Genomic DNA, 59,354 nt, shown 5'->3' with positions numbered 1-59,354 from the left:
CAATAATTGTAAGTAAAAGGATAAGTAAGAGGATAGAAGCTAGATTAGCAAACGATCAATATGGTTTCCGGAAGAACAAAGGAACCAGGGAGGCTATTTTAGGTCTGAGAGTAATAATTGAAAAGCAAATTGAGAGACAAAAAATCACTTATATGGCTTTTGTAGACCTAGAAAAAGCATTTGATAGCTTAAAATGGACAAGTCTCTTTAAAATTTTGGAAGAAACAGAGATAGATTTTAAAGACAGACGTATTCTCTATAAAATGTATAAAGAACAAGAAACCATTATTAATATTAATACAACAACAGTGACTGCCAGAATCCAAAAAGGTGTGAGACAAGGGTGCCCACTTTCACCTGCATTGTTCAATGTATTTATTGAAAAAGCAATAAATGTCATAAAGCTTTGGTTAGAACAAAAAGGAATTGGAGTAAAAATAGGAGGGGTACTAATAACAATGCTTCGCTTCGCTGATGATATAGTCGTTCTTGCAACATCTGAGGAAGACTTACAAGCAGCGTTAAATGTAATGAATATTACGTTCAAAGAATATAGTCTGAAAATAAATGCAGCCAAGACCAAAGCCCTAGTATGCTACAAGAAAAACATACCATCTATAAATATAACATTAGAAAACAAAGAAATTATCCAAGTAGACTATTTCAAATACTTAGGCAGCATTATAACAGACGACGGGAAATCAACCAAGGAAATTAGAAGCAGGATAGGTCAAGCAAAGAATACATTCCTTAAAAAGAAAAAAATACTAACATCAAAAAATATGAACATAGTAACGAAGAAACGGCTCATAAAAACATACGTCTGGAGTGTGGCATTATACGGAAGTGAGACCTGGACAATTAATAAGAAAGAAAAAGATATGTTAGAAGCTCTGGAGATGTGGTGTTGGAGAAAGATGCAGAGAATAAGCTGGACTGATAGAAGATCAAATGAAGACATCCTGAGGACAATAGATGAAAAACGAACATTTATAGACATTATAAAGAGAAGGAGATGGCAGATGATAGGACACACGTTGAGACATGGAGATGAATTGCATAGTTTAATAATTGAAGGAATGATAGAGGGTACAAGATCAAGAGGAAGACCTAGGACGAGATACATTAGCCAAATAATGCAGGATGGAGGAGTCACTTCCTACAGGGAACTTAAGAATATGGCAAATGATAGAGAAAAATGGAGAAGCCATTTATTGTAAAACATTTGTTAAAAACCAATCTTCGGATTGAAAAACAAAAAAAAAAAAAACATTTTGTAGGTGTCGCAGTTTTGAATCATATTGCTATCAGGGCTTTAGTACTAATTTAGTAGGTATTGTCGTTAACTTGTGTGTATTTTGACGTCCGATTGTAATAATAACTGCATATTAGGTAGGTATGGATGCACGGTACAGTATGGATCGTTGTCGGTACAAACACCAGCCACGAGTCATTGAGATGGAGTAACACGTTACACACGTGTATCTATTGTGACGCGTGTAATATTACAACAACGGGCAAGTGCGACCGCTCGGAGTTCGTCGATCACGCTCCGCCCAACCGCCACTGATTGGTCATTTGGGTGTGACGCTGTCTCTCCAATGACAACGGCTTGCTTTTGTATGCGGACAATACAACACCCGTACGCTGGTGCTGCGTTTGGAACGGTTTGTTCTGATAATCTAATTTCAATATGTTCATACGACAGTGGCAAAACATTTGATTGTTTGAACTCTTGTGTTAATAATGAATATACAATCACACTATTAAGTTGATAGCGGATGACGAAAAAATGTAATATACCTATATTTCACACAATTTGACACATATTCGTTACACAATGCGCTTTGGACTATCCGAGCTTGCCGACTAGCAAAACACTACAATTTTTATCACTCGGCAGTCGACCATGTACCAATACATTACACATTTTAATGAATAGGTATTTCAATCAAAAATTTTATACTTTCTTTCGGTTTTTCATGAATTGCACAATAGTTCTGGCTTATTTGCTTATATACAACTGAACTCGTCCACTACCCATAATATTCTAATAATTTCTATAAATTTAAAATTATACATTTATCTTTATATATATTTCATTTATTTATCTTTATATCAAATGTAAAAACATAGTTATTTTTAAAACTAAATACGTACCTATGCATAATCCATACAATGCAGCTACATTATTAAACCAAAAATATACCAGTATTCGAATTATAACGTCCAAACCAAGTAGTTAAAATTTATAGCCGTACTATTATTATATGTATTTTTTTTTAATTATTAATTACCCGGTGTTTGTAATACCTACATATGGTGGCCAGGTAGCCGGTAGGTCCTTGACAATACATTTTGAACCAGTGGCGGGTTTAAGGGGTGGCTAAGGGGGCAGTAGCCACCCCCCCCCCTTGGGACTAAGCTATTTATTTTTCTAAAGCACGTATTATGATATATCAATAATTATTATAAAATATCGTCATTGAAGAATATGGTTATTTAATATTTATGGATATTTGAATACTTAGGATTCAAGCTATTTTTGAATTGTTGGATTTGGGATTTATAATACAGCTAAGTAAATTCTTGATCCTCAATTAGCCTCCCCTCCCCCTTTGGTGAGTGATAAAACCCGCCCCAGTTTTGAACTACTAGTTTTTGAAGGCTCAACTAGTATTCCGTATTTACAAATTGTTTGTGTGTAGGTGCCCCTTGGAGCGGCTTTGGGCTTTACATCCGAGTCTACTTATAAAGGTTTGACCTGCTGACTAAGTGCAATAAACCCCTGCCCAACGGGCGCAGTCCGGCTACCGCGGTAAACGCGTTAGACTGGCGATGCCCATACTGCGGGCCCGGGAGGGGGGCCCGCAGACCTCGGTCTGTGCCCCGGGACTGAGGCCTTTGAGTTAGACTCGTGGGGGTTGTGAGTCCGCTAAGTTAGATGCTACTAGCGCCAGGCTAAGCCATCGAAAAGATATACTCTTCTGTACCTAATGTTTCTTAATTGACACATAGAGGTTGGTAAAAAATAAACTATAATCAATAACTCGTTTTTAATACGTCTTACAATTTATTCATGTATAAAAATTACAGTTATCAGTTACTGTAGTCTATTACAACGTTTGTTTATGGTTTAAGCGCACTAAAATTATTTGTCGACGAATAAAGGATTAATTTTACAACGTTGAAATAACTCGCTTTGTCTGGAATAACTGAAAACTCATAATCGGCCAACTCATTTATTACAACCCTCTTTTTAGTTGGCAACACTGAGTGGTACGTTTCAATGAGGGTGCGGCGAGAAAACCGCGTACCGGTGGCCGGGACGTTTTCCCTGTCTGGTGGGGTAGCCGCACCCTAACGGCACGGTGGCCGCCGTAGTCACGAACACGCGCGCGACGACGGCGCCGCCGCCGCACCGTTGTTGGTCGGCCGCCAACTGCAGTGGCGGGAGGTGTCCACGGCGGCCGTAGTGCCGCGATGGCAACGTCGCATCGCCGGTACGTGGGTACGGCAGTGGCAGCGGCGGCGACGGGACGCGCCGCTCTCTCGCACGCAAACGAGCGCGTCCAAGGTTCTTGCGTCCTACTTGCCGTCGCGTCGAGTCGTTTTGCCTTGTCGTATGTGCGCGCGCGCTCTCGCCCGTTCCATCCACTGCTCGGTGGAACGTAATTGCGCGGCAAGAAGAAGAGGGGGGACCCTACATTTGGCGGCTAGTGAAAAAAAAAAAAATTCATACGTATATAATACAACACACCGGCAGTCGTTTTTCTGTGATTACACTGTTGCCGCGCAGCGCTACGCGTTATTGTTGAACGATGTCGTTGTCGTTGTTATGCAACGTGCGCTACTATTACCCCATGCGTCAGCAGCGGCAACGTCGCCGCCACCGACGGGCTGCAACAGCTGCCGCCCGGTGTTTTGCTGGCTCTCCGCCATGTTGTAAGCGTGTGCCGATGAATCCGCTGAAAACTGTTGATTTTCGTCGTTGTCCATTTTAAATGTTGTAAAACCGATTCGATGTAGGGCGGTACTTTAAACTAGGGCGCGTAGATACATCGGTAACTAACAATTAGGTACATTATTTGACTACGTGTAACTAAGCACTTGTTATTAATCCATTTACCTTTAATGAAACTATAAGCAATACTTTACGGTGAATGGTAGGTAATCAAATAATATGTTGTGTGATATAGCCGATGTGTCTTGCGGTATAGGCACATTATAAGGAGAAGCACATTTTTTAAGTGCATTTATTTTAATGGCGTTGACTCGAGGTGCTTGTCATCATATTACAATATAATGGTCAATGGACCTATATTGTATCTATATTCTATACATACTATTTCACATCAAGATCCAGGATATCTATTTTAAAGTTTTGGATAACAAAATACCTATACCAATAATCGACAGGATTATCATTTGAATAATTATATATAAAATACATTTAAATTATTGGGTTTATTATTTGTTGTATTGCAGTTTAAACATTGTACATGACTTAACTATGACGAGTGTGGTACATAAATTAAAAAGTACTAGTTGCCTCCCGAGTATAAATAAATAAAAAAGTTGTATTTTTATAATTTGTTTTATAATAATATAGTATTTTATGCTGTACTAATTTTTAACCCAACAAATTATATTAAAGTAACCATGTTTAACGTCTGGCTGTCTGCATAGATTTTATCTGTGGGTATTCTGAATATCAATTTTATTTATTTATTCGTTTGCCAAAATTCTTTATTCTGAATATCAATGATTACCATTATAGTTTTTAGTAGTCCGTGGCCCGTGGTGTCTATAAAGCGGCGATTGCGTGGTATTGTTTTTATAATTTATGATGAAAGTACCCAGGGAAATGATAAGTGAAGAAGTAAAAACAAATTTTGTTCCAAAAAAAATGTGTAAATGATAAAGGACAACGATGGAACTGTACAGCAAAAACATGCAGAGCTTTTCTTAAGATAAGCACCGGTGATAGAATCGAACCATTTATGTTAGATCATAATTTTGAGGGTCTATTAGATCAAGTATTAAATAGAAAAATCATGAGTAATATCTGCAATTAAAAGAAGAGCTATGTCGGAAACGGTAGTATGTGAAAGGTAGGCCAAAATTGGTACATATACAAATACATAGACAATTAAAAAAAAACTTATCTATTAATACATCAACCACAACCGATGTATATTATTTACCTGACTTAAAAATTATCGTTGGGAGGCAATTTGGATATGTTTGGGAGGCAACTTGGATGTCAAATATTGACTATCTGGCTGGGGAGGTAACTATAGTACTTTTTGGTGCGTGATTATGTATAGGAACTTTTCGTCATATCAACAGGTTTCTCATTTGTTAAAATTTTTATCATTCGAGCATTACAATAGTCAGAATCATTTTTTTCTTTTTTATGACTACGTTTTTCACATTCATAGTAAAACACATTTTCCCGTTGCTTATTTTTTAACACGGCATAAAATTGTTTATGTTTTACTATTTTATAAAAATGAATTATTTTTTTAGTTTTTGAAAGCCACGTATACACTCCGTGCATACCATATCTAGCCGAATTTACCGAAAGATACGGTATTCACAATTGGAGTGTGTATGGGTTATGGTTTGGTGCTTGCGGATCAGTCTCCTACTTCCTGAAGGACTTTTTCAAGGCTCACGGATTCACAATGACGGTTTTCTGTGATTGGATTTCAAGGGGAACCCAAAGATCACTAGACCTTTTTAAATAATAAAAACTTATTAACATTTTTGAGAATATACTTGTATGATGTATTTTTCAAATATGGTGATTATTAAAAAATTATAGATTGATAAGATTTGAAAACCAAAACAAAATTACATGTAAAGTCATACACTCAATTTCATTTGTGGATTTTGTGCAAAACTGGCTTCTACCGTGTAAATGAAGACTTCAACAGACATTTAAACCGTTCAAGTGAATTTTGCTAATTCGCAGGGAGTGTACGGTCTGTCTAAGAAAAAAAATTGCAGGTGAATCAAGTGTGGACAGCTATTTAAGCGTGTATATAACAAATAATTCGACATTTATAAAATATTTTTTTTAGTTCTGTGATAACAACTAAAAATTGATACAAACAAAATTAAACGTCCTAACACAATTTTGTATTAATTATCATTAGGGCGATTAACGAATGTACAAAGCAAATTGTTATTGTAAAGTACAGTGGTACAGTGATTAGTGATATTTAATAATGGTATGTATCTATCCTAGGACATTTTTTTTTTAGAGGGAGTTCCGGGTAAACTTCATTTTTCAGAGAGGCAAGGGAATTAAACGAAATGAGATAATTTTTTAGACGGGTCATAATCACTCATTAGCGTTACGCCGTCACAAATAGATATGTTAAGTGATATTCAAAGTTAAAAATATAATAATACAAGCTTTTTTTATTACTGACTTAATTTTTTAAGTCATGAATGAAGTTGTTTTGAAAAAATAGTTTTTCTAGAATGTGGACTAGTTTATTTTACATCAAAATCAAATTTGACACAAAAATATATTGGTTATAAATTACAACAATTAACAAAAACAAAATTATAAATATCAAATATGGAAAATAAAAAATCGTAAATAATATTTTCTACATTTACAATCATGAAATAGTTATTTTTATTATGATACAGGTTTACTTTATAGATTATACTTATACACGCGTAAATAAATCAAGTTATTATTATTTATTTTTGTACGTCTGGTTAATCAATTGATGGTCGGTGTAATAGAAAGAAAAGATTAAATTAAAATAAAATGGGGGTTTTTGGGGTATGAAATTATTATTATTTTTGTATTTTAAATTTTCTCTAACCAAGAATGTATATATAACTTAACTTCCAATTACGCATAGAGGAAAATGGAATTCTTATAATGAATGTAGCAGGGACTGTATCCTCAGTTTTTTCGAGTTACTGCCTAATTTCACGGACAAAAATAATAAGTTACAATTTATTGGGACACAAAAATTGTATTGTACGAATAACTGAACATTTTGATGAAACTTGGCCTGACTATTTATTTAGTTATTTTAATTATAAATGTGTCGAATCCCTATATTATAGATAATTACAGTTGATCCGTTAGTTATGTAATGCTGCAGGTATTAAAATGTAATTCTTTAAAGGGGTGTTTCCTGAATGCGTCCCGTTTTTACTTTTTTCATAGCCCGAGTACGTCCGCAGTCTTTAAACAACATTTTATTCAATAGCCCGAAGGCGTCCACAGTTATCAATCGACAACTGTAATAATAATATACAATAATTATTAGAATGACTGTGGCAACGACAGGGGAAATCACATTTAATTTTAAGCTTAGCCTTCGGTATTAACTGAGCATTAGTTAACGTTATTTGTATAAAATACAAGTGTTTTTTTATTTTCAAAATGGCATTATCAAAGAAGATGATGAGCCAACACGGTAAGCAAATAATATTTATTGTTGAGTACAAATTAAGATTTCATAAAACATTAAAAAATGATGTACAAATAGCATATACGGCCACGCAGACAATAAGAAAACCGAAATTGAAGACTTGTAAAAAAATTGATTTTATTGATGAAAACATCAAATAATTTAAAGCTGGTCAAATGACCAGATTGGATTTTGTGAAAAGAATGGCATATAAACATCAGTCACAATATCAGCATCAGCGGATTATAATTAAAATATAACAAACGCACATTATTGAAAATAAGTTGAGAACACCCAAACATTGGGTGTAAGCTAGTTCACCTCCTCGTGGTGCATCCTGGGTAACTCCTGGGACACATTCGGGTCACGTCAGAAAAATTACCTTTTTTTCTTAGGACGCATTCGGGCTACGTTAGAAAAATTACCGACATTTTTGGGGACGCACTTGGAACGTTAAATAAGGGTCATTTCCGGACGCACTCGGGGTATCCCCCTTTAAAGAGATAAACAGCTCTATTTTACAGCTTTGTTATTTTATGTTTAAAAATATTATCTAACTAATTAGTTCTTATTTATAGGATTAGAAATTCTAAAAAAATCTCTCGGGGAGTTAAAATGTCAATAAAATATATTTACTAAATCGAAAGTGAGATTTTTTAAAAACCATTAAGAGTACGTCGCATACCCTTTAAAAATAATCGTAAAAATTAGTTTATGGAAAAGCGTGTACCTATAGATCAAAGCGAAATGGTCATAGTAAAAATTTTTTTGTCACCGTTAAAAAAAGAAGAACTAAAATATAAAAAGTGAATGTTGGGTTAATAATATTAAAAAAACCGACGAGAGAACCTAGATAAAGTTCTCATTATTTTAAATATGTAAAAAAAAAATGTCTACGTTTATTATTTAGTCGACAATAGAGAATTTGTGCAATTATGTTTGGATGGCATTTTAGCATGGAACATGCTTTAGCCTTGGCCTCCCAACTCGAAAACGACACAAAATAACGACAATAAATAGCGTCACGAAAGTAAATCGTCTACTTCGAACATATAATATTTCGTCGTCGTCGTGTAAACATTTTGGCCAGAACATATAATTAAGACTATATTATTGTCATAATTCGTAAGGAGATTATAGATCAAAAATAATCATCACTATTCGATATCACAAGCGATGGTTCATCTTCTGCCTTTGAATACTTCGTCCCAGTTTTCTTAATTAATTCATTAGAATATACAGAAAAGCGGCGATTTAAAAAAAAACTGCGAATTCTATGAGCATTTCCCCGTCAAAAGGGAGAGTATGAATGGATAAGCCGACCCCATTATCTAAAACGAATGGACATTAGCTCACCGACCCCTTTGGAGTCTAGGATCACAGCCAAGTCCGCCTCTGACTATATAAATACATTGTGCTTAATAATTAAACGCTAAAATAAAGAACAATCCTGATAATTATAATTCCTTATGAAGTAGGGACTTTACAAAGATTGTAAATTACCTACTACAATAATACCTAATACACCAGTAAAACAAAATAAACAATATAATGAAAAACATTTTTAGATACCCGTCGACTGTTGGTAGCTCATGCTACACGAAGAAATTGGTTCATCAGTTCAAGAAAATCATGGATTCAGATTCAAAAGTAAACAAACACAGAATTCTAAAAGCAATACCTTTTCAGCTTCGCATCGAAGCTAAAGAAAAAATGTGTAGAATCGTGTTTTTTGTGTATTAATAAATGTGTTTATATGATTCTTATATTCAAATTCAATAATTATGTAGGTGTGGTAAACAATACTAAACAACGTGATACTACTCGTGACATTCTTTAACCATACAAAAATGAAATAATATTTATTTACATTATTTTAGTACGCATATTATGAGTGCACAGTTACAATGTGCATATTTTATCAAATCATAGTATTAATGTCGTCGAACCATTTTTATTACATCATATACTTGTACAGACTATTTAGACAGCCTGATATTATTTGTTACAGTAAATAATCAGATAAAAAAAAATTCTGCCCATTATCGTCGGATGATGTTTTAATAGTTATCTGAAGTAAATATTATTTATTGGCGGGACGCGGTTTACCACAACACGACGCACGTTGTCTAAGTCATATTTCAATGTATGCACAGTCCGAGTAGCGGTAGTATTCAACATAGTATATATTATTGTGTAAATTATTATTTTTGGATACAATCACCGATTATAGTTTATATCAAAACACAGTGTTTATTTTAAACTAAAATCATATAAAAGTCGTTTGAAACATGTTTTCCGCTGCCTTCATATACCAACATTCACATGTATATATGAAACTCTGCATAGCTAAGCTTCTCTAAATACAATTAATTACAAAAATATTATAACTTTTGCGAAAAATCGTTTTATTCTTTTGCTATCAGGTAATAATAATAAGGAACATTGGTATTCTTGTTTTTGGTGTTATTCGATATTAACGTTTTAATGGGGTACTTTTAAAATAATTATGAACATAATAATAGTATACCTACTACTTGTCTATCAGCGATAAAAGTTAAGGTAAAAATGTTACACGGGCTGCAACTGCCATAAAATTATAGGCTACAAATATTTTGGTTATAAAGTTTAAGGTTAATAAAAAGTAAAAATTATGTTTTCTTTCGGATGAGTAAATATTTTTAAACGGTGGAGCGTGTGGTTGTAGCGTTCGGCGACCGGTGGCCGCGGTCCCAGATAGCGCAGCCATGGTGCCGAGTGACAGTATACATTTGAAGTGCATACAGGGAGACCAAGAAATTGAAATGAAAATCTGAAAAAATTAGAGAAATATTTTTTTCAGTATTTGGAGCCATCCAGTGGCGTATTTATGATGGTGGGGAGGTGATGGGGATATATCCCCCCCTAGAGCCTTTTTTAAAGTTAGATTTATGATATATGTAAAGTAAAAATATAATACCTTTAATCTACCCCGTCCTTATCTTAGTTTTCATATTGTACCTATCATACGCAATAAGCCAGGCGAAACACCAGTTTTTTTTCCAATATTTTATTGTGATGATAAGTGATAACCACTGACGCACTACCTATGGCCACGAACCATATGTACCCATACCATATTTTTATATGGCTCAGCCATCTAACGCCATGACAAATTTAAGGACCACCCTAATATATATTTAATTCCTAATATATTTGAGTCAATTTAAAGATTTATTGGTTGATTCCCTCAATCCAATTCAATATTGTATACACTCTCTATACAGTTTTTAAGTGCCAACTGTTTAATACCTATCGTCTTTTTGCGTTAGTTTGTTATATTCTTTATAAATTTGCTTTCCGACAACTCATACGAATCAAAAATTACATACGTATAGTATAAAGTTTAGATTGTAATTGTGTTATTAGTGACCTCAAAAATTAAACGAGGTTTGAATGTATAATATTATTCAATACTGTGATCAAATATACACATAAGACATAAGTACACGAATGAAGGCCAACCACTATATAGCTAACCCATTGTATACGGGTTTACAATTTGATGAAATTGATAAGTATACATTTTGATTTTATACTACTTATTTACTGTTTTGCCGCTTGTTTTTTGCATTTGTAAATCTGCGGTGTAAAAAATATTATAATGATAATTTAAATAAACATCAATTAACTATTAAGACAACAGATTTTGCTAAATATATAATATATTTGACAGAACCGTTATACTTATACGAACCGTTTATTATCCTTGACGGATTAGGCCAGGTTAGATATTGAAGTTCAATTCGAAAGTTGATAGTAATATTACTAAAAATTACCATAGTTTTGTTATACCAGTTATTTTTTTGTAACCCAGCTGAATAATTCATAATTGTATAGAATATTTTTCACAGTTTAGGTATAATCTACACAAAAAACTAAATAAATAAAATCGAATTTTAAAAAACTTTATTGTAATTTTTTTCTAAAAAATAGTAATACCGTGTTTGGTTTGTTGTACTATTCTAGAACGATTATTGCAGTCAAGTTTATGACTATTGGAGGTTAATTAAGGTTGTTGAGCAGAATACGTAGGTCGATAAATTCTTTAACTAGATATAATATATAATTGAATTAGTTAATATAACGCGCTGACAATTGACATATGGTACACATCACAAAGTTCAAAGTGTAAAATTATAATCATTTAGATAAACATTAAACACAAGTATAAAATATCGCGTGCGCTTTGAATAATAATAAAAAACATTTACTTGTATAATATATATTTATACATATAAATATAATATATTCATTAAATAACAAAAACGAGTGATATGATTTATGAATAGATTGTACGATGGCCGTGTCTTGATATTTAATTACAATAGATTGCGCCCTTGAACACAATAGATTCACGTAAATTATCAGTAATAAATAATACAAAAACCGTAATAATAATAATAATACAATTTCTTTTATTATATTATTTAGAAAAATAATTTCAGATTACTTGTTATTTCAATAGACTTATGCATTGTGCTTGTGTTAAATATGGTTTATATAATTTACAATGAGGATGATTTGCATTTTTTTTTACAAATATTGAGTAAGTTACCAAAATATTGTTGTGTATTTAACGTTTGTAACGCAACAATTAAAATAACGATTATAAGATTAATTTTTGTACGATTATGAAGTACTTTTAACGTTTTCCAGAGCCGCGCAGCAAGGTTAAAATTTGGTCTTTGTGCAATATTTCAATTTACGTCCCTTCATCATAATTTACGTGTCAGTCAATAAGTGTTAAAAAGTTGTAAGTGTAGGTGTTTTTATGTTTGACGTTTTATCTGTTTTTTAACATCTATGGGAAGAGTTATATCGCCGAGTAAAATGCAAAAATTATTCAGGTAAAGAGAATTTATAATATAAATGTTATACTAAGATCTTAAAAATGAATAGGATCGAATTCCTTTACATTGAATACAAAAGTTAGTCAATTTAATGCCGCTGCGCTATGTGGCTGTCTGTCAATTGATTATAATCAATGTCTGTCTCTTATTATGATAATATTATTTGTATTCAATCATCAATGCTACAAGTGATAATTAAAATGTTGAACATTTTTTTTATAATGCCAAAATATTTATGATTTATAATTTTTCTGCAATTTAATGTTGTTTAATATTAAATGATGATTAATTTTCTAAAATTGTGTAAAATATTGAACATAGTTAAAAAAAAAGATTAATTTCTATATTTTTATTTTTGTATTTTTAATCAATTCAATATTTGACAAAATACTTTTGAGCACTACTATCTATTTTAATTGCAATACATATATTATAAATACCTACGCTATAATCTAAACTATACTACGTAATTCTGAACCTAACCGTTGATGCAAATATACTAGACAGCTGTAATGCTTAGTATTTACAAGTTTAGTGCGTTATCCATTAGTTCTTGCTAAACGCAATAATGTTATTACGTTTTTAACAGTCCTAATTAATTCGAAGTATTTTTATAAAATAATTTCTAAAGTCTAATAGAAGGTAATTTTGTTTACTTGTCCCTATAAACGTTATTGGGTGACTAACGAGAACTAATATTATAAATTATTAGCAGTTAGCACCTTAAGACCAAGAAAAAAATGAGCTTTTAAAACCAGTTCGTGTCGGCGAATCTCAAAAATATTGTAGTGTACAACTAAATGTTTGCACAATCAGACCTTTGCCTTTAAGAATATTTAAAATAAGTCAATATGTTATACTATAATATGGTTATTACGTCCTTGTAAAAATTTAAGAAACTTAGCTTGCGTGCATTTTGTATAGATAGGCATTTGTATAACACACCTATTTTTGTAGCTCTGCCGGTTTCGAACTCGGCCGCTACCGCATTATCGTTTTATTCATTGTTATCATTTTTTATAAACACACAGACATAGATTATAAACAAGATTACTGACTACTAATAAGAAATGAAGCCAACGAAATCGTAATTTTTTGTGGCATTTGAAACTTTACTCTTGTCACATCCATAATTTCCACATGATGAATTATAACCTGTTTAAGAATACATTGGTACAAATTTCAGCTCCTAATATCTGTTAATCCGCCGTTAAAGAGCAATTATAATTTCTATAGGTAGCTTAAAATGTTTGTAAAAAGCGTCACAGTGATCCCTGACCTAACTTATTATTGACAAAAGCCTAGAACCTCTCCAATTGCTGATATTTATGGTGATGGTGACGGCGACCTAACCTAATATATCGACAAAAGAAAGACTAGTAATATGGTAGAAATGAAGGCATTTCTTTTCACATGAACATGTTGTTGAATTGGTTTTTTGATCAGAATTGAAATGTTATTTATTTGTTTATGCACTAATTAGATTTGCAATTCTAGTGCTGAAAAATAGATCATAAATTATAATTTCATGTTTTAAATTATATTTAAAGTAATTTTTGTTACAACGAGTTTGGTAACTTATTTTGTTTTCAAATACCAATAAGTTACACAATACACATATTATATACACTCAGTTTTTTTTATTAAACCATCAATTGATGGTACTTCAAGAACCGTACTTGGTGATCCGAACTGGTTAATAGCCTATCAAATTAATCATAATTGGTGGCTTCCGTGGAACATTTCCCACACGTGGTGACGCCTATACTGTCTAATGTATTCGTGCCGCGCCTTTTCTATTTTATTTATGACAGTTAGGACCGTTTGCACCAACTATACTTAAAATTGAAGGGTATTTTAACAATACTGAAAGACGGTACAGATTTAACTTTACTTATAAGTCTTATAGTTGGTGCAAACGGACATTAGCAATTTAGTTTATTATCTATAGATTATATATGTGACATAAAACAACTCGTTTTATCAGTTCATTTATATAATACACATAATATATTAATCTACTACGTATTTTAACAAATGATGATTTTTTACTAGTTTTTATAGTTGCTTTTTTATTTTATCGAATCCGGTACAGCCCAAGGCCTCCGTTGCAATTTCTCTGAATAACCAGTATTATCGATATTATATGTTAACTGGGTACTTACTGTGTCATTGATAAAGTGCCTACTTGTGACACGGACAAACACTGTACCAAAATATATTCAATCGTATGAGAAAGTTTATTTATGTCTGTATAATTCCATTTAATCTGTTATTGGATAGGTTGGGCAATTTTTTTGAAAATTAAATTATCAAAATGTGGTGAGACGTTTTCAATAAAAATCAAACAAATTAATTTTCTTTGGTTTTTAAAACATATTAAGTTTAAGTAAACGCTAAAGTGTATTATTTGTTGTGCACGGAAAAAAATACACATTTTGGCTAACTAAAATTTTGGTTAATATTGGGACACAATAAATGTATATTTGTTATTACTAAATAAATAGTCCGGCCAAATAAATGTTTAGCTAAGCAACTATTATTTTAGTAATTCCAACTATAAATGTATTGTATTCTTATGTTAACCGTAATTTTAGTTGGGCCAGCTAGGTATGTATTGTTTTTGTGTGGTTAATGTTTTTTTTTAATATTTTAATTTTTATAAACTATTTATCATTGCTTTGAAACCACCATTGAAAAAACTGTATTTTATCCAAGAATGTAATGGGCCGTTAACAAAAGTTTATTGGACCTCTCCCCATTTTACGTTATGAGTTTAGTACAGGTATATTCGTAGATACAAGTTTTAAAATTAATACAATAGTAATTTTAAAATGTTGTTTATGGGAAATCTAACCGACGATGAACTAAAAACATTAGATAACAATAAATTAAAAATAAAATCTAGAGTGGCAGCTATCCCATAGACATTAATGAGTGGGGTGTTATTGGAGTAGTATGTCCTTCGACAGGCTTCCTGTTTCATATACATGATATATTAACAAGGAAATAACAAAATATGTCATTGAATAGCAATGAAATTTATGTACGGACAATTGTTTATTTAGTAATTTTCCGATTTGTTTAAAAGTATTATCATTGTCGAAGTTCAAAACCGAAAACATCTCGAAACGTGATCCTAATTTAATATCAACATTGATATATTTTGAATTATAAAACTCATTAATTTTATAAGTCGCGTCGAATTTTGGAACTTGGCAGATATCACGCTGCAAATGAGAATAACTAAAAATAAAATACTGAAGGGAGGCTTGTGAATAGCATTTATTAAGGGCGTATATTTAGGTAAATGTAGTGTGTGTGAAGTACGTAGAATCGCATGGGGTGTTTTAATCAGTTATGTTTAATGTGCACGCACAATTTGATGGTGAACATAGATTTTGGGTCTACATTTTTTTTCAAATTCACTACAATTTATTTTTGAAATCGATTGTGGCAGATTTCTAATTTTGTTTGTCTGATAATTAAATATATGCGACATAATATTAAAAATTGTATTTAAAAAGTTTAGACGTTTTCAAAACCCTTTTCGAAGTACACATTGTGATGTATTTTTTAAAATGTTCGCTTAAACTTCTGCCAACTACATGGGGAAATCGATTATCCTGTACCCAACATGCGGTTTCTGAAGACAGATAAGTTATAAGTAGTAATTATAAATTTAATGGTTAGATAACCATTGAAGTACAACGGTTTATTGAGCCATAGAAATGAAACCCAACGCAATACATTTTATATATTCAACATTTTCAGCGCTTTGCAGGAAGTGTACACAATGTAATTATAAAATCTCAGATAAGCCTCAAAATTAAACTTCATTTTTAAAAGAATATTTTATAGGTTTTAGATTTTAGAGCGTTGATATGTTTCTTTTGATAAAAAAAAAAATTATTCGATTAACTTTAAAATTTTGAACTAACTTAATAGTCTTATTCTACAAAATGATTTACTTAATTCCTTTGTTAAATAAGCGATTCGCTTTTTTTAGGAAACTCATACATTACTATTTACTATTGACGATGTAAAACAAACACATTATATAATAATATAATAATGTCGGTCCCTGGTTTGGCCTTTTTACCCTTACATGCATCCGTAGAATACCGGGGGAACCAACCTGGTGAGGCATTACTTCCCCCCGGTTTTCCGATGCCATTTGTTGACGATAATAAATATATACAACTTTGTTGAGAGGGTGATCCACACACCCTCTCTACAATCAATTAAAACTACACATTTTAACTTATATCTAACACACCCCAAAGGGGTGGGGGTCCAATAACAATATGCACATTGGACCCGGATCGACTTTATGTAAAATTTTACTTAAAAACTAATTTATACATATTGACACCTTAGGAACTAATAGTATATGATGAATATACATAAATATCCTCTTCGGTGGCTTGTTCACGGGCCGATGAAGCGCACACCCACAGCCCTTGACCACCGTCTCGACTCTCGTTCACCCGTTAGGAGGCTGCTTCTTCCTTATCCCTAAGGGTTTTGAATAGCCTAACAATTAAGAATTTTCAGTATATTGTGATTTTTATCGAGGTCAAGGTATCGCGCAACTTAAAAACATCAAGTCAGTTAGCTCAGATAGCGATTTAGGTAACTTTTTATATAATTAAAGCTCCATTATACATTATATATTTTGGATGCTACTTAACTTGTTGCCTGCCACTCTATGGGGGTATATAAAACAGACAACAAAGCGGATCTGCAAAACTTAGAGTGATTTCCATACTAAGGCAATTCGCTAAACTGTTATAAAGGAATGAGTTCCCCAGCTGTGAGTGCCTAAAAAATCACAAAATGTAAGTATCTAATAATCTAAAAAATATATCAAAAGTTTCTAATGCAAAAAGATAATAATTTTGCATTTTTTAGATTTTTTTAAATGTTTGTGTTTATCAGAAACCAGTTTTTTGTGTTTTCTCAACATTTTAGATTTTTGACTTGTTCCCTTTATTGAATAAGCGATTTAAGTATTATTATTAACTTTTTTTTTTTATGTTTAAATTTGAAGTTTCACGGTCGTCCTTTAAATTTAAAATGTTTTTGTTTCAGTCGTGCTTGTGTATAAGATGCTGTTTAGGCGTTGGTTTTACGGAATAATTAACTTGTATTTTAGTTACGATACAAAATGATAAGTATACCTAATGGTATTATAATAATATTATTTTATGTTTTTATACAATTTAAAGATTACCCAAAATAAAATGTCTCCAACTAGTGCATTTCACTGACGATGCCAAGCTTCAACTTTGCTTTGTTCTAGGAATATTATCACGCAATAATTGTACAAAATAGTATTGACTTTTAGTTCTTTTTTAAAATATTTCTTGTTAGTTGTTTAGTTAGGTATGTTGTAAATTTGGATCATGTCATGTTTTCCCATGATCTTTTTTCGCTTATTCATTTGATAAATTCGAGTATATATACGTTCTACAATCGATCGTCTTACATTTTCGTACGCTTCCATTCATTGCAATTTCACAAAGTAGGTATTATACTTATTTTTTTAGTTTCGATACTAATCGAAGATTTATTTTTTGACATCAGTAGAATGTATAATATGTGCAATAGTGTGCGGTGTCATGTTGTAGAGTAGTAAAGAAATAATACCTACCTTCTCAGCTTCGTGTTGAATCTAGAAGAATGGGTTTGAAGAATCACACAATAAAAAATATACATGATGTGAATTTGATTAGATCATATTGAATTGGCCTACATAATATTGAATCATCAGATTTGATGTACTTATTAAATTGAACAGAACTTTGATATCATATTAATCTATCAGTTATTAAAATTGAAACAAATGGATACTTTTTTGTTGGTCCATCGATTCACTAATGAGATCAGCAAGGCACTAAAAGAACTGCCATGGAATACTGTTTCTTGACTTAAGTCAAGAAACAGTATTCTACGTACGTAGAATAAAAATGAATTAAAACAAATATTTTATAACTAAACATTAACGAACGCTTTTAATACCTTTTAGTACCTGTATATCAGTTTAAGATATATATATATATATATATATATAATATATATATACACGTATATAAAGGACATAGAAAAATACTGCAATGTGAAAAGATAAATAATTAATTATAAAAAATGTGATCTTGTATTTCAGAATTGAAGTAACAAAGTTGAGTTTAGAGGAACCTTCAAATTATAAATTAATTAAAAACTAACTAAGCGATTGATGTCCAAGCATAAACTATAGACTTTAATCAATAAACAAAAAAAAGCTTTGCTTTAGAGCAGTTAATAGATAACAATTAAAATATTTAATACTAATGGGTACATTTTTGTCGAAAATACTGTTTAAAATTATTTAAATACTTATTCAAATATAAATATTTTCAAAATAAATTACACAATCGTTGTAGTACTAATACACGTAACACAAGTACCAAGCATTATTAGCGTAGAAAAGCTGCGTTCGGCTAAAGCAACAATAATAGTCAGATTACATTTAATAGTTTATGTACATTTGTATAACAACTAGCACAGTGTGCAACAACTGTTAAGGCGGCATTTCATACAAATTGATACAGTTGTATAGCTGTACCCATGTTTTTTGTATATCCATAAGATATATATATATATAGGAAGTGGTCTATGATAAAAACGATATCATCTACCGCGATCTCAGGGGAAAAACGTGCAGAAGGGAATTGCTATGATTTTACACAAACATACAAGAAGGCTGAAACTACATATGCACATAGTAGTCATAGCCATTTGACTTAATTTATTTAGATTAAGAAATAATTAAGTATTTTCACTACTTCCAGTGAAATAAAACACTACATATGTTTTGTATATAATATATACCTAGGTACTCCCTTATGTAAATATTCTACTAAAAAAAAATTCAATCGTTAGTCATAATTGTCAAATTTAAACACTATATCCAAAATATTAAGTGTTCGTTATTCGTCTGATCACGTGTCTGGCGTTTTTTTTGTACATTGTGCCATTTATTAGTTGGGCGTATTAGTTGCGTGTGTTTTTTTGAAATTACTTATTATACAGTTTTTGGTCACAACCGTAGCGTTATAAATTTATAATTAACCGACTAGGGTACAGCCGTACCAATCCACACATACACGCTACAAGGCGTTTTTTTTAAATTATATAGTAAACAAAATAATAACAATAAAAGATAGACATAAAAACGCAACAGAAAAAAAGTAAGTAGTAAATAAAACCTATTCGTTTTAAACCCCAAAAAATATATATAATACTATTTGCTCCGGAACAAAATATATGTATTGTTTGCACCGGAACAAAAAATTATTTTTACTCAGAAATATTACTGGTGTTAAATAGACATTACCTGCGGACTACCGTAACGTGTACGGAAAACAAATTTGTTTGAATTTACAAAAAAAAAAGGTTATATAAGTGACCACCAATTGCTAATATAGTTGATTGTTGTTATCTTTAGGCTTCAGCTAAAAGGTGCGTCATGATTGCATTGATGAGTAAGCGAAGTCAGATTCTTAGATAGGCGGCAGCCTAATAATAAAGTATTTACCCGACACAAGCGAATAGGGGTTGATTCTGACGACCGAAATTATTTTCTTTGTGTTCCGCATATCCAAAGCTCTATTCATAATTAAGTTTTAACAAAATCAAAGTTCGTTGAGTAAAAAATGAAAATTATATAGTAACATTACGACCAGCTGTAGTTGTTTATAGTAGTTTTTACTAGAAAAAAATTAGCAATACCTACTATCTTAATTTTAGTAAAAACTTCTATGTAGTAATACAGTATTATACATATATAGTACGTATACTACACTTAGTACAATTTAATTGACCGTGCAGTTATGATATTTTTTGTTGATGTAGCTGTATATTTTTTTCTGTTTTAACTTAATTTTAAAGTTAGATTTTTTTGAGGCATCAGTTAAAATTATTTTTTTTTACAAATTTTAAATTAGCATGATTAGGGTGTCATTCGATATAACGAGACGGTGCCACGGCGTTAAGGAGCGCTGGGTGCACTTGCAAATTGTAAAGATTAAACTTTAAGCGATTTTAGTAAGATTTGAAGAAGGACAATTTGGGTAGGCTAACTTCACGATTTGAGGTCTCTTTAACAATTTGGTTGGACTTATCTACTAGTTTTTTATGATTACGGCTTAAATGCGCACTTGCAAATTTTAAATCAAAACTTGCAAAATATTAGCATGGTCGCAAGTTTCAGTCGATTAGATATAGAGGTGGCCCAACTTCACATACGTAAAGTCTGTGCACATATAATCTAATCTGAGAAAAAGGAAGTGCGAGTGAATGACCTATAATATATTTACTACTTTACTCAATTTACGGTAGTACTCACAACGCGTAACTATTAAATGGCAGTATGGTTACCTTACCGGATGCAAATAAAACTCCGGTTAATGCACCATAATTCGTTTTTCTGTGAATAAGAACAGATATAGTTAAATTGTTAGCTCGTGCGTGGGTCAGGGCTTATCAATTGTAATTTTAACTATTGAAATCGACTGAGTAGTTTAGGAGCAGTGACCGTCTCAAGGAACGACCCATATCTATAGTAGATACGGTATTAGATGAACCTTTAAAATTATTATTTTTTTGTACAACCCACATTATTCGAATAATGACAGAATATAGACAACAAAATTATTACACACAGTTCCAATATTGATAACATATTTTTTGAATTTCCTACAATACTCAGAAGTGTTGTTCGAAGCTGTTGCAGGTTCAATTTGTAACATTCGATCAACGGTTGTTGTGTGTATGTAATCTCTAGTAGTAGGGTCTATATGGGGTGTGAAAGATTAACAGATCGTCTACGTGAAAAATGATAGGGAATTTCCCGAGTCAAATTTACCCTTCGGAAAACGCCCGACAACCCCAAGCACAATAAAATGCAAGTGAACGCTAACCATTATATTATACGATCCCTCTTCATCCCACTTTCACCACATTCACCGCATCGCCAATCGTTATACCACTCCCTATCGGCACGCAAAATATTATGATTGATGTTCACATAACGAAATGGAAATACAATTGTTTCCTGAGCAATTTCTGTTGATGATCGTTAAACCGAAAGAGAGATTAAAATAAAATATTAGCGTACCTACCTATAATACAGACAAAACTGAGAGTCCATTAAAAAAATGATAATATTATGCTTGTTGCTTACACCGTGTAAACTGTAGAATATTTAGAGAGGGTAAACCCAATTCGATGCGGAGCTAAGTAGGTGTTAGTTTCACAAATCACAACGATGCGTGTTCATACGATAATTATTTGGCCGTAGGTAAATATAACGTTTCAGACTAAATAAGTATTGAAGACATTTAGTAATATATGTATTATGTACATATCACAGCTAAATCATAGTAGCGGTTATTTGATTAATCTCGGAATCCTGACCCGGCTCACTTCGAGGGTCAACGTTTCTCATATTATGCGTGTGTATATGCGAATGTGTACACAATCATGAGTATAATAATAATGATAATAAAAATAATCAGGAAACACAGGGAAAAAATTATTAGTTAGATCAACTGTACCTAATTGTGGTTAATAAAATTTGTAAATAGTTATACCAACTAAATGTACTGTTATTAGTTGCTTTGATTAAAGTAACACGTACATTTAATAGGCTAACGCCACTATGTATTTAGTTATTCAAACTATAAAATATGTATTGTGCCCTATACAAGGTGATCAACTTATCGTGAACCACCAATATCTCACTGGATTTAATAAGAAATTACATTTTTTTCTTTACATAGTGTTTTTATGCAATGTGATCTCAATTTTTCACAATCTTTTGATAGCAACTTTTGAAACTTAAATGATCATGCATACATGTTATTAACTTTTTAAATTGAAAATAATTTACAAACAATTTTAACTGGTCGATAACCAGTTTTGCGTAACTATTTATAAAGTTATTGAAGTTTTATCTGCGCGCATTGCCCAACCGCACTTCCCCTACCATCCTTTCCTATCCTCTCCTGTCCTAACTTACAAACTCTTATAACTTTAAAAATAATTATCCAAAACTGGTTATCGACCAGTCAACATTTTTAGTAAATTATTCTACATTAAAAATGTAATGAAATGTATGCGTTACCATTTAAGTTTCAAAAGTTGTTATCAAAAAAACTAAGTTTGGAGGGGGGTAAAAACAAAAAAAAATGGTGAAAAATTGATATCACATTGTATACAAACATTATGGAAAAAAATTAAATTATTAACTAAATCCAGTGAGATATTGAGTGGTTCACGATAAGATGATCACCTTGTATTATTAACTGTATTATTTTTTTCCGTGTAGTTAATTTTATGCAGTACCGTTGTAGTGTTGGTTACAACTGCACAAGGGGAACGGTTTCTTATATTAGTATACTCGTACACGTATAGAAATAATATATTGTTATATTGTATAAATAGCACCGCGCCAGTAGTTGGTAACAAACTAACTAAATACATTATATTATTATTATACGTACTGGCCTGACGTGTTGCGGCGCTCATTGTGGCGATAAATAACACATCTCCTTCTTACACAAACAAACAAGAAAACCACGTAATCGCGTTAAGCCGCCTGTCACGCCAAATGATACCAATGTGTAAAAGTACATAAATAATAAATTGTTATTCGATCAACACACGTTGGAAAAAAAAATCAATGAGATAAATAAAAATATAACACTATAATTATTATTGTACTATTATTGACTATGTGTAACGTGTATCACGTTTAATCTAGGTTTATAGAACCTAACGATAAACAGTTTGGCCCAAACTCATCATAATATAGTAGTGCCTAGCTTTTAAAATTACAAATTCGGTAGTTTTAAAAAAACAATTGTACAATATAGTTTTTTTTATTAAAAATTATAAAATAATCATGCCATAGAGTACAAATGAATGGAATAGCGACAAGGCCCGCGAGAATGCTGGTTGATTTGGATGCATACAGTCATATACCTAGTTGCGCTATACATTTATGCGTTTCGTCTGATTATTTTCGTAACTGAAGTTGTGATATAAATTCGGATCTCAAATTTTAGGGTTTATTATTCGGAATAATTCCCATTACTATCAGGTAGGTACAAATTACGAATTGGGTCCGAATAATAAATAAATATTATACTATACGAGTTGAGTCCCTATATAATTAGAGGTTCCTAAACACTGCATTGTAAGTTATTTATTTTTTGTAGCTAAATTTATGATCGTTCAAGTTTAATGTGTTCTCCCTTTTTGTTCAGCATTTCACTAACTTTATACTATTGATAGGCTTTTATTTTCTTAGCCAGAAGTCACTACACAGAATATGGTTTTTTTTTATAAGTATTGCAACATAAAACTGTGAGTGTGATAAACACAACACAGTGATGCCTAGCTATTGGTTTGATATGAGTTTATTATGCTACCCCAACAACTACAATTATTTTGCACTTCTAATTTGTCATTCTAACGGTTTTGGCCACCGTTTTATCCCACGATACGCCCAGTGTCCTGTTGTCTCATTTAAAATTCCGCCTTACTCACCTCATCCGACTTTTAACTCTATTTTACTTTTTAACTTGTCTATAATTTGTCAATTATTTTGCATAACCGATTTCAAACTGATCGTTAATCAGAATTACATTGGTTAGATATTCAACGTTATTCATTTTTTAAATTGTACTAATAATATACTTAATACTCCATAGTAGTGGAAGTTTTTAAAAATTATTTTGTCAAAAAACGTTTATTAAAAGCAATTTTATGTTATGATTTCCTATTTACCGTTACGTAGGTATGTTAAAGGTAATATAAGGATAACAATTTCTTCCAGTCCTTCGTAAATGGTATTTTTCCACCCGAGAAAATTTCAGCTTTAATAATTCAGTTGAATCCAGTTTAAAAGGAGGGATTTACTCTGGGCTCGCTCTTTTTTTTAAGTAAAAACGTCCCCATACTTTTTTTTTTTCCAACTCGATCACTGCCAATTACAAAATAATAGTTTTTAATATTTTCCGAATGAAAAAAATTGTAGGATAAACAAAAAATAACAATAAGTAGCTACAGTTATCAGTTATCTATGAATTACTATTAATTTTTACTTTTAATATATTGTTCATAAAAATGCATATTTATATTTAACATTTGGTAAACACCAGATTTACAGTTTTCATATTTATTATAACATGAATTACTTTTTCTACGATTCAACAAAAATAATCAATTTTATGATTTAAATTTACACAACATTTATTGAATGTACATGACAAAAATTATTAAAAAGAATACATTTTGTGTAAGGTTTAAAAGAGAGTGTGCAGTATGAAGTCTCCTATGTGTGCAGTCTATGTAGCTTTGAATCCTTTTCATATTGTTTTTCCCGGTAACAAAAATTTACCCTATTCGCCACTGATTTAGATAAATATAAAAAAAAACGCGTTGTAATGAATACAATTCTTGGATTTCTATTTAATTTCACGCGTGAGACAAATCGTCTATTGTAAATGTGTAGTAGGCTTACGTGAATCAATTTGAACTGATCTATTAGGTTTTGTATACTTTAAGTAAATTAAGTTAGTATTAGTTATTACCAACATTTATTGCATGCACCACAAGGCAATGGCGCACGCCACGAGTAGCAGCAGCTGCTAACATTGCAAATTTGTGGATATCAAAATTGGTCGGTGGCCAATGGTTAAAAATTAAAATGTAGACTGCCATTCTTGTTTCTTTTTAAGTATAGGTACGTCACTGTTCGGTGTTGTTTTTATTTCTTTCTATTTTGCTTACAAGCTGCTCTAACTATATGTGTGCAAGGTGTGCGAAGAACAAGGGAGACTCCTATTTACCCTACGATTTATGAACCCTTCTTACAACGTTGCTGGTTAACAGGATTCGAGTAGGTAATGCGGGCAGGGTACCTTTGTTAAGGGTAGCCATTTTTCGTTGAATAGATCGTGAGACGTGAGTGATCCGTTTATCGGTTAGCAATGCTATGTATCTGTAATGTTATTTTGTCTGGATAACCGTGTCTGGATGACCTAACCGTATTTGTGTATCTATATATATGTACTTACCTAATAGCATAGTAAACATGTACCGAGCTGGACAGGTAATATACTATTAGTGACCTCATCCCTCGCCAAGGAAAACGAGTGCCGCCGTGTAAACGGCACGGCAATAACACCGGGTATTTATTAGAACAGCTCAATATTATGTAGTTACAATTGAAAAGAATAACATAGATAATTTGTACTTAATCGACGGTGGTTAGGTTGACATCGAACGTTTAATTAGTACTATAAATGAGTACGGATGAACCGTTTTTAAGTATACCGCTTTCCATGCAAATAGGAACAAGCGTAAGGTATATTATTTTATTATAATTCGCATAACACACATATCCACCGAAATGGTACTTTCTAAAAGACCGAAAAACCAAATCGTGATCTGTACACAAGACCTGTATTGCGACCTCCCAGCAAATGTATATTTATTATACACATGTTATTATATCAGTAATATATAATGCATTATATGTGTTTACTGCGTGTAATCGAACACCGACCGTCGATCGTTAAAGTAGTTTATAACGAGCCCGAAGCAAGGCCGGAGTATACAATTAAAATAAAAACCTTGTCAAGATCCGCCCATCGTAAAACACCTACCCTTAATCGTTATAGAAATAATTTATTTTTCTTTGTATAATAACATCATTATTATACTTACACTTGATAATTGTTGGTATATACCGTTGGTGTTAGAGTAAAGTAGGTAGATATATTATATTGCATTTTTCGAATCGAGAAAACGGTTCAGTGTTATAGGAAAACTATAATACCTACATACGACCTCGTCCGAAAACGCCAATAGCCTCTTCGACGGGTCGGGTGTTATCTTACCTAAAAGGACGGGCACACACCTGCGAGTCGGCGGCGGCAGCATATGAAACCGTTCGGACGAGGCAAACACGCCCACGACGTGTTGCGATGTAGGTATGTATCCTTTTTCTTATAATATATATTTCCACAAAAAACCAAATATACATACCGTGTACGGGGTTAGATGAAAAGGGACGCATATGTCAGCGATTGACAGCTGGCATGTGTTACATACTACATCATATAAAACGTTTATCACAAAAAAAACCATATGAACCGCTAGTCGATGCATTTAGCTAGTCTGTATAGTAGATAATTATGATAAACTGCGCCAAATGCAAGGTCGGGCGAGCGAGATGATTTCGGCGACTCGCATGATGCACGCGCAAACATGTGTACTTTTACACAAGTTTATATATTATTGTATACCTACAAAGAGGAAAAGTACATTTTAGTACTATTTTGTGATAACCCACGACGAGGTCAAAATACGCGTAATCGGAAGACGGAAAAGCGTTGGAGAAACGTAATAAATCCATTAGCCGGCTCGCAGCAACTATTAAAAAAAAAAAACAACTAACATATTGTTATATTAAAATACGTTTTTTATTCTAATTAAATTCTATCAATTGTTTCGATTACAAAAAGAATCAATATTTTGTATGCTTTTATTTTACAACGGTGAGCTTATTTATATTACAATATGTAAATAAATATATATTATATATACGTATATTTTCCTGTAATTATATTTACTATTTATAATGCGTTAATAAGTCAGTAATTTACATACTAGATTCAATTCGTGGTGATTGATAACTACAGCCAAATTGTCTTTTTTTATACAAAAGTGAGTTTCGAGTTCTCGTTAACAAAATAATAATAAAACCGATATATAACAAATAAAAACCAAAAATTAGTCAACCGAATTATCGTTTTTCATACAAGAAAAGGTAATATATAATAATAACTTAAGACGAGGTTTGTTTCTCAGTTGTTGAGGTTGGTAGGGGGCGGCCGGGCGAACAGCGCTGGATTGAACATGGCCCGTGGCCACTCGACGGGGGCGGCCGCAGCCGTTCCGTTCTTACCTCTGTTCAACAAACCGTTGTTGAGCGAGTCGAAATGTTGTTTCAATAGGAACGCAGCTGCTTGTCTTTGAGCCGCAAACAGCAAGTTGGAGTTGATGGCTGCCGCGGTGCTAGGCGTTATGGACACCGGAGGCGGCGGCGCAGGCAAGACGGCGCCGACATTCTTCTTTTTCCCGGGCGAACCGCCACCGGCCTCGGGACTGAGCCTTTTTAGACCGTTCTCGGGGCTGAGACGTTTAACGGGCGCGGCCTTTGGGGGACTGACGCGTTTGACGAGACCGTTAGGCGGCGATTTAGACAGGTCCAACACTTTAATGCCAGTCGCCGGTTTTTTGACCGCCGGCAACAGTTTGGCGTACGGCGAGGAGTTGATCTCGATCAGTTGAGGCACGTCGTCTTTGGGTCGGGACGGCGGCGTGGCTTTGCGGACGCCTCGTTCCGGCGCGCAGTCGCCCGTCGTCGCCGGGTGCTTTCTCTTGATCGGGTTCAGTTCCGGTGCCTTTTTGACGATTTCCGGCGTCTTCTTAACAGCATTCGAAGATTCCGTCGTCGGGAACGTCATCAGCTTGATGGACACGTCCGGTTGGACGACTTCGCGCCGTTTAGCGTCCATGTCTTGCTTGGTCGTCTCGGTCAACAGCGAAACGCTAAGCACGCCGTTTTCGGTATCCACTCGCCTTTCCATCCGCTTACCGTTTTCCGGCGGCGTCATATTCAAGCCGACGTCGTCTTTGCGCTTAGCCGTCTGCATGCTGTATAAACTCGGTACCGGTTTCTTATTGGCCGGCTTGCTGGGGGCAGCTGTCTGAGGAGTGCCATTAACGGTGGACTCTGGCAGTTTTGGCGGACAGGCTTTGTTGTCTACGGCCGTCTGTTGCGGCACTCTCATGATCTGCAGGCTAGGAGGACCGGTCGGTTTTTCGGCGCCCGAATCTGCCGCCGCACACGGTTGATGGGTAGTTTCGCCGGGATCGCTGACTTTGGTGATTTGCAGTGACGACTCGCAGTTAAACCGGTCGTGAATGCTGTCCATCGCGGGGGACGATTTGGGCGAAGGTTGCAACCTGATGTCCTGGCCGACTCTGAGCAAACTCTGAGCGGCGTTCAGTTCTTCCGTAGAGTTTTTAGCGGCCGGCTTCTCCACGACCACGGGTAGAGGTGACTTTTTCGGAGCCAAAAGTTTTTCGGATTGCCTACCACCGTGGATGTCTTTGTCGACGTGCGATCCGAGTTTCACGGTGTTTCTCGCCTTATTCCATTCGTACGACTTACGCACCGGAATGAACGGTGGCCGGTTGGAAGGCGCTTGACTGCGGACCGGAGCCGGAGGAGTGTCGGCCGCGGATCTCTTAAACGCGTGCATGCCCGGGAATCCGGGGCGGACGTAAGCGTTGGGTTGAGACGACGGAGGCTGAGTCGACGGATGTTGGATGTTCGGTATGGACGTGTGCATGCCGATTTGCTGCATCTGCTGAGGGGTCGGCACGAATTTTGGTACGGTCGCGTTGTTCGTCGCACCGGCGGCGTTCCGATTTTTCATGATCAACTTGGATATGGACAGGTTGAGCTTGGATTCGCCACCGGTCGTTCGCTTTGGAGTGGCCGCTAGAGGGACCACGGGCACGGGAATAGCGGTCTGATGGTGCTGCTGCTGCTGTTGTTGGTCGACTAATTTTTCCAGTTTTTTCATAGGTACGTCCGACGGGTCAGCCGGCTTCTTTTCGTCCTTTTCCGCGACCACGGTCCCGTTGGCCGCTTGGACGACGGGAAAAGCACACTGTTTGACTTCGTTGGCGCAGCTATTGCGCACGTTATCCGACACGTTCTCCTTCCTGGACGTGCCCTCGGGCGATATCGGCGAGCCGAGCGGTACCACAGGGGGCAATGGCGGTAAGCCTTTGGCCTCGGTCTCGTTGCCGGCTAACGGTAACTCGAGCAGACTCGGCACAGACTTTTTGTTTTTGTCGTCATCGCCGTCTTTTGACTCGACCGTCGTGGCCACCTTGAGTGATAACGGCTGGGCTTTGGCCATGGCCGCTGAAGCGTTGTCGGCAATGGTGACGGTCGTCTCCGATGGCGCGGCAGACTCGCGTGCGATCACTTCCGTCGTCGTCCGTTCCTTGTTGGCCACCGGAAACACCGGCACCGTCATCTGAGCGTTGATCTTGTAAAAGAACCGCATGGGCTCGTTACGGTTCCACGTGTAAATGTACGCTATGTCCATCAGCGAATACTCTTCGGGAAGACTCTCCCGCCTATACAGCAGTTCCACCTGAAACATACAAAAATCACACATTGATCACATGTATCGACACTTAAACGCTACCACGTAAGACCTGTCCATCGTAGTGGTCAACATAATTTATGTAACACACAAAGCGGCGAGGAATTTTATTTACTCATCGTTAGCCCCGAAATCGAACGGCAATAAACGCTTTAACCAGACCGAAAGAACGAAACACCGTGGGCCGGCTATATTATTATAGTGTATGAAAAAAGTGTTGTTTAAAAGCTATTCTCGGTGTAGCGACAGTTCATTTTAACGTAATGTCTTTGACACATTTTTATGGAATGAGATTGCAACCATAGATTTAAGATCTAATTTCCTTAGCTATCGTCCACAATAATGCTCAGTCATTAACAACCTCGTCTAACGGAACCTAGATAAATCGTTATTCTTAATTGTCTGCGCAAACTGGAACCCGTGTTAAGACTATTTTTAAAAAGAAAGATTATAACAATTAATAAATTAGGGGCTGTAGCTATACTATTAAACGGGATACAAATATAACACAAAAATTACACATACAATATAAACGATAAACACTGGCCTCTGTACCGCTTGGTAAGGTTCTGAATACTGATGAGCTATTGAATAAATTTAAATACGAACACGATTATTACCTATAGTCCAAAAAGTACTTTGAACTGCAGTGATAGTAATTGGTATCCGAGAAATTTGTTTCGCTAAGCCATGTATAAGAATAATTTTCCCTTCTAACGCATTTATTGTAGATATTATTTGTCAGGCGTTTCTATCGTCGAAGTCATTTGCCGTAATGCGGTGAGAGAGCCGGGCGACGCGTTGTTATGTCGAGGTAAATTAACTTCCGGCGATTGTGTAAAAAAAAAATCCATGTACACCGTAAGGTCGTCGTGCAAGATAATAATACAAGCGGATGGAGGAAGGGAGGTCACGTTTTTTACCCTTTTTATTTATCATTTTTAATATTTATCTAACAAGAACAATATTACAATCTGCGGATTTTTGAAATTGACTATGTTTATACCGTAATAAACAATAGATTAACCTAAATGGTTAATCGTGTGTCCAAAAGAATACTTCCCGACAAAAAATGAGGTCAAACCATACATAATAGAGATATGTGAAGCCACCCATAGGACTAATATAGATTAAAACCATTTGAAGCCGTGGTACTCCACACACAGGATTTGCCAATTAAGTTTTAAATACATACAAAAACACTTACCAAGTCCGAAGGTTTTAGGTTGTATTTCATTCGGATGAACTTTTTCAAATGCGACATCCTGACGGCCGCGGGACACCTCAAATACCGTTTTCTGACCACACACCTTTGTTGTTTTTCGGTCTGCAAAAATACAAGTTTTACCACATGAAAACTACATTTACATAAAGAGCATAAATGTATAATAACACGGGACAGAAGGGTATAGTCGATTACGTCAATAATTAAGTCAATATGTCAATTATTTAATAAGCGGTTCTATACGTTATGATGAACTATATAAAATAATAGCACATACTTGAATGGTTTTAGTTTTTACTAAAATCCGCCCAATAAGCAAATTATATTTAAATTTCATCGAATGACTAGGTATATCAGTATTATATAAATATAATATAGTAGTTAATATCTAATAGTTAATTTCACGTTAACTTACCCTCACCATATATTGGAAACCCTTGTCGTCCGTAACGTTTTTCCACATTTCTTGTTCGCATTCTCTGTAACAAAAAATTAATTATGGTTAGTAATAGCCAATAGGTAAAAATTCCAAAATTTTTTGATTTCAAACAAGATATTTAACAACCGTGCGTACATGTACACGCGTTCAGGATTGATTAAAGGGAGCAATAAACAGCTATTCTAATATGAAATGACAATATTCTAAGCAGTGTTATTTACACAATTATTTGTATTTTAATTGCATATTCTCATACTCTCATATACATGCAATTTATAACAATAATAAAAATAATTCTAAAAAAAAATCACCTATCTATACTTCTTCGTTACATTTTAATCTCAAGTTTTTTTTTTTTACAATACCGTTATTCATATAAAAGAAAAAAAGGCGTGTAACATATATTTAAGTTATATTTTTTTTAAATTTAGGGTGGATGTGGTAGCGTTAGCAATGGTGGTAAGCAACAGCTGCTGCACACGACTATATTACCTCAGTGCATGTGTGCATGTGTATCGCGTGCTACTACAAAAGAGCAGAGGAGACAGACTGACTTAATACAATATTATAATATATTATAAAGAAGAGAAGTAGCAGCATATACACATGTGTGATATTTATTAGCATGCGCCTAACGCACGAGGCTTATGATCTAGGTATATATTCGATTGTAGCGGGAGGTTTGAAAAACTCAAGTGGCTCGAACGACAATCGAGTTATGAAATTCCATACGTCAAAAAACATGTTTTGTACTACTGCGCGCCGTCGATATCTCTAATTATATGTTGTATTCACCGTATAGATTATATTATATTATCTACGAAGGGGTTCGAACAGCACCCAACTGTATGTAAAGTATGTACGCAATGCATAATCATAATATAAAGGCGGAAAATGTCGAGCGAATGTGCATCGCGGGATAAGGGTTGTATACGATAATATAATATAATGTGTATGAATTGTACAGCATTTAATCGTGGAACGTAGCACAAGAGCTGGGTAAAAAAAAAGGGTGGAAAAAGGTGCGTTTAGCCGCCGGCCGTCAATCATAAGACGTTTCCCGTCGAGAGCGCCATTATTAGAGGGCAAGGGAGACAGTAATAGTAATATTATAACGTTGTGCGCGTGTAAAGTGAAATCTCTCGTTCGATTACTTTCAAATTTGTTCGCATGACGGCGTCCTACTTAACACGACCGCGGCGCTTATTAAACACATACTCGGCTTCCGTGGCATTGCATACTGTATGCGTCTGATAGTGTAGCATAATAATTGTACAAAATAGGGCCTAAAAACATTTGACGCTGAAGCAGTAAGTACATCCAGTTAAACTGCCCTTTCTCCTCGCAGTAACTATTTTCGAAGATTCCGTTATTTGCAAGAGTAGAGAGGGGGGAATTATATGCCCTCCAATATTTCTCAATACAATTAATATATAATATTCTGTCTACTAATAGTAGTTTGACCAAATATACTAATCGATATATCTATAGAACCAACAACCCCTCCGAAACAAAAAACAAAAATCCCTAATCAAGTGTAGATTAGCTGTTTTGTTAATTTTGGTAAATTCTCATGATTTGTGTATTTTAGCGTTTTGCTATAAACATGACTCGACCAACTAGCAATACAATACATTTCTCCAGAATAATAACTCAAAAGTAATAAAGGGTTAAATAAATGACGATAATCGGAGAAATTTAAAAAGGGAGAAATCCGTTTAAAATGCGTCTTTATAGCCACCGAGGTACATGTTTAATCCAGATGATAACAGCAATCACCGCTGCTTAGTCCGTGTTCGCATGATGTGTTCATCTGTGGTTGACAATCGGTATAAAAAGCCCGTTCAGCTTATATCATTAGGTACAGATGTTTTGGCGATTAGTGACAAGTAGGTACAACTCTGTATACTCTGGGGTCGATCTCTGGACGCGTTATAGATCCGAAATACTACTCTGTACCGTTTTCCGGGCCGCGCGGTTACCAAGGTGACTGGATTGCCGCCGCCGCGCCGCAGGGTCTCTTTTTCCCCTGATCGATATGTATAGAACCCCATGCGAATGCGGCAAGCCGAGTGCATTTGGGAGTCCCAAGTATACAACAACGATGGTGCAGACGGCGTAGGAAACCTGTAGCTTCCGCACCACGGATGGTAAATGCGGCGAGGGGGAGACGGAAAATGTTAACGTCCCAACGTAAGCACCGGCTGCGATCATTTCAATAGAAACCGCTTCTTGTAGTTGTTATATATTTTGTTATGAAGAAATCTCAAAGGTCTGCATGAAAAGAAAAACGCCCAACTAGGTATGAATATACATTATCAGAGTTTAATCTCCTCAAAAGTTCGCAAAGGGTAGAAATTTATGTTAACAAGGATCGCAGTCCACAGCACAGATTTATACAAAAATGATTTGATTTTTGCACTGTAAAACGACGGTCGTTCATATTTTCCTCGACGACGATTCCTTTCTTAACCACGTCAATCGTTAACCTGTCCCAGTTACTGTTCATTATACTTGTTGCGAAGATATAATACTGATACACTATATAGGTACTCACTTGTCGTAGTATTCCAGCGATAAACTGATTGTCTCATCGGCTGTGTACACGATCCGGTCGACGGTCACGCCCCGATATTCCGGGTGTAGGTGCATATCTAAAGAGAACAATAAAGTATATGTTTAACCTGTATGTTAAGTACCGTCAAAGATGATAAAAATATTAGGTTAATAACGAAGGCTAACAATATTGCAATCGTTGGATCTATTTGTAACAATAATTCCTTGGTCCCAGGTAGAAAGGGCCTAAGTCAATTTTTCACAAACTTTTTTTTCCCGTAGATTTAAAGCTTGATATTTGCTAATTGTTTTGGTTCAATTGGCAAAATTGACTTAAGCCCTTTCTACCCGGGACCAAAGAATTAATAACGGCGATAAAATACGAATATTGCAGGCAGTGCAGACTTAACGCGCGATTATCACTTACCCCTATGCGGATGTTTTTGGTAGAATTCCTGTCTGCGTTTCATTTCTGAATGGAACAACCCGGGTACCAGTTTGTACACGATGTCCTGCAGGGCTTTGTCGGGCCTGAAAAACAAATAACCATTTAATTATAGTATTTATGTGGCTGGATAATTTTGTTTTATGAAAACGGCACGGACGCCAATGTGTTATGTTAATTTGATCCCGTATTTAGTATCAGTATATTTAATGTACGCTTAAAAACATAACCGTGTCCCGAATGTTTTTTTCTAATGTGTATATAGTTTTAAGATTTTACAGGGTGTCTGACGTTGTGGTGACCATTATACATACAAATTATATAGATATATTTTGTCGAAAAAAACAGCGTGAGGCGCTCTGCACTTCTATTAGAGAAAAATACCGTGTATACCGTTTTTTTTTTAAAAAAAAAAAACGTATTTTGCCGTTTAACCTAAACGCAAATAAAATACATAGATATATATATGTGTCTTTGCCCTCATTTCTCTCAGCTCACAATAATAAAAAATGATATTATACTGTACAAAATGACCCAGATCGTTTTCGCATGACGGGTCTCGGTACGGAAGAAGAAGCGAGGTTCCCATTCAATATAACAACGCGGATATGTATACAGCATACACACACATATCGCGCGCGCACGCACGCACGCATAGTAAACCACAAAAACGAGGGTCACACAAGCATAGATGTTAACACTACTGTTTAGAGTCTACACCCCATTGCCGTTGTCTGTAACCGAAAATTTCAAGTACAACGCGAAAATCGTTACTACACACTACAAGGCCCTAGATCGCTAAAACATGAAAATTGGATCATTTCAGCATTATTACTGTAGGTTAAGCTTAGGTGGTAACACGTTTAGTGAATGCCTGTTTGATACCTAGAAGTCTATTATCGGATAGGCCCTGAATAATTTCGAAAACAATCCATATAATCTAAGTTTAACGTAAATATGAACGAAATTAAATCTTAACCCAGCTAATGATTCTCTACATTTTTACATCCAATTGCAATACTACTGAACTAAAAAGTAATTACTGAAAACGCTTGATTAAATGTCATATAGAAACTCTTTGCGGAGGATTACACAATAATTTATTAAATAAGTCTTTGAATATCTATACTTTTGCAAACAATTGTTAGATTATAAAAAAAAAATCGTTCGCGACAATAGGTTATCCCGTGAAAGATTTCCATACAATCACTAGAGTCTGAATTTGACATGTATTCAAAGAGGGTGCATCCTCACTCCACACTAAATCTGACAAAACGGGCCGGTTTACTTATTGAATAAACGTGGTCTGAGTTCTCGTCCGTTATTTGGACGTAACACCTTTACTGTCATTTATCGTTAAACATTATGTATAATTAATAATTACCTCTAACTAATGAAGTATGTTTTATGAAAAACGAATGGCGCCCTAACAACACACATTTTTATGAGGGATACTTTTACATTTACGTTAGTTTGGCACGTACACCGTAACTACAACTTGACAATTCAAAATATTGTCGGTGCCTTTCTGATGAGGACATTAAAAACTTAACGGGTTGGATTAGTGTAGGAGTCCTGTTCCCTGGGTTTTCAGAAACATTTCAATTTTATGATAGCGCATATTATGCTGCGATACGCTTAACAGTTATTATTGGTTTTCAATACTACAACGTCCTCAATTTGGAGAAAAACAAGTCATCTTCGATTTTTGAACAGCAAATTGACGGATTGCCCGCGTACGACACCGCCATCATCTTTCTCTACAGTGACAGAGACAAGAGCCGGAACGTTTGTTTATTCACACACTCGGGGGGTCGCAACACGGTATTACTTATTTGTTATTACATTAGCTCCTACACACATGAACCTAGTACACGTTATAAATAAGAAAATTCGTGTGGCAAAATTATTAACTCACGTAGATATATATATATATATATATATATATATATATTTATTATCATAACCAGACGGTATTCGGCAACGAGACAGTGAATAAGGAGAGAGAGAGAGAGAGAAGAGAGAGAGGAGGGCATTGACATGAGCGTTGCGTCGGTGGTACAGGGAAAACTCGGCTTAGCAGTTTTTGCTCGTGTAATGAGCCGGCGGCGGCGGCCATGCATCAAGTGCTATACATCATACACACACACACACACACACACACACAGACGACGTAACCCCGAGCACATTTCCCGCGAGAAAACATAGTAAGTAAAGGGACGCACGAGGGTACCACGACCGTGAAATCAGTTTCTTGGGTCTTTTTTTTAGTCCTTCCGAAACAGTAAATAATATCATATAGTTTGCAGAGCGTCGAGGGTATATTATACTTTTATACTTGCTCCCGTTAGTTATACTCCGGCCATTTTACTTTAATTCACGAAGGTTTTTTTTTCATACTTATAGAATCAAAAATCAAGCGTGACATTTTGCTATACAACACTAATGTAAATACAAAAACTAAATCTACATATAACTAATTACTATTTTATCATTGTAGAAAACAATTAAAAACGATAATGAGCCCATTTTAAACCAATTCCTTAATATATTTTATAGTATTACACTACCTATTATAACAATTTATAAGACCCGATATTTTCTGAACATTTATAGTTAAACGGAACACCAATATTCTCAGCAGCAAAACTTAAGTAGGTATAATTAGCAAAAAAAAATTAGTTATTTTAAAATGACTTTAATTAATAAAAAATGTGTCACGTGAAAATTATTATTGAAAATAATGTTTTATCCTTTTTAGATGTTTTAATAAATTAAAAGATTTAACATTTTTTCCCGTCTTTAGTTTCGACAATAATACTAAAAATGTTTTTTATTTTTAATATTATAAAACATATGTAATAAACCAATAATTAGTATAATGTGTGGTGCACGTGCAAGCTGGTTTGAACAGTAAAGCAAACAAATCAACACGCGCATCTCGTATAATTATCTCGCCAAGAACTTTAGCCATACAAAGTTCTTTGACCTTATGGCAAACGAGATTTTTATTTTAGAGAGAGAGTGAGAGAGAATGGGAAAACAAAACACCGTTAAATTTCGTTACCGCGAGAAGCATTAACATAGGTACGGCACGCGTTTGACAAAAAACACACACACATATACATTTCTGTATTTTTTAAATGGACTTTCGAAGTTTCCGTGACTGAAAGCACATGGCCATGAAGCCTGACAGTCGTACACGAAGGCGAAAAGGTCCCCTCGACCATTAAAACTCTTCTCGCATTTTTATCCCTACCGACCCTATACTTTTTGCGCTTATTCCGCTTTTGCCTGACTTAAGCCCGACTTTATATATATATTATATATATATATGTATAAATGCATTAGTCGAACACTTTTTTTTTGCGGTCAAATCCGACGACGCCGAGGGGTGCTACGATAGGAAAAGATAAAGAAAACTTTTTTTTGCAAATTAACTATTTCACGCTGTGTCTTTCTTACGACAAATGTTACAAAAATTAGTACAATTATTCTTCACCTAAACGCAAATAGCATCATCATCAGGGCTCGGAAGTTGTAGCATTTATACATTTTGACCGATCATGATCATCCCCTATCAGTCATCAATAATTCCGTTAATTTCTATAATTTTGTTCCCTGCATATTATTATTACTTATTTTTTATATTAACCCACGTACACTGAACGGTATGCGAATATAGTAAATAATGATTTAATACATTTTTTTTATGTACTTGGTTGGTTAAATACAATTTATTATATTCTTGTCTATTGTGAGATATATTTATACTTTAAACTTATTTTTTTTTTAACGAACACTGTTAAATTTTAAAAAGTCTACCATATTCATTATCTTTAGTCTTAAAATGTTAGTTTAAATATTTTGTTAAAATTTACCAATTCTTCTAACGTAAGAAATTATATTATTTTAAAAAGTTTTAATTAGACTTTTGACCTTATTATCATATTGGGTTTTTCAATAGGTATACCAGTTGTTACCAGTCGTCTAACCGGAAGTATAATCAGTAAGTGTTATTGTGGCACTAAAAGAGAGGCGGCGTGGCGAGATAAAATAATACAAGGGTTGAGGCGCGGACGATGCACAGGAAGGAAGTACAGGGGAGAAAAAATGTCACAAGCGAAATCAATTATTCTAAGCTTACTTGAGGGCTTTGCTGTTTTGGATCTGTTCCTGGCATATCGGACAATAACTCTTCTTGTCCAAGTGTAACACGATGCAGCTACGGCAAACTGTAACAAAACAAAACGGAAAAGAACATTATTAAAAGTGTTCAATATAAATATTTATGTTCTTGATCGTCGTTCTGAACCAACCGAACCCGACCGACTACTATCACGCCGCGGCACTAGCAATTTAGCATACATTCTTAAACGGTAAATGGACCGAAAAATATTAATATTATCCCTCGCAGATGAAAAACGCGGTGCATTTTTTAACATAAGATAATAATAGTAGTAACGGGGAGTTGTGCTGGCGGAACGGATCGACAGAGATTGCTTTGTTGCATGAAACTAACAACGTGCTGTGGTTGTATAACACTCGTTTGGTTGCCGGTGGATTTCTTCTCCGTCGGCAATCAAACTTATATCGATTGTTATGACTATTATTATTAATAATTTAAAGCATTGTAATATATATATATATAATATATTATACTTCGTTTCAGGTCACCGACAGCATAGATGATTTGACGCGCTAATCCTTATGATTTTAGTGTTGTTGAATTATAGACATATTTGGTAATACTTTAAGAAGAATACCAAGTACCGCGTACGTCGATGTCGAGGAAGCTCATTTGTGTAGTTTTATAAACGAAGATTGATATTAGTTGTATTTTTTCATTGCGACAGTACCCCATAAGACTTCTTACAACTCTCTCCTCCCATTGCATTATATTGTGTGGTTTTGAGCCAAATGGCAAAATTATATAACTATGTTATACTAATTATTACTTTGTGCACAACTTATGCACAAGTCGGACCATGTATTGAACAAATGGTATTATTCGTACATAATATATCGGGTTACCACTTACCTGTTATCTGTGGTAAAACCTATCATACTTTGTGTAAAGATAAAATAATACACGGGTCGTTTACCGCGTGACACTTATCCTGGACCGTCAAACATGTATATACACAACGTTTCTAAAAAGCTATCGCATACACTATACATGAAAAAGAATATAACGTTACAACTTAAGTTTCATGCATTAAATACACGAGTTACGGACGTATATAGAATTTTTGTAAACTACAAATTTAGTGATGGCCAATCGTAAAATAATTTCCCACAAAAAAGACTTATTAGTACAATAGTTATTGTTCTATTATAGTTTACTGTTTAGTATATGTGGGAGGTATGTAAAAAAAATCGTAAAACATTAAATAGACGATAATATTATACAAATAATATTATAGTATTGAGTCTAAAAGCCATTTCGTATGACCCTAACTGTTATATCATGCTCATAGTAGGACGACAAAGTTACTGGTTATCTACATTACAGTTATTACTGCATAATATTATATACCGCTAATCGCTATAAAATACATCACATAAGTTCAAAAATAATTTATTCAAAACCTAGGCATTTTGTAAATAAAGCAAAGGGCAACATAATTACATTGCGTGTTCATATATTTATTAATATAGAATATACAAGTGAACATCGGATACTGTGTCGCCTTGTTTTAAACAATTGTATTCATACAATTGAGATTAAAGCAGAATGTATGCTAAAAATACACAATAATAATAGTAATAATAGCGTAGCGACTATGAAATCCGAATAGGCTAAACAGAATTTTCTAGCCAGTAGTATTAATAGTTACTAAAATTGACTATTAATAGTTACTAAAATTGACTATTGTACTTCATTGTATACATACATACATATATATAGTAATATTGTTTACAACCGTGTGATATTATTGTAAAATAATTCTAGGAAATCGATTTTACATCCAAACTGCGGCATAGTATAATAGAATAATGCCAATAATAAAATATTATAAGATTCCAACAAAAGCGATTTATTTGGTATATTTAATGAACTAAATTTACTTAAATTATAATTTAAGAAAAAAAAAATTAAATTAAATTAGAACTCTGTAGGTATATTCACAAATCTTTCTTCCTCCCATCTATATTACATCAAGATCACAGGGTAGACATTAATCTTTTGGCGATAGTGATTATCAAATCGGATCAAAGGAATGAACTTTTTGTTTCGGAGAACTTGTGACCCGGCTTAATAAAAGTATTCATATATTTACATCCCTTAAGTATTTTTCTTTAGTGTATACAGCAATGAGGATTCTATATCGGTAGTTCATGTTTTAAAAGACTACCCCAGCCTCCATTAATAACATTTTTAAGAGCAACCTATCGTTTAAAAGTACAGCTTTCGGTACCACAATCTGTTTACAACTACCGTCTTTAACCACCATCCTGTCTACATCTTTATGTGAAGAAGGAAATTTAAACTTTATCTTACTTTGAACAAATGTTTAAAATATTAACCAGTAGTTTACAGTATTACAATTATTTTTTTATTTAGTCTTAGCCACAAAATCCTTTATGGGCTACATAATAAGATCGATGATCATTATTTATTTTATTAGTGTCAAAATATAATGTTCTTATCGGCGACAGATTTTTGGGTAGGCCACATTGACAGTTGCCTAATACGACAACATTAAAGAAGATGGCTGACGGCACATTTTTTTCAATGTAAAAATATGAAAATCGTCGGTTTATGATAAAAATTAATTTTTCGGAGATACCTTCTTAAATATATAATATAAAATATCATTTGCCTCGTTGAGGAAAATCTTTACATCCGCCTCTGGTTTTTATTGTAAGTGTTAATGTAGACAATGTTCTACCTCCCGGTATAAATACACGTGTAACGTCTACACGAGGAAAAACCAAAAAGGAAAACTAAAAAGTCCCGTCCCGTCGAATACTTTGTGCAAACGACATGACAACCCCGAAGAGGATTGGTTTTCCTCTCCCTCCGATGCGTTAAGAGTGGCGTTCACGCTGTAACGAGCCGCGCTGTGAAATATTTTTAACATCACCCCGACGCCGTCCAATTAGAGAGCCCCTGCCCGTCGCCCAACTTGGCAGGGGCGGAGGACGCCCCCACATTGCTCGACACGTAGCCACGCGCTTAATACTCGTATATTGTATCGGAGTCCGTGCCAGAATTTATATTTATATATACGTCATAAATATTTATATATATATATACAATATATAGCACGGAAGCCGCCGCGTAGGTCCTTGTGCCGGATTTACGAACCGTAGGTTAGTACGGCCGCGCCAGCAGAGGACAGATCGTGGTGGGGGAAAGAGAACCCGACGGCGTGGCGCGCGGATGAAACGTCACACAGATGGTGTTTGTTGTGTTTTCCTCGGTGCATCGTTGTCGTTTTGCCGATCAAAACACACCGGCACAACGGCAACGTCGCACGTTCGCACACCACCGGTCATGCTGACAAACACACACACACACGCGCGCATATCGGCGGCGCGGCGTCACCAGCACTCGGGTAATACGAACCGCCCGCCCGATCAAACATACCGCACGATCGTCGCCGGCCGACAACTGCGATACGACGTTGCTTAAATTATTATTATTATTATCATTATACCTAAGCAAGCACATTTGTGTTATATAAATACAACGGACCACTCCCTTATACTACAACGATACTCCACACGAATTCATAATCATCATAATATATAATTATTATTGTTCACATGCCGCACGACTCAGCCACACATAGGTAGGTGTACTCCAACGAACCCGTTGACAATCGACAAATGCGCTATGTTATGTACTATGCACGCACGCACTTGATCAAGCAGTCGCCATTTAAACGGTCGATTGTCGAATGGAAAATAAGCGCGGGAAAGTACAATAATTATCGCAACATTGAAAATGTTATTAACTATGTAGCATACCAAATATTCTCGTTACAAAGTTACAAAGACACTAAAACCAAATATAATTGTCTTATATTAATGTGTGTACCAACCGATAATGGATTTGAACGCGATATGTAATTCCTGTAAAATCGGTGTACTATTATCAAGACGTGTTAAGAACCGAGTTTCTTCTACTAGGTATGTTATCACTTATTAGTTATTATTACGCAAAGAGCAATCGTTTACATTGGGATTTTCACTTAATATTGATTATAATACCATTTTAATAGTGTACAATAATGTATCTACTATACAATATAATATGCACAGAAAGAATGTAGGGCGTTAACATTCCTCATTTCCCCTGAAAGTACTTACAATGGAATCATTTCAAATAGGGGCAGAGGTTTAGATAAGTTTAATAGAGTGAAATAGAAAATGTGATGTTTAGTAGGTTCTAATTTAACAGTTAATATCTAATTGTTTTCACTTTTACAGTTACTGGTGCTATCGGTAAAGACCTATTAGTAAAATTTATGTTTTACAGTCCTTTAGGTAAAAAATAATAAACAAGGAGTATTCCTGCTCTGTCATGTACAAATATGACACTTATTCGACTTGACACAAGTGAGGTCGACCACACTAATCCGTCTATACACATACATTAGTTATAACCACATGATAATTTTCCCAATTTTATCCATTATTATTTATAAGAATTGAAATTAAAATAAACTTTATTTAAGATCTACGCACTTGCTTCCTCTTAATCCGCTCTTACTAAATTGGCATACCTACAGGTATGAGGTTTATTTTAATGATACTTGGTTTCGTGTAATGCAAAATAAGTGTATAAAAAAGTATGTTATGTATTACAATATGCAAATTGTCTTGTGTATAGCCAATATAACAGCTGTAGTTCATAATAACATTTCAAGTGACGAGGCATCTATGTACGTAGTACGTTTAAAGTGTATGCAGATTAAAGTGCAGTATAATATATATAATTAGTGGCAATTACTGAATGATAATTTTGCGCTACACATTATTGTTCCGTTATTGGTTGTCACCAATTAGTCAGTAATTTAACGTGGTTACACATAGGTAAACGTCAAGGGCTATATGATAATGATGATTAAGGAATGACTAAGTTTCATTTGTTAAGAATAACGGACAAACCAACGATTCACGCTAGAACTTGCAAAAGAACTTTCAATTATAAAAATCAAAAGTATTATAGGAAATTTTTTTAAAATTTTAGTATATAATCAAAAAAAATTAGGTGTAACATGGAATTATGATAACCCTGTATGCACACATACAATTTTTGTTTAACTCTGTGTATAAGCATGTTGATACAGCCTACGGAGGGGAGGAGGTACATTATTATTAGCAGCCGTCAGTCGAGACACGGTATAGGGTTGACTCAGTGGTAATAATAGTTAATGGTATAAATATTCAATATTTATACCAATATATTATTATTATATACTCACAAGAATGAAGGCATTCGACGATCGAAGTAGCGTCTACAAAGTATCCGTGACATAAGACGCATACTAGATGAGGATTGACGTCGGTGAGTTTAACCCGACCTTTGGGCACGCAAGACTGAAGGGGCGTAGACATTGTGAAAGTCTGAAACATATAATTATGTTATAAGTTATAACAAATATAATATCTATTTATTTATTATTATGTCGTGGTACTGTGTGGCAGTGTGTCCTTTACCGGGCCGAGAGGTTATAGGTTAGGTAGAAAAGGTGGCCAAGTACTTTCATAGGATAAGTGGAAAAAGGAGGGGGAAAGAAAATGCAGTGGGCATTCTATATAGCTGCAGGTATATGATATGTATACATACCCGAAGGGCGAGCAAAAACGGCAAGTCGGTGAAAATATAATATACAACTGTGAACTGAAGGGTCGCCGAAACGCTGTACTTTAGGGGAATAAACAATATGCTGGCATATATATATATATATATATATATATATATATATATATATATATATATATATATATATATATATATATAATAATACTTTTATCCACATTTCATGAGATAACGACCTTCTTTGAAGGTACGGGGATCGATACATCTTCAATAAGGGTTGATAATTTAAGTTAATGTTTTTTTTTATTAAAATCTTATAAATATATATTAACCTCTAAGCAGGCGCCTTTAGTCACGGTGATTCAGGTAAGAAATGTAATACACTTTATTACACCATAAGTCATGCGCCTGCTTAAGGATTAAATTATCATGTACGACAAACTTGACAATTTGAAATTTAGTAATGTAGAACCATAAGAAAACGAGTCAATGGCATGCATTACGCAAGCATACAAAACAAAAAAAACTCTTATAGTTTGTCGTTTGACCACTATTGTTTAAAAAGGGACCGCCTGAATGAGGTTTTTCACGGTGAATGGGCGTCCGGTCGCTGGTGTAGACAGTACTAGAGGGCCAGTCATAACGAGAGAAAGAGAGTTAAGTTTTCACGACAGGAAAGCGGTCCAACTGATTAGTATATGGCCGAAATATTATAAAACCGGTTTATCAATATTTCTATTCAAGTATACTATTATATTATATTGTAGGTCGTTCGACCAGCATTTTGGCGACCTTTTTCTATTATTATAGTTATTTTTTTATCGATTGTGAAAAAAAAAACGTTTAACGATTTACGGTCCATTGTTATTGTACATGGCGATTTTCGACAATGGATCATAGGAGCAGGACCCGCCATATTATGTAACGCATAATATTGTGAGGATATTTTTGAACGAATAAAAAAAAAGACAAACCACCAGGATTCCGCGAAAACGTAATGCCTAAGACACAATGAGTTCGTCAATTATTTGCCGCCGACGGATCTAACTCTATATTATTATAATGTTATATTATAGCGGGGTGGGGGGGGACTATCTAATAGGTACTTATACATCATATAATATATCTACGGAAAAAAGCCGCGCCGACTTTTGTCAAACAAAATTCGATTACAACGGATCTTCCATTGTATTGGGTTCGTGCGAAAAAAGGGGACTCGTCTCTTATTATATAGATATAATATATATTATTTTATACACAGCGCGTGTGACGAAATATTTATTTTTATTGTCCCGCCGTTTGCCTCGCGCACGGCCGGTTGCTGTCGTCCTCTATCGACATGTGTGAGCAAAACTAGTTTTTTTTTTTTTTGCAACAACTCATATGTTTGTGTCGTCCATTGTTGCGTAATGAAATTTTCAAATGCCATTTTCTTCCCTACGGCACAAGCCGGCCGCAGTTTTGTACATGGCAGGAGGACTGCAGCTGCTACCGTCGTTTTATTCCCCGCACATTTCGATACACGCCGAGCGGTATACCGTATATACACACACACACATCCATACATACATATATTATGTGCGCGCACATCGAGTGGGGGGGGGAATAGGGGCTGCAAACGGCCTTTTGTTTATGCATGTCTACCTATATATTATATAAATATATATATAACATTATATAGGCCCACCGGTATAATTTCCGGAATGGGAAACATTGTCGGGTATATATTATAAACACGGGTATGTCTATACACATTTATATGTGAAACTCAACGCGTTTATATATTGTATATATCGTGGTTATATATATATATATATATATAACCACACACACACAAGTACAGAGGGGTCGTTCGGTTAAATGCGTGAGAGGCGGCGAGGCATGGTGGGATGTGCAGTATACAAACACGGGGAACCGGTTGTTTTAGGACCCCGAAGAATGTAGTGGGACGCGAGGAGGAAGAGGGGAATATAATATATTAGTATTACGTGTAGAGGTAATATATATATACATATATATAATATAAACACGCATGCTGCACGAAATTAAGATACGACAAGCTGCGATAAAAATAAAAGACCTTCCAGAGCTGTGCTGGACGCAATGTCTTCGTAAAAAAAAACAATTTAGCGACGGTCAGACGATATAAAAATTCGAAACGTTAACGATTACTCGTCGGTTTACACTACCCCGCGTGTGGGCTGCTTGCAGTTTATTAAATTATAAAATATACAAGAGTTTTCACAAACCCCTTCCTCCCTTACACCGTGTCATTAAGTGCTAGCCAACGAATTTCTCATACATTACATCGGATAGGTTTTATACATTGAGAATTGTAAGCACTCCGGACTAATATGGCTAGTTTAATATCATAATATAAAGCTGAAGTCGGTTCGGTTTTGTTTAAAATCGGGAGTAAACGAAAACCCGATCAGCTGTCCTAGTGATGTTTATATAGGTGAATATATTGTATTAAATTATTGTCCTGTGAACTTAAGTAATCATTTCTATCCGCATGGTAATGTTGTTTTGTTGATACGACCGGCATGGGGTGGAATGCGCGGGGTAAATCATTAGCACAACAGCTATGAGGAAACTTTTTACCCACCTCTTCATTGGCCGCCACTATCTCCCCTCGTTTGTCGTACAACAATAAAAACTGTATCAAACTGCGCGGACATCCGGTTTCCACTCTTCCCCTTCATATGGCCGGGAAAATGGTACGCGTCTCTCTTATAGTGTACATCATAATGAGAGGACACCGTCAGGAAAGGGTCATTTTCCCTGCACACGAACACCCGATAAAATCAGATTTTAATAAACTGATACTACTATGAACATATAAACTGTAGCACATATTATTATTTTTATAATAAAATGTGTACAACACCACTTTCCAGTATTCCTCCCCCACACATTTACAATAGACATTAAACGTTATCACGTTGAAACCGGTCTCCAACGAGTGAACGACACGACCGTAATATATATAATATATAATACGAAAGAGACACACAGTAAAAAGGTAGGAGTGGGAGGGAGAGCACGTAACCGGTATAAAGGAAAAGCCGTTTTAATTATTTGTATCGTGCGATTAGGAGAAAAAAAACGGTAACGATGTGAATACAAAATGATAATAAAAGGGAACAAGGACGGATACGAACAATAATAATAATATAATGCAAAAAAAACCCGGAGGGGATAACGGTGGAGAAAAAAAAGAATAGGGAAAACGGGGGAGAAAAAAAACGAAAAGGGGGTTATGATATAAATTGGCTTTCATTGCACGGGTACCGCTCGACGGACGGGTGTGGTGGATCGTGCGCGCGGGGAAGGAAACCCGGGTGGGTTAGGTACGGCGGAGCGGCTGTATGTGTGGATAATAACGGACGACTGTGCGTGCGTGAGCCGTAGACGGTCGGTCCGGGTGTGAAGAGTAGTAGCGGCGGAGGAGGCGCAGGGGCAGTGGAAGCATTATGTTACAAGCGACAGCGGTTGCAATGTCGGGGTTTCACATGGGCTGCGCACCACACGCACTCAAACAATATTACTCGGTACGGCGGCAGCGTACAAAACATAGAGGGGAACCGTCGTGGCCGCCGAGTGCGACGTTGCCGGATGGTGTGCACACGGGTTTTCACTATTGAAATAGACCACCGCCGGTGACCGACGGCGAAATATTTTTACCAGCTCTCTCTCTCTCTATACGCTACGAACACATACACACACCACAGACACACGACATTACTGTCGAAATTTAATTGAAAATCACAAAAAATCATAGAAATTAACCAAATTTTGGTAATTCGATAAATTTCGAATATAACAAAATATCACTCACCTAGTTTTCCTTGTTATCGGTTAGGTTCATAACACGCACGAAACACGCGGCGGCGCAAACTGATAACCGAACACTGCGGTTTTTTTTACTCGTTTACCCGACAACGCGGCTGAACACTGATCGCATTGCAATTGACACGTTCGAGAACACTTTCGGGTGGTAACGCGGCGCACAACAGCTGATACGGGTGTTCAGGGCATTTACACTACTATCGAGAGCGACGCTGGGAGAAAGGCTTCGCGAACGTTGCGCGCGGCACCGGACTAGAGACTGACGCCGGTCGCCGCCGAACCAGACCGACGCGACGGCGGTCGGGAAACGGGTCCCGGACACCGGCGCCTAGGGGAAGGAGTCGACGGTGCCTGATTGGACGACCGCGTCGGCGCTCCGCCCGGGTGGCCCGTCGGCATTGGCCCGGTGACGTCACCCGGTGGACGCCGTCGCCGCCGTCTCGGTGGGGGTTCGCCAAAGCCGTTGGGATTCCCCCCCCCGGCACGTACCCGTCTCACCGAGGCCACCGATATATCGATTATTTTTGTTTTTTGTCCCTCCGTCTCTTCATCGTACAGCGGTTCCGTTGCCCAGTAGGTACCAGTCGACACTCGGCCATCTTCTAAAGTAGCTTATAGCCACAATCAAACTTGTTCCTAACTATTATAAAAACAGATTTCACTTACTCGCATGCAATTTATGCGTATGATTATTAACAAAAAAAAAAAAAATTGTGTGAGAGTGGGCAAAAAGCCAAAAAAATCATAGCGCTCAACGCAAGGGCGCCCATGGAGAGGGCAGGGGAAACAACTCCCCCCCTAGCTTCTCTGCAAGTTGTTTTTAATGATATCCAATATCTCAAATTTAATACAAAATCTTAGGTACCCCTCGAAATTATGCCCCCCCCCCCTGAATATTCACCTGCGGCCGCTTTTGGTTCAACGGCTCTGTACAGAACTTATGAAAATCTGCTCCGACTGAAATTTAAAACCCAAACATTTAACACCACGGGATGCAATTTGAAACGCGCCGCTTTGACTGATATCCAAAAATTTTAAAAAGCCAAATTTTTTTTTTATATATATATATATATATATATTCTATACAAACTATAAGTACAATTATAACTGCTTTTGTAGTGATGATATATGTATTATTATTAATACATTAATATACCTATTATTAAATAAGAGTAATATATACTCAGAAGCAGGTTAAAAGGATTTCTTGTCATAGACACAGAGCCGTTTTTAACGGGGGGGGGGACAGGTGTCCGGGACGGCAAATTTTATAGTGCTTGGCAAACGGTAATTTTTTGGGGAACCAATATTGAAGCAAAATACAAAATAAAGTATTCAAAGTATTAAAAATAAGTAGGTAAGGTTTATAATTATTTGTGTATATAATACTATTTTTTAGAAATGTTTTTTTTTTAAATTATTATTCATTTTTATATTAAATACATTGGTTTATTAATACCACAACATTGAATTACACAAACATGATAAAATTAATAATATTAAAAATACAATGTAAATAACATATGTCATATACGTATGACCGGACCGCATCGCCACGGTGTCCCTGTCTGACGATAAGGATATAGTTTCATATAAACGGATTATTTTTATCTAATGTCCTCTTCATCGATAACGGTCGGGGGACTCCATTATATTGTTATCAAATTTTATTGTTTAATGATGTGATCGTTTTAATGTCAATATCAAATTTGGTCTATCAGTCTGTGTCGTTGATGAGTGTTAAAGTATGTGTACGTACATTAATGTATTAAAATAATAGGTTTATTAGTAAAACTGTAAAGAGTTTTTTAAAAAAAATTAGTCGTACAAAAGACTTAAATAATTAGACGGCGCAGATTTCAAACAGACGCCAAACGAAAAACATAAAAATAACGATAGAAAGAAAAATCCCAAAACTTAATAATTATTTTACTGTTACAAATTATGGTAACGTATAAGTGAATTTATTATACCAATTTATATTTCAAACATTATATGTAATATGTTCTACTAATATTAGATATGATTTATGTATTTTGATAATCTATTGTTATTTATAATAGCAATTAATCACGGGAAAAAATACTTAGTTGGTCCAACTAAAATTATGGTTAATATGGGTACACAATACATTTCTAGTGGGAATAACTAAATAAATAGTTGGCCCGACTAAATTTTTAATTGGGCGAACTAAATTTATAGTTGCTTCAACTTGGAAATATAAAAGCGACAAATTTTGCTCAAAAGTGGCAATTTAGTTTAAGTGGCACTGCGACTATAGACAAATCCTACATGTCACATTATTACCATGATTTACATATAGTGTTCTCTGATTAGAACAAAAATTGCTGCCCTAGGCAACTGCCCACATGCTAACATTATCTGCCAAATAATACGCCGTTTAGTATACCAAAACCGCACTATAGTATAATACATATAAACTATATAATATAGCTTTGCAAGCTGTATACATTTTTTGTGAGTAATTTTTAATAAATGCGTTCTCAGCTGGTAATATTATCGACCCTACCGTCTTCGCCGAAACGCCTTCTTTTTTTTCCCCGCTACTTTAAATTATTTTATTTATTACATAGGAAACAAATAATGAATCCCACACTGAAATCATTTTATTATAATATTAAATAATCACATGAATACAAACGAAATATAACACAAAACGATTTATTATCAAATATTCAATTTATGCCATTTCTAATTCAGAAAAACGTGTTTGGATTAAATGAACAAAATATTAGTTTTTAAAAACTAATCGAGGATTACTATTTAAAAAAAATAGATTTTTTCTGAAAATATTAACTGGTCGACCACACATATTATAATATTATACATTAATATACGCTATATTATAATATGCTAATTAAACTTATTGGTTATGAATCAGTCGTTATTTTCAGAACACCTTTCCCGGTTCGCGGGATATCTTATGTTTCATTATCTTAGATTTTCCATTATTGTTTGATCCCTCGAAGCATAGTCGAACCCGAATGAGTAGCAACTATTTTAGGGGGTCTTACATTTTGGTTAGTCGAAGCCTTGAATTAAAAATAGGAAGGTAAACTTTTTCCATTTAACGAATAAAATAGTATAAATCTTTGAGAGAATAAAAAATGTAAAATACTTTTGCTTTAAGGACTTCATTTTTTATTTTAAAATAATCTATTTACAGTTAGTACGCTATGTACTTTTTTGTAAACCATTGTCAATGTTTAGCGTAGTGCGTACACAACGTTTTTCACATTTAAATAATAAATATACGGCGAAAACATTTTTAGGTGGTTATAGAAATATTTAATATTGTAAAAACAAGATTATGTTGAAACAATTAAAATATAATAAATAAAAAAATATATATATATATTTAAGGCTAATGTTTCAGGCTAAATATTAAGACTAAGCCTTCCAGATCCTCCGAATTCCGTCTAGAGTAAGAGTTATACTCTTCCTCCCTAAAATATATATTTTTATTAGTGCTGAAACTGCATTATTGGAGATATAGGGACGACCATTATTTTTACTACATCATTTTTTTTTTACAATATCATCGTCTTTAATATTTGTATACTGAATTTTCGGTATCAACTATTATTAATCGAGTTTTTGTCATTTATACAGTTATCATAAGTACTATTATACTATGAATTTTAATGTAACGAAGGATTAACCTAATTTTTAGGTCCTAATATAATAACCATTTAAACTAATTGTTGGTTGTATCACTGAATGACACAGTTGTATGTAATTCAGCGCCGGCCCGAAGGGTGTGCAAAAGTGTAACCGCACAGGGCCTCAAACTTTTATATATATATATATATTATATAAAACGTTGGTATTTATTCCTTGTAACACATACAATTATACTAACATAATTAAAAATCGTGTCACGAGAGACTAAATCACTTTTTATTCAGACAATCGTGCTACAAAATTGATGTACCTAGTGAACCTATTAGTGTACCTGAGTGTATGCATTGCATTTTATTAATTTTAACCTTATTTTTATTAACAATAATATTTAATAATAAAAATAACTTTGTCATATTTAATGTTTATAATTTACTTTATTTTACTGTTTTTCTAAACAATAAACTATAACTATGTCATACATGTTAATATGTATATCTAATGATCTATATACAGACAACAGTGATAGAAACTTGTTATTAAAAGTACAATCTTAAAATATTATAAACATGTACGAATAAAATACGGTAATATAGTTTATATTGAAGCCTCGCGTTTATAATTTTCACAGGGCTTCGCAAATCATATAGCGACCGGCACTGATACGACGTATAAAGTTTTTACAGAGTAATGAAACAAAATATATCTGTGCTTATGTGTCGAACAATTTTCCTCATATTATAGGTTTATTATTTTCGTAGAGGTTATTACTTAGGTATAGTCTGATGTACCGTCATTGTATAATATCGAAACTTTCGGGATTCTCGACTTTTTTTTTACTGTATTGCCAATAAAAGGAAACATAATATGTACGGATTATAAATTATTGTATTGGATTTTAGGTAAGATTATAATAACAGTGTTGAGACGAATGGCGACAATATTATAACATGTGGTGATCAAACGACAACGGCCATCGATCCAACGAAGATGCCACGGCGGCCTCCCGCAGCGATGGACCGACCGACCAAGATGTGTCCGATGCTGATCCGACCATCGCCGGCACCGCGTGTGTGCACCATAGCCATCATGCGACGGATCCGGTTGTAAGGCATGCCGATCCCGTTGACAGGACCGTCACCGGCAGCCTCTACCATGGTTCTGGTTAGCATGGACACGGACATTTGTGTCATTCCAGTGTGATGCGTTTCGCTTATGGTGTATGACGATCGCTTCGGTGTTTACTGTTTATGTATTTTTCACAACAGTGTATACTATTGCTATTATTTTCAGCAGCGTGTTTAGCTATTATAGTATTTTAAACTGGATAGGTATATGTGTTTATATTGTTTGCAACCCGTCGCGTCGTTGCCATAGTATCGACTGTTATACACCCGACTATGCATTTACGCGTATCCTATGGTATAGTATAATAATATAAGGTATTATTATAATGCGGTCAGCTGATGAATAAACACTATATTGTCGGATTGCATGAACGTGCTTACGTGCATTTAGAATTATTATAATGAATTAGGTCATGTCATCATCATCATCATGTTGCTTAACAGGCCATGAAGGCCCAACGCTGCCATCATGAGATGGTTTCTTATGACGAATATAATTAATTAGGTACGTTTATCAATTTCTTGTGTAACCGCACGTGTGTTCATAATTCTTAATTTTCTCTGCTGGCGTTTGTTTTATATTTTATTACAATAATAATAAACACCTATTATAGGCTCTAATCATAACTATAATATACAAACGACCAATGGTATAAGGCGTAGATCTTTAGGTCAGGGAGAAGCTGAAAATCAGTGGCGTATATAAGATATAATTTTAGGGGAGTTATAAAATAAGAATAGATTTAATTAATATTAAATTAATGGGGGAGGGGGGATGAACCCCCAAAACCCTCCCCTATATATACCACTGCTAAAAATAAAAAGTGCTACGCGTCTTGTCCATTTAATTTAATTTATACTATACGGACTATACTGTAAAAAAAAAATATGTTCAAAAATTAGAAACAAAATTAACGTAAGTAAATTAAAAAAGATAAAAACTTTTTCAAACTAATTAAAACGGGGAAAATGTTACAATAAATAAAATAATGAAATTTTCGAATCGTTTTTCTGTCTACAGTTGTTAAATTTAAAATGAGTGTCGTTCTTTAATTTTGTATTCATATATATTTTGTTTCGTAAGTAGTTTTGAATGCCATCTTTTAAAATCTGACTAATTAATTCGTTATTATGCCTAATACAGGGTGACCACGAAAACACTTTACATTTTCAAAAGGCAAAATAATATTAATTTTTCCAAAACAATTTTTTTTAACTTATATAACATGTTTGTGGGTGTATGCCATTTATTTTACGGTAATTTTCGAAAAAAAAAAAATTATTTAACTTGATATAATGTAATGTTATGTTTGTGGGTGTAAGCCATTTACTTCAAGTAGCAAAAATGAAGTCAGGAAGGTGATGTCCGTCTTCCATGAGGCAATTTTCAATTCTTTCGAGGAAGTTCTTCCACGCTCGTTCTAGTGTCTCCCTCGTGATTAGTGTCACCTCTGTACGAATTGCCGCTTTCAAATCATCCATAGTACGGGATTTATATTGTATAAATGGCCTACACTTGTGGCTTACATCCACAAACACAATATTACATAACATCAAGTTAAATACATTTTTTTCTCTCGAAAGTTCCCGTAAAATAAATGGCATACACCTACAAACATGTTACATAAGTTTAAAAAAAATGTTTTTGAAAATTCCACCGCAACTAACAAAGAAAAAAGGTTTTGAAAATAATGTATATACATATTTTTTTTCATTAATATTTGTAATTTACATATAATAATAAAAAAATTATTCATCCATATTCTAGGTGGGTATACATTGTCTCGTTGTCTCCTATGACACATCGCAATCTGTACAAATCTTCAATACATTAATTCCGTTAATTAGTACCTTTTGGTTAAACGCAATAACGATAGGTGATTTTAACTGAACGTACCTACCTACATTATTTCGCATGTATCTAATATATTAACCGTTAATAAAATACACATTAGGTACTACACACGTATATAAGATTAGATAGATAGCATTAACGCACCCCTCATTAGCATAATTTGTCGTTTTTCCAATGGCACAGTACTGTATGGCCATTGTTTAGGATTCTCCCCGTGAATATAATACAAGAATGAATTTCCCCATCCCCCACCCTTGTTTTTCACCCTAATAACTACATAAATACATTTTATGCAATGTTTCTTAAATGACACAAGTAAAACAATTTGTGATTTTGAGCTATCACCATGGAAAAAATTGGGTAAATAACCTTCTAATAAAAATCATATTTATACATTTTTGTTAACTTTTTATTTATGTCAAAAATACTGACTTTTTGTAAAAAATCATTCACTTATCCACATAATATTGTTACATTATGCAATGCAATTTAATTTTTGCGGTTGATATGGATAATAAGTGGAATAACAGTCTGGTTGAGACACAAACCAAATTGTTGTTTTTTTCCTGTAAAAAAAAAATCATAGAAACGCCGATAGCGATAAATCAATTATTTATAGTTGTAATATTATTATTTTTCAAAATTATTGCATACAGCATAATGGTACACACGCGGTTGATGATAGCTTTTGTGGAGACAGCGGGCGACGGGCCTATCAACGGATACGGTATGCCGGAAGTCGTTGCCGGTCGCATGCGAAATATGATGTCCGGTCACGGCGCTGGCGATCGAAGAACAACCACACACTTTATGCAAATAGTGACAGGTCCACCAGATCTAACCGCTATAGCAGATCGTAGCCGACCACGACAGTTGCATTTTTAATTACCTAGTTTGGCTAATTCTTGCCAGTCAAGTTTTTTATCGGGTAGGACGAATACCAACGCCAGTTACAAATTACAGCTATATTTAAACAATAGGTATACATATTATACTATGCAATATAGATAATATATCATTAGATTTTACTTCTTATTTACTACGTTAATATAAATCGATTTAATTGTGGGGCTATTTTTACTTGCACTAGTTCGTTGAGTTTCAAAACAATTCTAAATAGATATCTTAAAATGTATAAACCGCTTTAGTAAATTATTATGTACTGTACAATACATTTATAGTACATTTTACCACTTTGATTTTACGAATGAGCTACAAAAAAACATTATGAACAAGGCTGCGTTAAAATATGAATTATTACCTGTGTACATTGATAATTGACCAAACTCATGCCTTCCACTGAATCGAACCGCCACATATAATTGATAATTGTTGAGTTAAATAGCATAAAATGCTGCTCTACAATAAAAACTAGTGGCAAAGTATTTTGTTTAATCGAGTAAATAATAATCGAAAAAGACATACTATTTAGTTAACTCATTACATCTATATCTATACTTTTGAATTGTCACTTCTGTCCCCTACAATAAATAAGTCAAGCATATTGTGTTATTTATAGTCACGACTCGCGAGATCAAATATATTTTCTATTATTATCATTTGGCTATTAGCTAATTGTTGTACAAGATGTTCAACGTACTCTAAGAGTACCTTAGATACTGTACTTATATAAAATAATAGTGCGTTATAATTATACACGGCTTCAATTCCTACTGACACGTGTACTATTGCTATGTATATATTAAATAATAACTATTAACTAAATATTTACAGTTTATAAAGCATGTCTTTATATTTAATTTAATATTTCATGGAACAAATTTAAAAAAAAGTTTTTAATCACTGATCAGAAGTTAGTAATTAGTAATTACCAGTTACCTATAATAATGTAAAAGTTAAACCGGAATTTTTTGGCTGAGATTATTTTTATATTTTTTATTGCTCAAACAATTTTTGTTAATATACGAATAATTAATTATATAACTCTTAAATTATCCGTTCTCTTCTTTTGTACAATGGTTTGTATGCATACAGGACTGTTGAAGATACATGTATTTAATATTTATTTTTATTGAGTCAAATTTGTTATTGCTTGAAATGCTCAACTAGCACTAATTTACTATTAAAAAATACAAGGTTTTTCGCACTTAAAAAAATTTAACAAAAGAAATCTCCAGCAGTATCAATTAAGTAAGTGAAGTAAAAGTTATATTATTGAAAAAAGTTATTAATTAATATGTACTACTTAAGTACTATACAACACAAAACATTTGGTAAGGACAGGTGTACGGTGCATTTATTTAACATATGTAAATAGTGTTTGTACATTATGTATAAGTTCATGTTAAAGTAAACAATTAAATAATAAAATACAACTTGCATATGTGTAAAAACATTTTTAATTTTTTTAGATGTAAACATTTTGTAAGTATATTATAACACAACGATTTTGCTATTTACAAAACGAATTAATAACACGGAGAGTAACCGGATGATGTTGGGGATAGAAGGCTTAATAAAAGTTCGGTTGGGATATCGAGGTTCGATGGACACACTGGAGGAGTAGACGGGATAGCAATGGGGGCAAGTGAAGCATACTCAACGGGAGGTGGGGTGCATTTCCCGTTTAACGAGGACAGCAAGCTTGTCAACAACGCTGGAGAAATATCGCAAGGAGCCGGTGGAGCCAATGGGGTTAGTTGAGGCAAAGCTATTGGAGAAGCACTGAGCAACAGAGCCAAGAGTTCAGAAGAAAGATCAGTACAAACGGGTGCGGGTGCGGGGACGACTGGAGGTAAACATGGTACTGGTTTCGAAATTGGAGCCGGCAGACATATTTTAGGCGCCGATACAGGCAGAGGTAAGGGCAAGGGCAGGGGTCCACATTTCTTGAGTAGTGGGAACAAGAGTTTGGAGAGCAGCAACAACGGGATTTTTGGCGGTTTCTCCAGAGAGCACGGTAACGACGCGGCAATGGGTTTCAGGATAGGGAAAGGAATTGGAACGTTGAACGGCTTGAATAATGGCTTGGGGCAGATACAATCGCAGGACGAAGTGTCGTAAACCTGTATGACAAACTTAATGTTAATTAATGTGAACTTAATGTGAAATAAAATTAATTGTAACATGTAATGCAATTATATTTATGACAATTGATCCATCTCTGGACAAAGGGCTTTTATACAAAAATCAAAATTACAGTTTTGAGAATACGCCAAATAAAAGGTTTCAATTCTTTTATTGTATAACATTTTGGCTTTAAATATCTTTAAAAAAATAGTAAGAAGTTTAAAAAAATAATTATTTTGTGGATTTTATATGATTATGCCAAATTATTTCCCTTTAACAGACGAAGATTCGGGTGCTCTTTTTCCAGATAACGAGATGTTTTTTTAACAAAACAAAAAAATTAATTAGAAATATACAAAATACAACATAAAAAATTAGTTTTTTCTTAAATGATGGTTCTGTTTAAGTTCAATTTATGAAAATTTTCATGAAAACCACTTATTATATAATGTCTGTAGTTTTTATGATGCCAGCACAATGGTATTTATGTAATTAGTTTTTTTTTACCGTTACATATTAGTTTACTTCATAATATATGTATATTATATTTTTAATGGAAGACTATGATTTTTAATGGAAGACTATGATTTTTAACGTGAGCGCAACTACACTTCTTATCCGTATGCCAGAACCGCTAATGTTTCAGGTTAAGTCGATTTCGGATTAGACTATGATAATGTTTTACATACCTGGATGGCCAGAGTAACGACTGCAACAATAAAACTGAAGGAATTCATGATGATGACTTCTGTTGGTGATGTGGCCCGGTGCAGTCGTTTAAGTACCTCCGTGCGACCGTCCGGTGTTTTGGCTTGGCGGCACGGACTACACATCTTCACCATACGATTCAGTAGTAATATCATTTATCGCCGTTCGATAACGTCACGCACATGATAGCTGTCGTTTAATATCGGATGCTACAATACGAGTCAGCCGAGCTTCCGGTATGGAAATTCAATGACCTACACATGTGTTATAAACAATGAGAGCTATGAGTAATGTGATTATTATTTTAATATTGTAGCTCAATCGTCTGGCTATACTGACGACAACATAAACAATAAAACAATTTTTTTTTTTTACTCAATTTGGCCCATACTACTAAAGGGCAATTTTAATGTTCTTACGGTCAGATTTGTTATGCCACCAGCCATCAGAAATTTTGGATACATCAATATTGTAACGTAAAGTTGGTATTAGAAAAAAAATTCATTGGACACTTTTTTAAGAGTTAAACATCTTTGAGACTTAACCCTTTCGTTCCTGGGATTTTTACGTATTTTTACAATTTTTTTACGTATCGGACTGATATTGTTTATCAATATAGCTGTGTCGATTTTTTTATCATAAATCTATAGTTGTTGACTCATTTTGACACTGACAAGTGACATGACAACAACCCACAGACCGTTTACTGTTAGTTATGAATGAGCACATCACCGATAGTGCTTTCTTAATTTAATGATCTTCATGCGTGCAACTAAAAAATCTCAACTATATTGTTTTTCCATATAAAATCTACAATGGTAAACTATGTCATACATATCGATAAACTCAAATGACGCAATTACTTTATAGCAATAGAATGCCACGTTATTTTATTTTAATGTGGTGAAATTATAATACAACACCTACAGACGTCAATATATACATGTAAACTATGGTTTAAGTACTTAATTCAATTAAATCGTATGCTAACCCTAATAATAAAATAAATGATAAGTTCTACTCTTTTCATATACGTTCACTTGCT

General features: G+C 34.4%; 2 protein-coding genes across 4 annotated transcripts; both read right to left on the bottom strand.

Annotated features, from left to right (window-relative positions):
• Positions 1-26,932: 26,932 nt before the first annotated feature.
• Positions 26,933-48,206, bottom strand: LOC126835761 (uncharacterized). 3 transcript variants are annotated; one of them, XM_050568558.1, is made up of 8 exons: positions 47,937-48,206; positions 43,758-43,899; positions 38,465-38,552; positions 34,300-34,403; positions 33,874-33,970; positions 31,299-31,356; positions 30,860-30,979; positions 26,933-29,640 (listed from the first exon to the last, which is right to left on the bottom strand). In XM_050568558.1, exons 2-8 carry the CDS (start codon positions 43,888-43,890, stop codon positions 27,268-27,270), a joined length of 2,973 nt encoding a protein of 990 aa, XP_050424515.1. In that variant the 5' UTR covers positions 43,891-43,899; positions 47,937-48,206; the 3' UTR covers positions 26,933-27,267. The 3 variants fall into 3 exon arrangements, with proteins under 3 accessions (XP_050424515.1, XP_050424513.1, XP_050424514.1); XM_050568556.1 differs by having other exon boundaries at positions 26,934-29,640; positions 31,293-31,356; XM_050568557.1 differs by lacking the exon at positions 47,937-48,206 and adding an exon at positions 46,704-46,993 and having other exon boundaries at positions 26,934-29,640; positions 31,293-31,356.
• An 8,605-nt stretch (positions 48,207-56,811) lies between these two features.
• LOC126835862 (uncharacterized) lies at positions 56,812-58,435 on the bottom strand. Its single transcript, XM_050568707.1, has 2 exons — positions 58,291-58,435; positions 56,812-57,597 (listed from the first exon to the last, which is right to left on the bottom strand). The coding sequence occupies exons 1-2, from the start codon at positions 58,432-58,434 to the stop codon at positions 57,001-57,003; spliced, it is 741 nt and encodes a 246-aa protein (XP_050424664.1). The 5' UTR covers position 58,435; the 3' UTR covers positions 56,812-57,000.
• Positions 58,436-59,354: the final 919 nt, after the last annotated feature.

This window comes from Adelges cooleyi, unplaced genomic scaffold, assembly GCF_023614345.1.
Source record: "Adelges cooleyi isolate 19-005CV unplaced genomic scaffold, UGA_ACOO_1.1 ACOO_flye_CR_arks_rails_tigmint_CR_PRNA_23, whole genome shotgun sequence".
Lineage (NCBI taxonomy): Eukaryota > Metazoa > Arthropoda > Insecta > Hemiptera > Adelgidae > Adelges > Adelges cooleyi.
This window is presented reverse-complemented; position numbering and strand designations above follow the sequence as displayed.

Bases quoted from the DNA above. Each gene is read 5' to 3' on its own strand.
- LOC126835761 (XM_050568556.1), bottom strand. From the start codon at position 43,890: ATGTCTACGCCCCTTCAGTCTTGCGTGCCCAAAGGTCGGGTTAAACTC. The intron at 34,404-38,464 runs GTAAGCTTAGAA...TTTGTTTTTCAG, and splicing joins CAAAACAGCAAAGCCCTCAA to GCCCGACAAAGCCCTGCAGG. The intron at 33,971-34,299 runs GTAAGTGATAAT...TGTTCTCTTTAG, and splicing joins CCAAAAACATCCGCATAGGG to ATATGCACCTACACCCGGAA.
- LOC126835862 (XM_050568707.1), bottom strand. From the start codon at position 58,434: ATGTGTAGTCCGTGCCGCCAAGCCAAAACACCGGACGGTCGCACGGAG. The intron at 57,598-58,290 runs GTATGTAAAACA...TTTGTCATACAG, and splicing joins TCGTTACTCTGGCCATCCAG to GTTTACGACACTTCGTCCTG.